This window comes from Archocentrus centrarchus, chromosome 6, assembly GCF_007364275.1.
Source record: "Archocentrus centrarchus isolate MPI-CPG fArcCen1 chromosome 6, fArcCen1, whole genome shotgun sequence".
Taxonomy (NCBI): domain Eukaryota; kingdom Metazoa; phylum Chordata; class Actinopteri; order Cichliformes; family Cichlidae; genus Archocentrus; species Archocentrus centrarchus.
In genome coordinates this window covers 12,857,458-12,929,016 of record NC_044351.1, presented here as the reverse complement: position 1 = coordinate 12,929,016, position 71,559 = coordinate 12,857,458, and the positions used below count along the sequence as shown (strand labels likewise).

General features: G+C 39.5%; 3 protein-coding genes across 3 annotated transcripts in view; 1 reads left to right on the top strand and 2 right to left on the bottom strand.

Annotated features, from left to right (window-relative positions):
• The first annotated feature begins 22,024 nt into the window (after positions 1-22,024).
• ankrd26 (ankyrin repeat domain containing 26) lies at positions 22,025-49,822 on the top strand. Its single transcript, XM_030730595.1, has 45 exons — positions 22,025-22,260; positions 22,494-22,782; positions 23,180-23,294; positions 23,404-23,577; positions 23,934-24,040; positions 24,132-24,269; positions 24,558-24,715; positions 24,833-24,859; positions 25,541-25,577; positions 25,672-25,741; positions 25,820-25,871; positions 26,243-27,216; positions 28,805-28,988; positions 31,441-31,502; positions 31,587-31,656; positions 32,394-32,461; positions 32,545-32,614; positions 32,703-32,747; positions 33,310-33,321; positions 33,568-33,834; positions 33,964-34,062; positions 34,233-34,303; positions 35,492-36,406; positions 37,342-37,511; positions 37,802-38,017; positions 38,640-38,670; positions 38,768-38,909; positions 39,088-39,301; positions 40,194-40,368; positions 40,762-40,908; positions 41,079-41,541; positions 41,879-42,384; positions 42,489-42,641; positions 42,815-42,990; positions 43,212-43,305; positions 43,488-43,514; positions 43,908-43,985; positions 44,292-44,426; positions 44,522-44,634; positions 45,003-45,150; positions 45,302-45,592; positions 46,094-46,329; positions 46,487-46,718; positions 48,972-49,017; positions 49,119-49,822. The coding sequence occupies exons 2-45, from the start codon at positions 22,583-22,585 to the stop codon at positions 49,247-49,249; spliced, it is 7,839 nt and encodes a 2,612-aa protein (XP_030586455.1). The 5' UTR covers positions 22,025-22,260; positions 22,494-22,582; the 3' UTR covers positions 49,250-49,822.
• Positions 49,823-55,829: 6,007 nt separating this feature from the next.
• On the bottom strand, positions 55,830-58,742 carry LOC115782344 (myoD family inhibitor domain-containing protein-like). The gene is made up of 4 exons (XM_030732476.1): positions 58,620-58,742; positions 58,027-58,116; positions 57,588-57,797; positions 55,830-56,512 (listed from the first exon to the last, which is right to left on the bottom strand). The coding sequence occupies exons 1-4, from the start codon at positions 58,678-58,680 to the stop codon at positions 56,241-56,243; spliced, it is 633 nt and encodes a 210-aa protein (XP_030588336.1). The 5' UTR covers positions 58,681-58,742; the 3' UTR covers positions 55,830-56,240.
• Positions 58,743-61,511: 2,769 nt separating this feature from the next.
• The window catches only part of LOC115782351 (forkhead box protein P2-like), an 11,475-nt gene continuing 1,427 nt past the window's right edge, over positions 61,512-71,559 (bottom strand). The window contains exons 3-16 of the mRNA XM_030732487.1: positions 70,215-70,319; positions 68,655-68,735; positions 68,191-68,299; positions 67,642-67,819; positions 67,085-67,189; positions 65,902-65,989; positions 65,050-65,181; positions 64,181-64,364; positions 64,005-64,075; positions 62,387-62,488; positions 62,147-62,268; positions 61,925-61,982; positions 61,713-61,840; positions 61,512-61,626 (exon numbers count right to left, since the gene is read on the bottom strand). Coding sequence (XP_030588347.1) covers positions 61,512-61,626; positions 61,713-61,840; positions 61,925-61,982; positions 62,147-62,268; positions 62,387-62,488; positions 64,005-64,075; positions 64,181-64,364; positions 65,050-65,181; positions 65,902-65,989; positions 67,085-67,189; positions 67,642-67,819; positions 68,191-68,299; positions 68,655-68,735; positions 70,215-70,319 — 1,578 coding nt within the window. The remainder of the gene's footprint in view (positions 61,627-61,712; positions 61,841-61,924; positions 61,983-62,146; positions 62,269-62,386; positions 62,489-64,004; positions 64,076-64,180; positions 64,365-65,049; positions 65,182-65,901; positions 65,990-67,084; positions 67,190-67,641; positions 67,820-68,190; positions 68,300-68,654; positions 68,736-70,214; positions 70,320-71,559) is intronic.

Here is a 71,559-nt window from a genome sequence, read left to right as displayed (position 1 = left end):
ATCAAAGATGCGAGCTGACTGTCTAAGTGTCGCTCCTGTCACAGCACAGAGCACTTTGCTCCTCCCCTCCCCACAGTGTTTTGTTATACTGTCATGTGATGCATAACATATTTTATTTGGGAAAAAAAAGGATTTTGCTATGAAACATTTAAATCAAATTTAAATGTAAATTTGTAGAAAATTAGTGAATGAAGGGACATTTTTTATAAAATGTTTTTATTATACTTTCTGAAAAATCTACCTGGAAAAAAGTTTGCATTTGTTCTTGAGTGATGATTTTGTACACTTAATTTATGAAAAAAAATTCCAGACATCAATGTATGGGGAAAATTGTTTTATTCTATTGTTTCAGAACAATAACTTTTATTTTGATAAAGTATTTTCTACTTACATATAAACTTTGCCCAATTCTATCCTGGGTTTTAACTAATTAATGATCCAAAGGAAAAAATCTCAAACCAGTTAAACTTCATGGAAATTCTTCATAATTATTAAAAAGTATTGGTATCAGTATCGGTGATAATGGCCCTGTGGCATAGGATCGATACCAAATCTTGAAGTGTCGCACACAACTACATTGAGCAGCATACACCAGGAGTGATTCACAGTGCTAAGACCCTCCTCCTGGCTCTGACTGGTTGTTTTTGACTGGGAGCGGTTCAGGGAGGAGGTGGAGGAGCTCCATTTTTTTCGCAGATTATCGGTCTCATACTGTCGTGACATGGTGACAGTTTTAACAAATATGTAAAAACCAAATTTTTTATAAAAATTACATACTGCAGCTTTAATCTGTATAAGATTAAAGGCTTTAGTTCTTACTGTCGATGAGTGTTTGCCATTTTTTCAGTTTTACACATTTAGCTATGTGGTTTTGAAAAAGCACCCATTTTTACAAAGGTTGTTGGTTTAAAAACAACACAACTTTATGCATAGTTTATGAAAGGCAGAGAATAGTTAAGACTATTGTGATGAACTATGAATAATTGTTTTACATTCTGTGATAAATGATCTTTATTTAATACCCAGGAGTATTAAATAAAGATGGTTATATTTATTTGAGCTGTGAGTTTTTAATATCAGGGTAATTTTATGGGAATGCGGATCTTTCAGATGAATTTGAGAAGTGATTTTGATCATTTTTCACATTTTATTGTGTCATGTAGTGTCAGGCACTGGTCTTGGTCTTGTCTCGGTCTCGCCCCCCCTCGGTCTTGGTCTCGACTGGTCTCGGACCCTAAAAGTCTTGGTCTTGTCTCGGTCTCGATACCCTCTGGTCTTGGTCTTGTCTCGGTCTTGGGTTAGGTGGTCTTGACTACAACACTACTTCACAGATAACTGCACAGATGACACACTGGCTGTTTCATTGTGCTTAATTTATGGTACTGTGATTGTGTCCATTTGTGTATGTGTTCTGTTTGTTTAATTATTCTATTGATTCTTGGTTTGTTTGATGTTTGTTTTTGCCTTGAGAGCTCTAAGTTTTTTAAGCCTTGTTTTCAAGTCCCAGTTGCTTTAGTTTAATTCCTCCTTCAGTGTTCCCTCCTCTTTTGTCAAGTTCATAGTATTAAGTTCATGATGTCTATGTTTAGTTACCTTACTTCCTGTTTTATTTTGGGAGTTTCCCTCACCTCAGTGTTTCCCTGCTCCAGAGAGTTTTCTAGAATTAAATTTCCTCAGTTTATAGGTTTCAGTGTGTTTTCTAGTGTAGTGTTTTAGTTGTTTTCACTTCTGTTTTGGATGTTGTGTTTGGCCTTTTGTTTACCTGCCATCAGTATATAACAAAACGATCTGGCCAAACATGTACCCAGCAGACGCAGACTTCCATAACTTTGGGGAGTTTCTCATCTGGAGAGCCCAGCCCAGTTAGAACTGTATTCCTAAGCCACTTCATTCAGAGACTGTTAACAGTGTTTCCCTGCCAGCTCAGTCAAAGACTATGCTTGAAGCCCAATTCAGTTCCCAGGGTGAGGGCGGCCAGGCCCCAGTCTCAGCTTCAGCCTCCGGATTTATCAGAGGGTCTTCAGGGAGGACTGTGAGTTCTCCTGAGCAGCCTCTACATCGTGAGCAGCCCCACATTCCAGTGAATCCCATGCTTCCTGAGCTTCCTGCGTCCTCTGAAAATGCTGAGTCTCCAGCATCCCTAGTGGACCCTGCTCTCCCTGAGCCTGAGTCTGAACCCACAGCTGAGTCCAAGGTCACCTGACTCAAAGGTGTTCTGTCACCTTGTCGATGTCAGTTCTTAGAAGACTTCCTTCATTCCCAGCATCCAGAGGGGTTCCATTTCCCAGGTCCCCAGAGAGTCTCCTTTACCACTGGTCTTCAGCTCTTACTTTTATTCTGTTCTGCACTCTGCACTCTGCACTGAACACTGCACACTACTCAATGTGGAAGAGGCTGTGTGTTGGTCGCATACTGATTGGTTGACAAGTGGACCAGAACAGGGAAGGAAGTGACAGTGGAGTTCACCAGGAATGGAAGAAGCAAGGAAAAAAAAACCCACCAAAGATCAAAAAACACACTGTGAAAAGTACAGATGGTGGTTGCAGTGATAACTTTTTGTTGTTTTTTAACACTTCAGCTCTTTGTGTGTTGTAACTTTGTTTTTCTCCATGGCTGATGACCCAACAACAGCACAATTAAAAATATCCCACAGACTGGTTGTACCACATATCTGGCAACAGATGCTCTCTGCAAATAGACGGGGCAGCCTGTAGCTGCTAATGGACTGCCATTGCATTACCACCATAAGTTCAGTGTATTCCTTCCAGTTCAACAAGTGTGCCAACACACCTCCCCTAAAACAAAAAATCTGGGCAACTTGGCTCTTATCTGTCAGCGGTGGTGAGCACTAAGATGCCTCTTACGCCTCAATTATACTTTCCATGAGTCCGTGAGGGTCTGAGGATCTTTTGTGTGGCCAGGTTCTGTAATTGGACATACTTGTCAGTGGAGAATTTACATTACAATGTACCAACTGTGCATATGTCCCAGACAGCAGATTCAAGTCGACTTCAAGGACGTATAAAGGAGAACTTGTGGTTTGGCTGTGGTAGCACGTTAGCAGTCTGCAGCTATGGACTGCCCGTCTACCTACAGAAAGCATCTGTTGTCAGATGGGGTCAGTGTAAAAAATATGTGGTACAACCGGTTTTTGCTTGTACTGTTGTTGGTCCATCAGCCAGCCGCAGACAAGAGCAAAGTTATAAGTCCACCGCAGTCACTGTCTGTCTTTTCTATACTGTATTTTTTTTTTTAAACCCTGGATCTTTTTTTCATGCTTCTCCCATTCCTGGTGAATGTTGCTATCGCTCCCTTTCCTCTTAGTCAGGAATGACTACTCAGCTGTTGGGTCTCCAGCTGTCTGTGTCTATGCTTGCAATGGAGTACAATATAATCAAGACGTTAGTGTATAACAAGGTAATGTGCTTTTATAAATTCTCCTTTGCCATTTCGGAGTCACAATATGCTTTTATCTGCTCAAGAACAAAATGAATACAACACAGACAAACTATTGTAATTTACTGCCCTCTGTGGAGCTTTATATCTGTGTGTAACAATGACGTCTACACCTTTGTTTTGCCTGTTAGTGAAAGTAGCAAACCTAACCTCACAAAACCTAAATTGCTTTGCTGGCACAAAGACTTCCTTTGATTATTTGTAATTACAAACAGACAAAATCGTTTTTGAACTTAGCAACAGCTGGAACAAAACTCAGAGTCTGCTCTCACATCTGTGAAGATTTTTCTGAGGTACTCCAGACTATCACAGACAGACCTTTATATTTCACTACAGTATTCTCTGAGGCCAAAGAGTTCCCTGATTTAATGTGAAATGGCCTGAATGAGTAAAATAATGACCAAGAAAGAGTGTGATGGCCCCACCTGCAGCCACACAGCTATGAAGTCGGTAACCCCGTGCACCAACATTTTTGCACAACATTGTTGAAATACATTTGTTCTACTGGTAGCACACATATTTAATTAACTTTTGCATGTTATTAAATATTTTAATCTAATTTTTATATGCGTTACTTTATTCTTGTTTCACCAGTACTGGGGGTCTGTTGGACTGCTGATGTGCTTTTAAATACAGAACTGCTACTTACAGGAAGTGCTGATTGAGGCATAACAAGCATTACTTCATCAATGGGGGAGGGGGGGCTTGAGACATTTAGGAGAGAATGGTCTTTTTTTTTTTTGTCTCACTCCTTCTGGGGATCGCCCAAATGTATGGTCTTGAAATCTGTGCGAATGGTGAATTTCTGTATTTGTACTTGTTCATGGTGCAGAAGAACGAGTGAAAGTGCAAACAAACCCCAAAGAAAATGTGGAAAGCCTTTCCCAATACTAAATATAGATTTTTGTTTAGGATTTAGGACAACTCTATCAGTACTGGATTGGAGCCAGCCAAAGGTGGGTGAAACCTCCAAAAATAAGTATTAATAAGCAAAAATGGAGGGACCTGAGTATAACTGTCTCTTGGTCATTTCCTTCTGTTGGTCAGTTCCTTCCTGCTGGTTAGTGCCTTAGTATTATCAGGCCTATATTTTTCATGGGGTGTATGCACTATCAGATGTCCCAGTTGTGGTGATTCTACAACGATTCATCACTAACTGTTAAGAAAGACTTTCCTGTTCCAAACACACACTTGGGTACTTTGCTAGTCTGATTGTTTTGTTTTCTTTGATTCCTGAGTTAGGTATTTGGTTAGTTTTGTGTTTGATTACTGAAATTTGAAATAACTTTTAAACAAACTGTAGGTTTTATTTCTCTTATGTTTAATAATTTATTAATATTTGTTTCCCATTGAGTGTCTAACTAGTCTGATCAGGCAGTATTTAAGTTTCCTTTGTCTCTTGTGTATTACGTCAGTTTTGCTTTTGTTCATCATTTCGTTCGGTGGTGCTTTGTCATGTTAAGTGTTATTATGACTTGAGTTTAGATCTGTTTATTTGACTTGTTTTAAGGTCAAATTACTCCTGCTTAACCAGCTCTGTCCCACACAAAGGGTTTTGATGGTTTGATGTGAAAGAACTCATTTGGCTTGTGCAGAGCCTTGTCCTCAACCCACTCAACACAAACTTGAAGTTCAAGTTGATTTTATTTGCATCTATTCAAACACAAACTTTCTTATGGCTGCACTGACACCACATTCTGCTCCCTTTTACTTTTAAGAACAGGGAGAAGCAAGGCTATTCACCGCCGGTCACAGCTTGACTTGGCTTTATTCAGCTGTATTCTTTCATGTTAAATGTTGTGACTCTTTCTGTCCAGTTAGCTTGGAACAGTAGGTTGACTTCCCACTCAGGAAATATTGATTTTTGTACCCTACGAATACAAGCAGGAGAAAAGGATGGTGCTGAATTATGAGTTCAGGGATGTTGACAGAGGTTATATCCAATTAAGTGGTTGATAAAAAGATGTTTACATTTAAACTTATATAAAGCTTACCACACTACCATCCCTAGTGTAAGCTCACACCCCTGTCCATTCCATTTTTCCTGCCTTACCTGCTTTGTTCTCAGATCATATTGCGTTTTTATCAATAGTGATCTGGTGCCCCACTTAATATGAGGTTAGACAGAGGTTGCGTTTTAGAGTCAAGAAGGAATGGTTACTTTAATTAATTTAAGTTGGCACTGCTGTTATTAGTATCACTGCCTTGCATGAAGCTATACCAATTAGTGGAGCTTGGCATTTGTGGATGTGAATTTGTGTGTGAATTGCTTTCTGTTTATGCAATTTAGAGCTGCAAAATGCTGGCAAACTTTTCAGGATGAAACCCCTCCTTTTCCCATTCTGAGCAGAAATGTACCCTGCAGCCCTGAGATTGTGCACATGATAAGCAGGCTTATGGCTGAAGGGGTGCAAATTCCTCCATTTGTGATCCAAAATTCAAAAGGCTTTCACAGACGAGGACAGGATTTTTATAGCATATTAATGGCAAATTAATGTCCTAGGTGTTGAAATAAGATGTCGCATATGGCTGTAATGGTTAGTTGTCCATGTTCTTTTGGGTAGTGGGGACATTTTAAATATGGAAAACAGTGCATGTCCTGCAATTATACCCATTCAAGTCCTATTCACTCAACACATGGAGGTGCTATAAAACAGCAGTACTCTACTGTTTTGACAATCTCGGTCTAAGATTAAGATTTAATTCCTAATCATGTGAATGGCCCTAAATGCCGTTGCCTGGCCATCACTTAACTAAGCTGTGAGTGTAGCAGTAAGAAAGGCTGCAAGTGAAGTCCAAGCAGAGACACACACACACACACACACACACACACACACACTCACACACACACACACACAGAGAGGCCCTTAAATATATGATCCCTCTGTTTTGATTTCTTTGACTTGCATTGAAAGCCAGACAAGTGGAGTCTTAAGCAATTTAGGTCCATTTATTGTCCAATCAAATTTATCAAATACTGATAACTAATATGTTTTACAAGGAAATTAGTGTCAGATGGGATGCCAAGCTTATTACTCTTCAGCAATACTACTAATTGGAGGGAAAACGTTTCCAAGCCAAACATGCTATTACCACAGCTAGCCTGTTTTAAGAACATAGCTGGATGTTCATTTTTAGACAAAAGCAAAGCTGTGAGTCCAAGCACTATTGCTGTTTGTAATTACAATAAAAATAAGACATATTCCTCAAAAGAATTTAAAGACTTGGATGCTTTTGTAAATAAGCTTTGGACTCTGTGCAGTTTAGTATGGTGAAACACATTTAGGGATTTATACTGGCCATAAAAATAATAACCATATATTTGTAATTCTATCATTGAATTAAACTTACTGAAACCTTCTTCAAGAGAAGTCAGATGACTGAAATAATTCTGATGACTGAATAACTTCTTCCTACTTTGAAATAAAACATCTCCAAGTTTCACATTGACTTATAGCCTTATATGAGCTAACTGCTTACTGTTTGCAAAGGGGCATTCCTATTTTACATTCTAGGGATTATAGCAGGAATATATGAGCAGATTATGATAACTTCATTGTGGTGGAGGGGTTTGTGTGCCTAATGCCGCGTTTCCATTAGTACCTACCCAGTGCAGGTTGACTCAACTCAGTATGACTCGCCACGGTCTTGTTTTGTTTCCATTGCATTTCAGTACCATCTCAATCTGGGTAGGGTCGAGATAGCAATGCGGGCAGTAGTCTTTTGAGGTAATTTGTATGCGACTCAAAACACAACACAACAATGGATGAGACAGAGGCAAGCTAATGGTCATTAATGCCAGTTTACTATCGTCATCATGCATAAGTCCCCTGTACAATGTTGTAATGGATGATGGTTATCATTGTTAAGTATTAAAATATGTATGCTGTGTGCATGGGCTCTCTTGTTGCAAAAACTACCGCTGAAAACCGTCGGTCTGGGCATTCCACAGAACCTCCCAGTGGTTTGTGAGCCTCCATCTTCTTGCTGTCGGGTTTTAAAAATGGCGCGGTTGATTCTGGTGAAGGAGTCGCTCTCATGACTCAGCTAGTGACGACATTCCCTGGCCAATCAGTGGCATGCTATTCTTCAACGTCACATTTTCAGATCATCTTGGATCGCTTGGAACTCTGGCAGAGTGGATACTAAAAAAGTACCTGGTACCAGGCACTAACGGAAATGTCTACAAACCATGTCGAGTCAAGATGAGCCTCGCTGAGTAGGTACTAATGGAAACTTGGCATTAGTGATCCCAGGTGCTATGTTGTCTCAAATAACCACCAACGAGTGGTTGTTCAGGACGGAAGTTCTCAAACAAGTGTAAAGTGGTTCTGATGAGAATTAGCATCTCCAAGTCTGAGGAGATGTTAATCGGAAAAGGGTGGCATGCTCAATCCGGGGGATGAGTTGCTGCCCCAAGTGAAGTCGTTCAAATATCTCAGGGACCTGTTCATGACTGAAGGAAGCTGGGACTGGGAGATTGACAGGAACATAGTTGCAGCGTTTTTCCAGTGATGCTTGACACTGCACCAGTCTGTTGTGGTGAACAGAGAGCTAAGTGTGAAAGCAGACCTGATGATTTACAGGTTGATCAGTGTTCTCACCTTCACTTATGGCCACAAGATGTGGGCTGTGCCCAGAAGAACAGGATTGTGGATACAAGCAGTGGGAATTAGCTTCTTCCAAAGGATGCCAGGCTCAACCTGAGAGAGAGGGTGAGGAGTCCATTCAGAACAGGCTCAGAGTAGAGCTGCTACTCCTCCACATTAACAGGAAGAAGTGGAGATGAGCTCACAGACTGTCCTCCTTGTTACTGACAATACACAATACAATGCTGAATCAAAGTCGAAACATCATTAAAATCCTCGTTATATTAATGTTACAAATGCAGCACATTAAACTTGCACTGCATGCATCTGCGTACTTTCATATACATCCTACAAAACGCAATGTTTTTTGTCAGTTAAACCCACGGTCTGTCTGGCTTATTGCATTGGTTCGATGAGTCACTCTCCTCATGTGTTACGTGTACTGAGTGTGACATTATCAGCTAAGAGAAAAAGAAAAGTTTTCTTTTCAAGATCTGTGCACCCAGTGTCGAATACTAATGATTGCATGAAAGCAGCCTTGGTACATGAAGGTATTTTAAATGGTGAAACTGAATAGTCCCGTGGTTTTGGACTCAGGATTGTTGAGTTTTCAGGATATTTGGGGGTTTCTCCCACTTTGTATGATTTAAATTAGTTTTTTTCCCCTTGTTCCCTCAGTCTTGTCATTGTCAAGTTCACATGTGTGCGTTTACTTTGGTAGTCCTCTGCATTGTGTGCTTTGTATTCAGTTTTGCTTCCCCTTGTCTCGTTAGTGTGTTTCTGCTCACCTGTTCTCCCCAGCTGTTTCCACTTTCTTCATTACCTCTTGTGTTCTCCCTTTAGCTGTGTGGATTACTTGCAGAAAGCTTTTGTTATTTCTGGCTGATGCCCTGCCTAGCCATTTTGTTGTGTTTGTTTCTTTTTGGAAAACTCCAGCAATTAAAGCTGTTTTGAGTTCCATCCTGCTTATCGAGTCCTGCATTGAGGTTCAGTTTCTGTCTGCCACACAGCGGTGTTTTGACAAGAAGTTAGACTTTAATCATTTCTAAACAGTTGTTGTTTGATCCTAAAGCTAATATTACTTTCAAACAGGGAATACATAAACTATTTTAAACAATTTGTGTCTTAAAAGGCTCCATCTAATATAATATATGTAGCACAGAAATTCAGCTGTTACACTTTGAAAACATTTGCCATAGGAGCTCGCTTTCACATGCACTTCATTAACACAGCTATCTGTGTTCACTGGAAGCATTTAGTTGAACAGCAGGAAACAGTATTGTGCACAGACACTGGAACAAAATGTTACCAGAAGTTTACTTTTATAAAACATTTATCCAAGACTACTTCACCCTAAAGACCACCCATGGGTTAAAGTTCTTGCACCTTCAGATAATGTAAAGATGTAAAGTTGCGATCAGCATGTAGCTAGCTCTGCAGAAAGGGAGCGAGCAGAAACAGTAACTGTTATTTTTAAGTGGCAGGTCATTTCAAATTCAACTTTTCAAGCAGCTCAACAAATATCGTCAAATACACAAGCTGCTTCTGTACAAAATGTGTCTGCTAGCTAATGTACAGTTGTTGTATGTATGTAAGAAAAAGTTAATGTTTGTCACTGAGAGATGGAGAGAGATGTAAGAAAGAGGACAGGAGAGGAAGATGAGAGATTATTTCTCAGCAATGGACATTTAATAAGTTGGAAAATTAAATCTTAATGTCTTAACCCTCAATGTGGTTATTCCACTGTCCCTTTATATTTGTATTTCATAATTTTTTCATTTTAATTTCATTTTGGGTTTTTTTTTTGGGGGGGGGGGGGGGGGGGGGTTATTTTGTTTTATTTTGTTTCTGTTTTGTTTTGGGGGTTTTTTTTGTTGCTTTCCTGCTCCAAAACACTTGATTATCTTGTTATGACGCAGCTGCAGCATTTTAATACCCAGTTTGAATCAGGTGTGTTGGAGCAGCTACTGGGGTCATAGGGAGAGCCTCTGGTAATGTTTTGAGATCACTGAGTAATGGAATATATAAGTAGGCAAATCATGCACTAACTTGAACTTGTACCAACTTACAGGAAATAGGCACAAGAATTTTTTATCGGAGGAAAGAATGTGATTACGGTTACGGTCACTCTCAGTGAGGACAGTGAGCTCAGGGTTAGGGGTCAGTTAATGGACATACATATGTGATGTGTGTGGGTAAGCAGTAGTGTGGATATGTAAATCATAATGTGTGTGCATATGTATAGGTGCTGGTCATAAAATTAGAATATCATGAAAAAGTTGAGTTATTTCAGTAATTCCATTCAAAAAGTGAAACTTGTATATTATATTCATTCATTACACACAGACTGATATATTTCAAATTTTATTTATTTTCATTTTGATGATTATAACTGACAACTAATGAAAACCTCAAACTCAGTATCTCAGAAAATTAGTTACTTAAGACCAATACAAAAAAAAAGGACTTTTAGAAATGTTGGCCAACTGAAAAATATGAACATGAAAAGTATGAGCATGTACAGCACTCAATACTTAGTTGGGGCTCCTTTTGCCTGGATTACTGCAGCAATGCGGCGCGGCATGGAGTCGATCAGTCTGTGGCACTGCTCAGGTGTTATGAGAGCCCAGGTTGCTCTGATAGTGGCCTTCAGCTCTTCTGAATTGTTGGGTCTGACTTATCGCATCTTCCTCTTCACAGTACCCTATAGATTTTCTGTGGGGTTATGGTCAGGCGAGTTTGCTGGCCAATTAAGAGCAGGGATGCCATGGTCCTTAAACCAGGTACTGGTAGTTTCAGCACTGTGAAGTGATATTTCAGCAGGGACCCCAAGTTCTCAAAAAGTGTGGTGAAATATTTTTTTTCCCAAAAAAACTAAAATTCATGGCATAGAGGGCTAATTTATTTGAAATTTTGTTTTTAAATCAGATATCTGATCCATACATGATGTGTTGCTGAACTTGTGTTTTTGTGAAAAACAAATTGAAGTATACTAACTTTGTGTTATTCAAACTTTGCATGAAAATACTGTAGGCCTACTAAGCAGCATCATAAATAACTTACAATTTACATCAACCCAAGCAGGATCTGCCAACCTGGATTTTGTTTCACAGTCAATTCCACAAACATATTTACTGAAGTCTTTGTAATGAGGTTTGTGAGGTCTGGACACAGAAATCCAATCTGATCATTTGCAAATAACCAGTCTGTCCTAAAGGTGTGCTTTGAGGGAAATTAATAATCTGATTTGACTGTAGTCTGAGTAAATCTGCATACACTAGAGGGGGAAGGGTAAAGAGACACAGGAGAAACTTATCAGGATGGAACAGGCAGTTGCAAGGCCAGGAAAAGCAGGAAGGCAGGAAATGATGTATCTGCGACAAGTAGAGCAGTACATATATCACAATAAATGCAAGCAGTACTAAATATTTTTTTTTAAAAAGTCATGACTTTGTGAGCTGGATGAGACATCAGTCAAGCTAACTGAAGGATGCAGACTCACTGGGACCTGGTTTCTCCAAAATGTTGGGAGCAAGGTCATGGGAGCGAGGTCTGTTTGTTATTGGCTCATTATCACCGCCTTCATTTTACAACAGCATTGCATCACACATTCTCCCATTCACAAACATCTAACTCTGTTCTTGCAAGGAAGTGCACAAGGTTTAGCTTTAAACTTTAATAGAAGTCAGGTGCATTCAGGTTTAGTCTGAAGTAGCCCGAAAACATGTTGCAACTGACATGAAAGCTTATTTGCTGAAATAAGCTAATTTAACTCAAGATAGTAATCCATGTTTTCAGTGAGGATTAGGAAGAATGTTCCAAGAAGTGTTTATCCTACACTCTCCTCTGTTGGTAACTTTATTGCTCCATTGTGAAGATCTGTGGGATTTTCTTTAGTCTCCATTTGTTAACAGATTCTGTCTTCTTCCATATGTTCAGATTTAGCCTAGATTTTATCAGACACGCAAACTGACCAACTGGCCCCCAACGAGGAAATGTGAGGGTGAATAGTTTCAGTGCTGAACAGAGATTCCAGTTGTGAATGTGTCCCTGGGCACTCTGCACAACAGGTGAAAACAGCTGGACTTTGACAGATGTGTTTATGTTAGCAGAATTTTAAGGGCATTTTGGTTCCCAGGGATTTACTGTGTATCTGTGTTTGCTTCTAGTAATCAAGCACATAAACCATATGATGGTGCATTTTAAAAACATTTTGAAATATAATTACAGAAGAAAAAGAAGATAAGTGTTTCTATTATTCAGTCTATCCTTGCTGACATAAATAGGGGCTGACAAAACAGCTTCCAGAATAACTACAAATTAAAGCCATCAAAATGATATTCAGATGTAATCAACGGATATCTAAATACAAAGCTTGGAGCGCTTTGGTCAAAGGTTGTAGATGCCTGGTTTGTTCTAGTAAAGAATGGTCTCTGGTAACTCCTGGGAGACTCTGCTCCCCTTTGTATGTATGATGTTTTTTCTCATGGTCGGTGTTGACTCATTAAACATTAATGGCTCCATTGAGTAATTGCATGTTCTTAAACTCCCAGTGCCCCCCCGCCTCCTCTTTGATTCTCAGCTGATGTGACTTTGGGTATTGCTGTGCTTTCCTGAATAGAAGCCAAGCTTCCCAGCCGAGCAGATGATGAGAAACGGCTAAATCCTTTCCAGATGTTCCAACCAATAGCCCTCATTAATCGACCAAGGAGTCCAGAAATCAAGGGTGATTTCCTTTCGTTCTACAGCAGTAGGACTTGTCTCTGGTGGTGAAAATATACAACTATGTTTGTGGCCTCACTCACTGACCCCATGGATGCCTCATAAACTGAAAGAACACTAACTTGTCAGTGCAAGTGACTCTTAAATTTATGTTACCTCCAATGGTTGCATGTTAAAAAATGAAAAATGCACTTCTGACCATCAGGTAACCCAGAGCCTTTTCACTGTATGAAAGGAATTTCGATACTATTTCATAGAAAATTAAGCCATATATTTTGTGACTTGTGAACATGTGGTGCCAGATACCAGTGTCAGTAAATATGTTGTTTCCAGCCATTTCCCAACCCAGATGTTCTGGCTGTCATGCACCGCTCAGGCAAGTGTGCATGACATTTTCTCATAATGAAAAAGATCATGTTGCTACTTTTAATGCGGTTTAAACTCTACACCCCAGTCAAGCGGAATAAGGTTCATTAAATATAAACTTTCCATGGCTTTTTTCTGACAAAGAGAACTTTAGTTTTATGACCTTATTGTTTTAAAACAATAGTGTTCAATAAAATAGTGCACAGTGTCCAGAGCATCAGGTAAGGGCGCTGTAACATCCTAAGATGTCTAAGGGGGGTTTTCAGTGGCACCTGTCATTGTGCTATCACTTGTGCTCTGCACTGAAAAGTAAAGAAGTTCTTTGTTGGACATGCCAACATGATCTTTGCGTCCCAGCTGCTCTACTCATCAGATTTGCCTCCCTGCAACTTTGTCCTCTTCTTCAAAATGAATTCAAGTTAAAGAGTCACTGGAACAACAGAGTGATCTAAAGACAGCTGCGGTGGAAGAACAACACTGCCCAGTAAGACTGCCTCAAAGGGAAGAACTTATATAATGGAACTTTGTGATTACACCTTGTTATTGCACTTAACTTAAACCTGAGGCCTGCACTACAAAGCGAGTTCAACATACCCAAAGTACAGTATCATCCTATTATCTGGATTCGTTTACCCTCACATCATCAGTCAGGATAAACTGTCACATGGAGCTGGTTATCAACTTGACAAGATAGCCTAAGGTATCATCTGCATGTTCAGATGAAAGGGGTGCCATCTGAGCAGCCACAGTTATGGATGAGTGTACTTGGAGCAGATTTTAGAAAGGATGTTAAAACAAAAACTAATGCATAAGAAAAATATGAAGAAGTTAAACATGCCATTAAAGACTTAAAGTAACACAGCTGCTGCAGAAAAAGCAGCACCTGTTCAGAGTTTCACCTGTGTTTTTCAGTGATTCATAAGGTGCAGTGTTAGACAATTTCAGTTTTTCTTTCAGCTGCAGGCTTGGTGGTCTTCAACAATCTGAGAGGAAAGAATAAGAGTGCGCTACATGCAAATTTGAAAGACTATTTTTTTCTATAGCACATTTCATTATAATTAAACTCAATGTGCTTGACACACATGCACGTACGTACAAACGCACACACACACACACACACACACACACACACACACACACACACACACACACACACACACACACACACACACACACACGCACACAGAGCTATTGAGTGTAGGCCTCTGTGTAAACAAGGTTTTGAGTCTACTTGTGGACTTTGATATAAAGCACCTTCTTCATACTACAGGCCTCTGGAGGCAGCAAAACACACGCACAAATCACTGAGGAAGCCCTCCAGCTAACTGACGAGGTTGTTTCTACAGGATTGCACAAACAAAATGACATATTTTCTTACTAAATAGCAATAAGATTGCACAAATGTAACCAATTTGAGCCAATTACCATTGTGTGTACAAGAAAACAAAATCTGTCTATAAGCAAGAACAGGATGTTTCAGAAGGGATTTACTGGAAGAGGTTCAAAGTTGTGCATCTCCTAATTCTGCAGGCACTACCTCATACCACCCAGCAGAGCCACTTCTGGTTCCCATCATCACTCTTTGGACAGCTTCCTGAAGCCCAGTGAGATAACCCAGCAGCACATGTTACATTCACATAAACACCATCGGTCATTTCTGCACAACACTGTTTAAGCTTAGCCAGCACAACCTTTATTCAACCCTCAAACTTTCATCAGTGCTGATTTTTTTTTAAATCACTTGTTTCGTTTGTGTTTGCAGATTAGAGAATTATATATCACCAAGTATCATCAAGTGTTTCAAAAACCCAACAACAACAAAGATTGCTCTTCTTTGCTACACACTTTTGAGTTCCACTTCTGTTGAGTGAGAAACAGGACCTAAGACATCAGAGACAATAAATGATTAATACAACAGTTAATAAGTAAAAGAAAATGTTTGTGTCAGAATTTGCCACCACTGGTCCTTTATGCACATCTGCAAGGCAAACATATAATTGTTAATGAATAAGTAATTAAATATGCACAAGTTGTATTTAACATAGCAGCCATGGCAAAGATCTTCCAGGCTGAATACAAAATTTACCTCAACCCTTCTTGATGTGAGAAAAGGACTTTTGGGTTTAAGCAATAAAAAGCACAACAAAGTTTATACCAGCTGACTTTCCAGATTTGTGTGAAGAAATATGGGAACATTTTTCAGTTACTGCTCTTTTAAGATGAAGCACGGCACAGCATTCTCAGTGTTTTACGACTGCAGACTGCAGAATTTAAACCGAAAGCATTACAGATCCATCTCTAAGTTCTGTTTGTTTGCTGCTTTTCTTAGCTTTGGAAGGAAAATAACATGCATTACATTTTCATTCTTAAAGTCATGTCTTTAAATTTAGTTTGCATCAGTGTTTCATATATGCAGAGGATATGCCATGCAGTGTAATATGCAGTTTGTTATTTTAATGCTGCCAAACATGAAAAAAAAAAGTTAAACTCACATGATTCCCATTTAAAAATTGCCCTTTTCCCATATATAATGCCCACTGTAAAACTATGATTTTCACTGCCTTTCAAATGGAACAACAGGGACACATTGCATTGGGGTTCTATCCACAGTCTACTTTCACACACAACATACTGGCAAAAAAAAAGTCAATTCATAAGGCTAATCAAAACTTTGGACTGATGCTGGGCCCACAGGGTAAGCGAAGCAAATAAATCAAATCACTTAATGTTGCGCAAGCAGCTTGTACACATTAGTAAGTCACCTCCTTTAACTGCCTGAGCTCCTGGTGAATGTGGTTCTGCAGGCAGCTGAAACAGCAGTGTTAAGCAGACTGTCGCCTACTGTGAAAAAGAAGTAGAATAGATAGCCATCTTTGGTAGAGGTGTTTTCAGAAAGGGTGGACTATCATCACAGGTCATTTGCCATAAGGTGTCAATAGAGTGCCATCAGTCAGACCAAGCAAAGGTGAAATCCCCTTTAAATTGTGCTGCACCAAGTTAGAACAAGATAATTACCTCACCCACTGATAGGTGGAGGGAGGTTATGTTTTCGGTCACATCTGTCTGTTAGCAGCGAATCTCAGAAAATTTATGAACAGATTTTGATAAAAATTCCTGGAGTTATTAGGGGGTGTTACGAGGAACAATTGATTAAATTTTGGTAGTGATCTGGATCACAATCTGGATTCAGGAATTTTTAAAAGGATTCTTTACCATTGTGAGATAGGGACAACCCAAAGCACTTAGCCACACATCCATAATGATTTTAATGAGAAAATACCTGTCAAGAACTATACACCTGGAAGCCAACTGCATTTATGCAACAGTTTTCTTTTTGGGCTAAACTCAAAATTAACTCACGCAGCATTTTAGTAGTACAATGATGCCCTTCCCTTTTCTATCTGGGCTCTTTCATAACTGCACTGTTCACCACATGAATCTTTGTCCTAAAGTTCCCTACATATCATTTATATAAGTGTCATGGGTATATCCTTCCATGCATTCTTGGGTTCAGAGGTAGAGCAATAAGAGACAATTTGTGGAAGGGGATATTTTTACATTCATTTCCTTAAAGCATGCCTCATCCTGGGTTAAAAATGAAGTGACCTTAAGTTGAGTTGTTTTTAATTAGCTTTACTGCAAACTGCCTCCAAAAGCATCACCTCTTTAAATGAAAAAACACAACTGCTCCCTGACTGAAAGTCAACTCCTCGGGAAAACTGTGCCCACGTTCAGTTCTAAGCTTCCAGTCTAATGTCACTTTCTCACACTTTTGAACCACCAAGGAAATGCTAGGCATGCCATCAACTGCTGTGTGTAAAATTGCCAGAAAAATAAAGATCATCTGGTGTGAGAACTGGTATCCCATGAAAGAGAAACATTAATATGCATACCAAGAAAGATGTATAAGTATATATAAAGATGAGATTAATAAAGAAGACTTGACCTCATAATCAATTTGTGTTGTTTTATGAGGCGTATATTCATGATGTGCCACTACTGTGGGGTGCTGAGGTGTTGATCAGCACCTGGTGAGGAAAAAGAAAGCCATGTGAGGCAGGGCGTGGATTCAGAGCAGTTGTATCTTGACAGGATGTGAACAGGATGCAAATGTCAACTGAATTTGCTATTTCTGTGTAAACACTGACAAATAAGTTCAAGAGTTATTTAGGCTTTTTCATAGCTGTTGTATTTAAATGAGGAAATACATTCACTTAAATGAGGAAAGCCACTTCATTAGGTACACCTTCCTAGTACCAAAGAAAGGCGGTTTCTTCCTGTTAAAAGGGAGTTTTTCCTTCCCACTGTTGCCAAGTTCTTGCTCATAGGGGGTCATTTTGACTGTTGGGTTTTCTCTGTAATTATTGTAGGGTCTTGACCTTACAATATAAAGTGCCTTGAGGTGACTGTTTGTTGCGATTTGGCACTATTTATCCATCCATCCATCCTCTTCCGCTTATCCTGTTCAGGGTCACGGGAGGGCCGGAGCCTATTCCAGTTGTCATGGGGTGAGAGGCATGAACTGAAAATATCTCTCACGCCATTACAAAACAACCACCAGCCTGAACTGTTGATACAAGGCAGGATGGATCCATGCTTTCATGTTGTTTGCACTAAATTCTGATCCTTCCATCTGAATGTCGCAGCAGAAGAATCATCAGATTTGTTTCAATCTTCTGTTATCCAATTTTGATGAGCCCATGTAGTTTCCATTTTCCTGTTCTTAGCTGACAGAAATGGCACCCGGTGTGGTCTTCTGCTGTCATAGGTTCAACATGCTGCACATTCACAGATGCTCTTCTGCAAAACTTGGTTGTAATGAGTGGTTACTTGAGTTACTGTTGCCTTCCTGTCAGCTTGAAGCAGTCTAAACCTTCTCCTCTGACCTCTGGCATCAGTGCTGCATTTTTGGTTAGAGAACTGCCACTCACTGGATATTTTTTCAGACCATTCTCTGTAAACCCTGGATATGGTTGCATGGGAAAATCCAACAAGGTCAGCAGTACAGTCTCTGTAATAATAAGACTAGTCTGTTCAAAGTAAGTTCTACATGCCTAAATGAATTGTGCTGTCATCTTATTTTATAATTATACTACAATTTCACCTACCTATCTACTGAACTTTAACAGGCTTTGGATAGTTGCCATTAAATCATCAAAAATACAAATGTCTGTCTTTTTCATCCTGGCAGCACTGTACAGGAAAGGACTCTTATGTAACACACCACTAAAATGGTAGTTTGGCAGAGACCTTTCAGCTTTTAGTGATATAAATCACAAGAGCACAAAACATGTCATTTGTTTACATTAACAATTCCATTAATCATAAATTCTCATTCACAATATTTAATTAAGAATGAATGTGTGTCTCTTTCAAAATATGGACATTCCTACATGACCCCACACTTCTGAGCAGAATGTTTTCATAAAACAATTTTTTTGGGATCTTAACCAAATTAACCATACCACTAAATGATCAGTTTGGACCAGAGATCTATTGAAGATGGCTCAACTGAACTAAAGAGGAATGGTCCTGAATTGATTCTGAATGATACCATACAGCAAGGCATTACACCAAATGACTGTTTGTGGTGTTTGCTTTAAATCTAAAGGTCAGTAGACAAAAAGCTCACATTTTTAAGGGTTGGACAGGGTGTATTTTAGCTTTCTGCCTTCAAATCACACACACCTTTAGTGAAGATAGACCAGAAGCAAAAGCACATCTGTGGGACAGGTTAAATAGCTTTGAAACAAGCACCTTTCTGTTTGAGAGCACAGGTAGTGATTAGAGATGGGAAGGTAGGTGTGGAAGTATAGTCGGTGCACCTGCCGCAAAAAAGAAAGTTTTCTTTTCAGGTGGGACACAAGAGACTCAGAGATGTGAGAGCTGTGTAAGATGTAGTAGAGACAGAAAACCTGCCAATGCATGTGTGTGCTCCATCAGGTTTAATAATAGACAGGCGACACCACAGAGGAGTAAGTATCTAGTTTTCATTCTTTCAAGAGACCCACCTACCACAGTATGAGACATGTAATTGGTCCAAGCACAGCAAGGAATAAACAGAAACAGAGGGTGACGTTAGCAAAATAGCTACCCTCTAAACTGTCATCATTGTTGCCGCAAAGATTTGGGAACTCCGGCTCAGTATTAATTCAAAACCAATTATTTGAAGTAACCTGAAGATTTCAAAGCACAACAGAGTTTGTTTTATATCCACACCTGCAAAATTATTGTATTTTCAGTCTTTTTCCTGCAAGCAGCAGCGGTACAGATTAGTGAATTGTATTCTGTTGCTTTAAATTGACTCCTCTATCTTTTAAGACTAAATGCTATCAGCAAGAAAGCAACTTAAATCTCCATAAAGCTTAAATAGCTAGATGACTTACAGATGTAGATTTTAATAAAAACATATTTAAGAAGGCAAGTAGAGGTTATTTTCTCTTTCATGGCTAATGGGAAAACATTTGATGGTGCTCTTGCAACAAAGTGCTTTGATTTACAGATGGATTTGGGGCGGATTTACTGTGGTGGAGAGTCCGTGCCTGTGACGTCCAAAATGACCTGTTATGACATTTACCAAAACTATTACTTTAAAAAATCTCAGTGCATGAATTTGAAGATAGTCCTAAATATCTAAGGCCAACACATCTATTAAACACAACTGAAAATCTATCTATCTAGTCAAACCACAGCATCCATTTTTTTTTTTCTCTGAAAATGACAAATGACTTGCACTACAGCACACAACAAAATGTGAGTGGAGCATTTTTTTTTCGCTAATCTGAATAGTTTTATTTTCTTGAAGTGTAACTCATATAAGTAGCATTGCTTTGTTGCCTTGAGAAAATAAATCACTGGTTTACATGGTTGAGTCATAATGAGTTCCAAATGCTACATTTTCAACACTGGTGTCACGGCATCGTCTGCAGCAAGTAACAATTTTGAGAAGCTGTGCTTCAGTGGAGGTGAAAGAACAAACTAATTTAATTATTTATATTGAAGTGTTCCATTTTCTTCTATAATAAGCTGTATGTATGATATTTCATACAATGCCTTGAAATATACAGTCACTGGTGGCTTTAAATTGAGACTTTGAGGGAGTTCTCAGTTATATCACTATTGCGCATTTATTCTGTCAAGGTTATTGTTTTCATTTTTGAACTCTGAATACAAAATAAAAACAGCTCTTAGATGATTATTTTAAAAACTACTAATGCAATTAAATTGGATCACATATGACACAATTTGTGTTGCCGCACATTACTTTACACTGAGAGCTTATTTAATTAATCAAGCAAACAAATAATGTAACTCCAAGGCTCTGTCTTGAAAGATTGAAGAAATCACTGATATCAGTGATTTGGATTTAATTAAAAATGAGTGTGTCCCTGTAACTGTTCTAAAAACATTTTGTAAGTTTTGGGTTTCAGAAAGAAGAAACTACTCAGTAACGCCTAAAATTTGCACACTAGAAAATGTTGTTAATAATGCCAGACATTAAGATCACAGCCACCCTTATTTTGCTATCCTGATTAATGAGAAGCAGACTTTCAGCATATGTGAGCCATTTTAAATACACAACTCAGTCCAATAAACACAGACACTGATAATTTTATCTTTGTACAGGTGTTCTTGATATAACACTTACTTACTTACTACAGGATCTAAGCATGTTATTGTATCCTAAATCCTAACTAAAAATGCAGAGGCAGTAATGACTTAGGAAGCAATCAGATCCTTAGATCTCAGTGAACGACATCCTCCACGTTTAGGGGAATATTTTTCTTCCCTGTGCTTTTAAAGTTGCTTCTGTGGTCTCTTTCAGTGTGCTGTTTCTCTCTTCTATGCTGTGTTGTATAGCTCATCAGTCATCTATTTTGAATTCACAAAATAGATTATACGTGTATAAGCCATCATCTACTAGTTCTAAATAATATTTTTAGACCTTAAAAGCCTGCCCATCAATGCAACTCACACTGAGATGTTTTCCAGATGACTCGTAAGGATTAAATAATACAAAATTAATGTCAGATACCTGGCATAACAGATTAAAGGAAAAAAGAAGGGATTCATTATAATAGCGTATCTACATTTTAAAAATCAGATTATTTGGGGACATTTACTATTTCTTTTGATTTGACATATTATTTTTATTACTGATAAATGTGTTGGGAGGAAGCTGTGTGGAACTGAGGTATTCAGGAAGAACACCATAACTGTAGGATTACAGATAAATGTCACCACCAAGTGGTAAAAACTTTGCTGCTACACAACAGGATGCAGCAACTCTCTGTGGCTTGTAAACCAACCTTTTTCACGAAGCTGAAGCCGCCTATTCGGCAGGCTTTGCCTCCAGCTCATTTTTGATTGGTTCCTTGGAAAAACCCCCAACAACCAGCACGCTATTGTGAACTACTTCCGCTTTCATCCAGCTCTGTTATGGGTTGACAATCAACAGGTTGGTGTTTGAGCTCGTGTGCTGCAGTTAGCATTAATTACATGCACGCTAGCGTTAATTAGGGTGTAATATCCTCAGATATCTTATTCGTCTTCGTCGCTCTAATTAACCTATTTACCTCAGGTTTGATTTTCAGCGTTCGCTAATTAGCATAGAGTTAGCCGGGTTAAGTTGGACAATAGTCTTTGGGTTGTACTTGTGCACAAATGAGATGAGATGAAGATAACCTTGATGTTTTTTCTCGAGGTGTAGCGACAAATCCCTGCTGTGCTCAGCTCCACCACACATTCATTTTAAATGTGGCGGTTTGCATCAGTGCTGCTGAAGTGACGACGTGGGAGGCGCAGCAAGGAGCCAGCTGTAGCTATATATTTATTTATTTATTTTTAGTTTTTTTTTTTTTTTTTTTACAATGACCTTTTCTTTATTTTGATGTTAATAGTGCGCGTTACATAAATACACTAGGAAAAACAATTAGGTTTGGGGAATTTTGAACGTCTAATTGGAAAACCTCAGTTGCGTATCAATTGTACGGTCAGTTACCATGGCAACAACTCTTTAAGCTGCAACGCTAGCTAAATTCACGACTGGTTCTTTGCATCGTCATAGTCTCATAAAAAAATCAGCTTACTCATGAAACCTTATCGTTAAAGGACTTGCTGGTGTAAGGTATGTGCCGTTAGTATGACAAGTAAGTTCTGCCGTCACCCAGCGCCTGGAAGTGCTCGGTGTTGCGTATTACCTTCTGATATGTGCAGTCGACTATTATAGCGTAAATGCGCGAAAGCCACCTAATTATATATACGTAGTGCTGGTTGCATGACACATTGTATTGGACGACACCGTGCAGCTCTCGGCTCGGTTTTAAAGGCTTCTAATCCGCTTTGAACGTCTTATTTTAGGGATGGGAGAGCCTGCTGTGGTAACCCTGCAGCACCAGATGAGCGGCAGGTAGTGACGTTGCTAAAGCAATGTTTTGGTGCCATATACAATGAAGAAGATATTCAACTTTACTAAGAAAAAGAAACACCCGTCAGGCACCCCTGACAGTGCAAGTGTGCTTTCTGTTGGCTATGACCTGAAAGACAAGGACCTCGGGAAGGTTCACAAGGCTGCCTTAGCGGGTGATTTGGCAAAGCTGAAGCAGTTGGCTAAGAAGAATGACATCAATCAACTTGACAAGGAGAACAGGTAAGTGAGATGAAAGCGTTAGTCACAGCCACGTGAACTGTGGAATGACTCTTCTCTCTCTTTTGCGCTTACATGAGACTATTGCTTTGCCAGACTAGTGTGCAGTATAAAATATTTTTGTATTTTCTGGGATGTGCCACTCATTTTAACTGTTAATGGAAAGCTGCCAGCTGTACAATGTACATGCCACTGCATTTTTTTCTTTTAGCCAATGTCAGAAATAAGTGGGTGCATTGAGTTAAGGAAGCAAGCACTTCTGTGAAGTAACTTTGAAAATAAATGTGGCTGCAGGAAGGAGCCAGCCAAGGTTTTAAAATATGTATAAAAATCTTTGGAACGGTCTTTGGAAGGGTTTTTATTGCTTGTATGTATACTAATTTTTCCATTACTGTTGCAGAACCGCACTGCATATCGCCTGTGCTAGTGGTCATGTTGAGGTGGTGCACTTCCTCGTTGAGAGCAAAGCCAAGCTTAACCTATGTGACAATCAAAATAGATCCGCCTTAATGAAGGTAATCCTGGATGATAGTGCTTCAAGACAGTGACTGTTAATCAACTTTAAAACATTCATAATTGTTTCCCTTGTTTCAGCTCAGTAATGTGAATTCTCCTGTATAACAGGCAGTGCAGGGCCAGCATGACAACTGTGTGAGCATACTGCTGGAAAATCATGTGGACCCTAACCTGGTGGACATCAATGGCAATACAGCACTACATTTAGCAGCAAACATCCCATCCGTCCCCACCGCTGTCCTGTTGCTGCAGCATGGGGCTCAAATCAATGCCCAGAACAAGGTGATTTTGTCTTTCTGTTGACCACATTGCAGTTTCTCTCCCTAAGGGCAGTCTTGAGTGTATATAGGGCTTGTGTCATACTACCAGATCTATTTGGATTATGAGTAGATTGAGTTAAGATGTCAGAGTTTGACCTGCTCATGTATAACATTAGGACAGGATGCTATTAATAATCACAGTTACACACCTACCTTTTTCTTCTGTGCAAAATCTAAATGTTTGCTGAGAGAAATTTGTAATGTGGCTGACATGTGTGCCACTTTTTGTAATTTATATTAAAATGGTTCAATGAGGTGTGGATATTCTGATGAGCACCATCCAGAGAAGGAGAGTTTTGACTCTAATCTACATTCTAGGAGGGTTTCACACCCTTAACTGTAGCCGTGCGAGAGAACCATATCGAGATGGCTCAGTTTCTCCTCAAGGAGACTGCTGATGTGAATTCTGTGGACCACGACCAAAGGTTAAGTGATGACACCTTTGATTATGTTAATATTGCTTAATCATTGTTGGACACAGCTGGACATGTTGCTGTTATTAATTTTTACCTGCAGGTCCCCATTAATGATAGCTGCTGGCAATGGAGAAATCAGTATGGTGAAGCTGCTCCTGCAGTTTGATGCAGATATCACACTAAAGGATACCAAAGGATGGTCAGCTGATGATTATGCAGTAATGAATGGGCATCATCCGTAAGCTGCACCTTTTTTTTTTTTTGCATTTATGCTCCTAAAGGGGTATTTCTTCTGTAATTTATGCATTTATGTGGCAGCTGAGTACAGAACTAAAACAGACAAAATAACCAAAGCCCACAAACAGGTTGTAATCATTTGTTTTTGAGGTTATTTTATTCACAGCAAATATTTCATGTTTCTCCTTTACTCTTAAATATTCTCACTGCAGATTTCACCCTTGCCATGACTGAATCATGTTAAAGGTTGTGGCGTTATGACATTTTGAGGGTCTTGTCTCTTTTGCAGCTGTTCCCTCCTGATCATAGAGCACGATACCCAGCGGACCGATAGGGCCTCCCTATCACATCAAGGTCTGAGCAACAAGAAGAATAAAATGCTGGGCAGTCCTTCTCAAGATGTTGAAGCAGGCTTCTCTTTGGGAGGACCAGCCACTGACAGAGACGGTAGAGAATTTAATTTATCACATCATAGTGACTGAAAATCATTATTATTGTGTCTATTAATTATTGACTTTGATCATTTTATTTATTCTTCATGCTTTACCTCTTGCCTGGATGTAGAGCATCGAGCAGATGAAGCAGGGAGAGGTATTGCTTTGCTTAGATGGAATTTGTTAGCAAAAAAATCTGTCAGTTTTTTTTTGCCCTTTAAAATTATTAACAGTCACAGGAATGAATATTCAGTGTAGTCACATTTTTCACATTTCCTTCTGCCTAGCAGGGCTGAAAAAATAAAATTCTCTTGCGATCCATTATCAAAACTGTGACGGCAATTTTTAAAAAATTTTTTTATTATAAATAGGCAGTCTAACTAGGTTGCCCTGAAAATTTCACTTGCACTATCGCAGTTTAATGATTTCTCATGTAAGCTAGTATCACTTCGAAAGGGTAAAGTGAAGAGAAGTTACAGAGAAGAAAAACAAACTCACAGGGATAAATCAGTGCAGAGTTTCCTCCGGGTTCCTCCCCTGTGGACCTCCTCCTACAGTCCAAAGACATGCAGTTACTGGGGTTAGGTTAATTGGTCACTCTAAATTGCCCATTGGTGTAAGTGTGAATGGTTGTCTGTCTCTATTAGCCCTGCGACAGGCTGGCAACCTGTACAGGGTGTACCCTGCCTCTCGCCCTATGATAGCTGGGATAGGCTCCAGCCCCCCCGTGACCCTGATCAGGATAAGAGGATGGATGGATGGATGGATGGATGGATGGATGGATGGATTTGATTCTGATGCGGCTGACCTAAAAATATGTTCTCCTGCTTTCTTTCAGATTTTGAAGACAATTCTCAGTCGGAGTCACTAAGCCGGTGAGCTAGATTCTTGTTGCTGTCTCAGTTTATACTTACAACTGACTTCCTTGCTGTGACCATTTTTCTTCTTCCTCCTTCTCCACTTCTTCAGTGTTTCAAAAAGGACTGCAGATGATTGGCCGACATCAGATGACGATGATGAATCTGTTGTAATCGAAAAGGTTGGTACTACTCATTCTTCTTGTTTGGTGTATTATTGTAATTTTGCCCTGACTTTCATTTGATTATCTGACTTTCAGAAACCACTGAAAGTAGACTTAAGCAAAATGATTGCATCTAAAAAGGGACAAGGTACCAAGAATCTTTAAGCCTTTTTTCATCCAGTAGTGTCTCTCCATAGTTTGTAGTTTTGGGTAGTAATCTTCTTTCCCTGCTTGCCGTGTAGCTTCAGCACTACCTGACGCATCGTTGACTGGCTCAGAATCTGAGTCTGAAAGTGAAAATAGAGTTCAGAGAATCCCGTCACTCCCGAAGGCTTTTTCATCCAGCAAAAGTCTCCAGCATCCAGTAGATCCCACTCCCATTTCCTTCCTTACCAGTCCATCCCAGATGACTTCCACTCCCCTTCCACACAACAGAAAGGTAAAATAATTGTCTTGGTGCTTTGTTACTTGCATCTATCTGACAGCATTTTCTCTTCTTCCCTAAAATCCTAAAACAAGCTGGCACTGCAGCTGAGCAGGAAGAAAGAAAACACTCCGAACAACCTTTGGGTTCTAAATTAAGATCAGACTCTCAAGATGGCAGCTCAGATGACTCTGAAGAGGAGGATGGAGAAGAAGAAGAAGAAGAAGAGGAGGAAGAAGAAGAAGAAGAGGAAGAAGAAGCAGATGAGGAGGAGGAGGAGGAGGAAGATGATGAAGAAGATTCTAATGAAGAGGAAGATGAAGATGATGAAGAAAGTGATGAAGGGGAAGAAGAAGAAGAGAATGGATCTGGAGAGGAGGATGATAGCAACTGTGTTGCTACTGTCAACCACAGCACTGCTGAATTTAAAGATCCTCCCATCATACATGGTGCTGACATCTCTTCCAACAGTGGAACTTTTCTTGAGGTTGTACATGAGAATGTAGATGCCTCAGAGAAAGATGCCAAAACAGAGGCTTTAAACGCTGACCTCATCTGCCCTGTTGGGACATCAAGCTTTCCTGTTCCAGCAGCATTAGATATAGTGGCGGATTGTGTTGTGTCAGCTATTCGGGTAGAGTCTAAATTTTCAGATGAAGATGAGAGCTTGGGAAAGGAATGTTTACGGTCATCAGATCAAAAAGGAATTTCTAACCAGGATTCAACAGGACATTGTGCAGAGACTCATTCAAAAGGTGAGGTTACGAAGGAAGAGTTTGAGCGGGAAACAGAAAAGGATGATGAAGACTCATGGAGCAATAAGCAGAATAGTGGTGAAGTAGTATGGAATGACAGTGATAATGAAGAGGACAGGCAGACGGGAAGATTTGGGGACAAACATTTGCTTGCTAATCAGACAACTGTATTACCTGATGTTGGTACAGAAAGTGCAGATAGTCTGTCTGATGCTAAAGATGATGCTGGATCGCACAAAAAGGTTTCTGAAGGAGAGAAACGCAGGTCGTCATGGGGTTCTTCATTAGAAGACAGTGACAGTGATATACCTAAGGTAAGCAATGAGATTCTTGATCAGAAAAGCAATGTTCAAGCACCAGAAGCAACGTCATTGCATTTAAAAAACACACTGCCTCAACCTAATGAAGAACATCCAGATAGCCCATGGGATTCTTCATCACCAGTAGCACTGTCTCCAAAATGTGTTTTACCTAAGCAAGTTATAGACAAGCACAAGTCATTGGTAGGACTAGGTTCAACAACCTCCTCTCAGTCTAAAAGCGAAGCGGTTGTAGATGAATTGGCGTGGGACTCCTCTGAAAACAAAGACCAAAATGATATTGGCTCTAACACTAAATGTGAAGTAGTCTCACCTGTTTTCAAAGCAAATGAGACTGGAGAGAAGCAAGGGGGTTCTCAGGAAGAAGAGGACAAAGAAAGTATTGAGAAAGAGTCGGATGACCCCTCCCCAGTACTCTCATCGGTGCCTGAGGATGAAACCAAAATTTTGGGGAATGATGAAGCCAAATCTAATGGTCAGTTTTCACAAGAGGAGGGAAAATTAGACTCAGAGAATGAAAAAGATGAAAGTTGCTGGGATGATGAAGATGAAAGTGATGAGGTAGAAAAGCAAGAGAAAATGACAATGAAGGATGATGAAGGAAAATTAGACTCAGAGAATGAAAAAGACGAAAGTTGCTGGGATGATGAAGATGAAAGTGATGAGGTAGAAAAGCAAGAGAATGTGACAATGAAGGATGATGAAGTTTTATGCAGTGGGGTCATCCAGAAGACGTCTAACCCTGCCAAGCTGCTGTCTCCAATGTCAAAGACCATGACTGCAATACAAAGGAAGTTAGCAGAAGAAGCTAAAAAAGATAATGAGAGTGATGGAGACAGTGAAATGGTTTCTGAGTCAATTATTGGTGACGATCTGCCTGCAGAGGATGTTCAGCTGGAAGAAGAGAAGCTGGTGGTTATTAAGCAATACAGTCTCTGCAAAGACGATGAGACAAGCGAGGACTCTGACAGCAAGATTCAGAAGCTGCAGTACGATTTTGCCAGTGCCGCAGTTAAAATGTCTGCAGTGGGAGATGATTCTGATAACACTTTTGATGGATGCTTTTGTGAAGGTAATGAGGCAGATGATGAACATGAGGCGAGGTTAACTGCATACGTTCCACTTGAAAACCAACCGGGAGTGTTGGCAGAGGACCTTAATGAAAAACCAATAACGGAAAAGATGTTTTCAAGCCGACCCACCAAAGATCATGCCACTTTTGGTCAGTGCAATGATTCAGATGTGAACACATTTTCAGATGAAGCTTTACCTCAGACTGACATTGATGATGTTGATGTCGACTCACCTGATGAGGCAGAAAACAAAGACATCATATGTTCTGGCATTCAGGTGAAACAAGAACATTTTTAGTTGTTGTGTCGGTGTTTGTTTGATTTAGCCTGGCTGCTAATTTGACCTCTATAGCTCGGCCAAGATCATTACCATAGTTATATTCTCATGTCGTTGTTCCTTGCCTAGTTTGTGTGTTCATTAGAGGTCCTCAGTGGACACATAGTCACAGTTAAATAGGTTTTAACATGCACGATTATGAATATTTCCTCTTTTTTTTTTTCTCACATAGAAGGAGGATTCCACTGAGGATGAGGACGAGGATGATGATGATGATGATGACAAAGAAGGGGAGCAAGATGAGGAGGAAGAAGGAGACATATCAGATGAGAATGATCAGCTCGAAGAAAGTGGAGAATCTCATGATGCCAACTTGCCTGTTCCCGAGGCCGAAGTTTCTACAGAGAATAAAAGGGGTGAGGAGCAGTTAATTTTTTACAGATGCAGCAACTGCGTGTGTGTCATGAAAATGTTGGTCCACATGAATTTACGGTATCAATCAAAAGTTTGGACGCACCTTCTCATTCAGTGTTTTTATTTTTTTTTTCCATACATTATAAATTAATACTGAAGTCAACCAGACTGTGAAGGAACACAAAAGGAATCATGTAGTGCTGAGCACTTGTTGGCTGCTTTGCCTTCACTTTGCAGTCCAGTTCATCCCAAACCATTTCACTTGGGTTTGGATCAGGTGATTGTGGAGGCCAGGTCATCTGATGCAACACTCCATCACCCTCTTTATTGATCAAATAGCCCTTGCATAGCCTGGGGGTGTGTTTGGGGTCATTGCCCTGTTGAAAAACAAATGGTGGTCCCACTAAGTGCAAACCAGATGGGATGGTATGTTGCTGCAGGAGGCTGTGGTAGCCATGTTGGTTAAGTGTGCCTTGGATTTTGAATAAATTGCCAACAGAGTCACCAGCAAAGTACCGCCATGCCATCACACTTCCTCCTTCATACTTTACTGTGGGAACTACCCATGTAGGAACCATCTGCTCACCTTTCCTGTGTCTTACAAAGACACGGTGTTTGCTCTAAGGCACCACTATCTTAACATTAGAAAGTTTGTTGAATGTGGCACCTCTTTAAAAATACCTAGGCATATGGATTCAAAAAAGTGGACTGTACATATTGATGCCCTATTTAAAAGGTTAAAATGGAAACTTTTTCATTTGTTTAAAAATGCTTTACATTTAAGCTGTAATGTGGTACAATTGAATGTTGAGGCCCATTAATGTAGTGCTGTCCACCAGCTATAACTCAGCCTGACATACAAAGTTTCCAGTCTTGCTGCTCATGTGCAGACTCGGTGGGTAAGAGACAGACACAACAGGGAGTTTGCCTCTGAGCACAGAGGATGTAACATAGGCTATACCAGCAGGAGAGCACTAATCACTGTTAACCTAGTTCACAAACAGGGATAATGATTTGGCCTGCTGTAATTACTGGACATTAGCAGACGGATGTAAGCTGAACAGGTAAAACTGTATTAAGTCATGTCCTTTACTTAATTCTATGTTCTGTGTTTGTTTATTGGACACATGTCTTTGGAGATTGGTGATTTCAGTGTGCCTTTGTGAGCTTGATGAATACGCAGACATGCTGCACAGGCTCGCTTTAATGAAGACTTCTGAGTTGGTGCTGGCAGATTCACATTATCAGCCATTGCTTGTCTTGGCCTTCATGCATTAATTATCTTGGAGTTAGTCTTGTGTTTCATGTGGTTGAATAAGTTATTTGTGTTGCTTTGCAGCAGAGACCCAATTCGGCACCCACTGTGTATGATTTCTTCTTGGTTAACTTCACTTGTGCTAAATCTGAATTAATTCCAAGTAACGGATGATTATCCGCTTTGAGGGACAAGCTCTTCACCTTCTGCTGCGCCACACACCAGAATTTTGTTGTGTTTTCACATAGTGTTAAACATCTGGACTAATGGGAAACTTCAGGCTGCATGGTGCAGGAAACGGCTTGTAGTCAGGTGCTGATTTAGGAAGAGCTTGATTTCCTTTTACTTAGTGTTCTATTGGCAGAGCACACATTTCCAGCTGAATCGGGTTCATTTAATTGTGGGAAGCTAAATTGTCATTGAGATTTAACTTGGATTAATTGTTCTGCCATAGATTTTTAGCTCAGCTGTTTCAAAGAAAAAGTCAAGCTCTTATCATAGCCTTGGCAGTGGCGGCGTCTGTTTCACAAAACCTTTGTGTATCATTGGCCATAACTCGAGAATGATGTCATCTAAGATGTTCAAATTCACACCAGAGCTGGATCTACTACAACTCTCAGATGAGTTTAAATCTCGCCAACTTTGACCTCAAGCTAAGGGTCAGAGGTCAGGTTTTCTCAAAATCGTGATAACTTGAGAATGATCTCACCTAGGATGTTCAAATTCACAGCATAGATGCATACTGTTCAAGCTGGACCCATCAGACTTCACATACTTCTACAATGACTTTACTATAACAGCCCCTACCACTTCTCCGTTATGCCGAGTTTTGGCGCCTGCTCAGCAGTGCTCTTGTTTTTTAATGTGAGCCTGTTTTTGCTATCAGAACTTCCCAAAAGGGAGAATTTTGTATCTCAGTGGTGCCTGTTTGGCTGAATAAAGGATGAATGCAGAAAACAAACAAAAAAACTACCACTAAGGTCTTATCTCACAGTTTTATAGGAAATGTGTTCCATAATTTACTGTTAATCCTTTAACAATGTTCCACCTCCTCACAGAGTTTTAATTTTAAAAAACATCAGCCTGGTAATTTTTGTGTAACTTTCCTGACAGACCCAGAAAATGAAATAAGCTGTTCCTAAAAGCTTTTTATTTCTGCTGCTAACCATCATTGTGATCACTCTAAATCTTTTGAATAGATTTCCTGTCTGAGCTGGGTCTAGAGAGGGGTGAGGATGACCAGAATTCATGGAGCTCTGAGGTACAGTAAAGATATATTTTGGAATACCAAGCAGCATCAGATGTTTGCCAAGCAGATTCTCACAGACCAGCCCTTATTTTTCAGTCCCTCTCTGAAAATATAAATGCACAGAAACAAGACTTAAATACCCAGAATCAAGAAGAGATCAAAGAGGGTAAGTCTACTTCATAAATTCCTTTACTTATTTTTTTTTTTTTTTCATATCATTCCAACCACCATTTCATGCTGCAAGAAAAAATATGTCTTTATTTGATCGTAATCACAAAAAAACTGCTTTTCTTTTCTGTCAGTTATGGTTCAAGCTTCAATATGATGTGGAATGTGCAGTGCAGTATATCTTGTGTCAATCAAAACAGCCTGTCCAACATTTTATTTATTTATTTTTTTACATTTCTTTTGTAGACTTGTTATATGTTCCCTCATTTGTAAGAGGGGATAGAGACAATAGGATGGCAGTGCTAGAGCCTCGGAGGAGTGTAGGCAGGCCAAGAGTCAGCCAGGGAGGGGGTATGAATGTCTTGATTTATGGGTCAGAGTATCAGCATGTTAACCATACCAGAGGCCTGACCTTCACCCCATAATCACAATAAGAGAATGCATGCAGCATACAGTGCTCCCTCCTGCCTGCAGCCCAGAAACAGCATTTTGCCAGATTAAATAGCTTCATAAGTTTTGGCTTAAATGTTATTAATCTTTGTTGATGCTGAACTTGTTTCCTGTACTGGGAGTTGAAATGCTTTTCTGATGCCTAAGCATGTGTGTTTATGCTAATTAACCATGAGCTCATTTGCATGGGAATGCTTTTTACAATGTTCTGACAAACACATCCAGCTTCATTAGAGCGTTTTTCGTGTTGAAGCAAGTGTAACCAACTTGTCTGTCTTCTTACAGTTGGAAGCAGCAGTAATGGTGATCTTGGAGGTGAACTTGCTGATGAATACAATAAAGTACAGAAAGAGGTAGGTTCAGACACTTATTATAAAAAAATAAAAGGATCTGTAATTCAGCTGAATCAGATAGTTATATTTTCCCTTTGTGCCAGACCGAGAGGGCAAAATGGGAACCGCTTAGTGTTTTAAGCAAACTTGAAGGAGATGTCAGCCGAAAAACAGGTGAATTTCTTACAATTAAAATAAAATAATTTTGTTAATGTGAAAACTTGTTGGAATTTAACACTGTGCTTTGCTTCACGTTCTCTAGATGTAATGGAAGAACTTGGTCTGGGTGATGTTGATGATCTGGAAGGTAAGATGTAACAAGGATTTATAGTATATACATTGTGGAATTTATTGAAATAAGATGATGATGGAACCAAGCCATCATTAACCATCAACAACCCTTTGAGGTCTGGATTCAAAATCAGTGTTCCCTTATTTTTTTGAGCAGTATAGTTGCTATTCACATGATGCACACTCTGCTACTTAACCCAATGCTGTATTACACTTAGATGTCAGCTCCCAATATTCATGTTCAGGAAGTCATTTGAAATTTTTAAGGTTTGTTCACACTGTATGGAAAGTGAGGTTTCACTTAGCATTGCTCACTTGTGTATAGTGACGTTGGAAGCCCCTAGCATCCAGTAGGATGAGGAGGAGTGCAAGCAATAGCTGTAATCAAGTTACAGTAACATATTTTCAGTATTTTCTATGAAGTCCTAAGATTTTTCCTTTCCTTTTTTTTTTTTTGTCTTGTCTCTATCTAAAAGCAAAGTTGACCCATATAACTCCAGCTGCCCTAAAAAGGGTAGCTCTGAGTTTAACGCTCAGTTTTCTTTCTTTCTTTGTTTTTCTCATTACATCTTTTGAAGCTCAAAAAGGAGGTCAGTAAAGATAAACAAGCTGATGAGATTGCCTGAACTATAAACAATTTTGTAGCTGTAATATCTTCCTTGAGACCGCAGTAATAGTTTTTTAGTGCAACAGCCCAGCCCTGAACTTTTCCATTGCCGTGTTTTCATAGGATGGGTGTGTACTGGTTCCCCCAGTGTAAACTATTATCTCATCTTCAACAACAGAATTAGCTTATTTTGTTCAGTGACACACAGCTTCTTGCATTAATTTCATAGATGTGTCAGACTGGGACTCAGCCAGTACTGCCAGTAAGGGAGCCCTCCCTGGCCACAGAGTGGCCTCCCCTGGAGTTGAGGAAATTCCAGAGTGCTCCAGTTCATCTGATAAGGAGCAGGACAAAGATGATATTCCTGCAGTGCCCCTAACTCATCAGAGGAGCATCAGCCCAGAAAAGAGACTGCTCAGCACACCCTCTCATTCTGTTCCCCAGCCACAACCTCGTGCACGGAAGATGGTGCCTGAGAAACTAGAAAGTAAAGAAGGTAACGTGTAGTCAGAACTCTGATGTCCTTTCTTAAACTTTCACTTGTATTGCATAAACATTAATAATGATAAAAAAATAGAATACTGACTTATTCTTCTTGGTGGTTTGCCTCTTTGTTCCAATTCAGAATCAGATTGGGAATCAGAAAACATAACATCTATCAAAACAGCTCAAACTGACAATCAGCTACCAAATATAGCTGAGCCTCCAGTAACAGTTAAACCAAGTAAGGCTCTTTGGTCTTTTTAGGCATGCCTTTCTTGTGTGTGTGTGTGTGTGTGTGTGTGTGTGTGTGTGTGTGTGTGTGTGTGTGTGTGTGTGTGTGTGTGTGTGTGTGTGTGTGTGTGTGTGTGTGCGCACCCTCTACTTTGTCTAATGCCTCTGTTTCTTCACCAGGTTCCCCTGACCTCTCAATGATGGAAAAAGACAGTGAAAATGGCACAGAGTTTGAAGACCAGCAACAAAAGGTGCGTAATCGTGGTAACATAAGCATCCCTGCTAATTCTTTATCTTGATTCATTTTAGTCTCAGACAAAAAAAAATGAGTACCAAGACATTCCTAATCAAAGGAAACAGAAATACATGATCAAATCTTTGGTTTTGGTCTAAGTAAATGAAGGGCATTTTCCATCCTTCTTTTCCAATGAGTTGCTGTTACAGATGATATACTACCTAATTTGAAATGGTGCCAGCAGCAGCATTATAGTGACACAGCATTATATCCAGTGATACAGCATAAGTCAGATGTGTTTTTTCGCTGGACATTTTAAGTGAAAGTATAAAATAACTGCTTAACACTTTAACCATAATTAAAGTAACTTAATCTTGTAACTCGTCAGGAGCTGGACAGTACTGTCATAATAAAACTGGGATGTTGTATTTTGGGTTAAGCTTTTTAACCAGCTGCTTAAAGTCCTCCTTTACCACCATGTAACTGTATCAGTAATTTCCATCCACTGTTTGCTCTTCCTGCCATATGGACTGCAGCTAGCAGGTACTCCATTGATGCTCACTGGAGTCATTTGTTTACATTTGAGTCGTCCATCACCAGCAGCTGCTATCTCCTCCTTCATAGCCCTACTCAATGGTGTGTTTTTGCCTCAAGTGGCAAAACAAATTTGTTGTGTCCATCTTTAGCAGGAACAGTTTTCTCTAACAGTGGTATCATGATATGAAATTTTTATATATTACATAAAAATTTAAAGTGGTATTATCACAGACAGCGTGTTATGATGCAGCCCTAAAATGCAATATATCCTAATCTCTAAAGATAGACCAAAACTTCCCAGTTTTTGTAGTTAATACTAGTTGCTAGCCTTAACTACACATCAGTATAGTTGCCATTTGTTGACAATGCAGCGGATTCTATTTGACTGACAGCTGCATATGCTTTCCTGACAACTTCTTTTTTTTTTTTTTTGACAAAATCACTTATTTCTGTTTCCAAGTCTAACAAAATAGGGTCAGTCAGGTTGTCAATATCCTAAATAATAATTTTGTAAATGTCAGTATTTTCTAGGATGAAATAAGAAGTATGAGGAATGAGAATGCACTGTTAAAATAACTGAATATTTTCTTGAATATTATGTCAAGTCTTGGTTTTTGCATTTTTGTCTTGTCTGTCCTGTGTTTTCTGTCCGCTCATGCCATCAAAGGAGAAAGATGACGCAGTAGATAGAAGTGAGTTAGACCTAAATAAATCTGACACTGGAAAAAAGGATAGTGAGTTTAGAGATTGGTGCAGTCCTGAAGAAAGCAGTGGTGTGGATGATGCCCCATGGGAAAAACGTTATGAGAAGCTCTGGGTAGAGGTGGAGAAAAGAGACGCAAAATCCACCTTCAAGAGTGTCGCAGGTGAATTAAAAGAAAAGTTTGGAGAACTGTTTAAATCAAGACTTTCAGCAGATGACGTTGCAGAAGAACAAGCCACAGCTGGGTCGACCTCTGCAGAAGAAGATTCAAGTGATGAAGAAGATGAGGAAATCATTGTGCGCCCTACTGCGAGAGCCAGAAGTACTGTCCTTCTCACCATACCTGAGCAGAGAGAGTCTGGACCAGAGGACTCTGTCCCAGAATCAAATGACAACTCCTTATGCGAGGACAGGATGCAGAAGTGTGGGCAGGCAGTTTGTGACAGCACCATTTGTCAGGAGCCTGAACAGCTCACTAGTAATGCTCTGGAGTCTCCTTTACCACATCTCAGCACAGCACAGGAAGAGAGCAACATAAATCGTACTACCAAAGCTGTTACAGATGGACCTCCAAGTCCCACGTGTGTCACTGACCATAGCTTGTTCTTAAAAGATGACAAAAAACAATGCACAGACCCCATCTTGAACAGTACAGCCGCTGGGCTAAATCAAACAGAGGAGAATACTGCAAGTTCAGAAGATGAGCTCAAGGAGTTTGCGGGATTTCAGCCTTCTTCACTAAGTAGGCATTCAGCATCTGTCCCCGGTGTTTCCGATGAGGACTTGGAAGAGGACCTGGAAAGGTTTAAACTTGAGGTAGGGATGCTGAGGATTGTCTTCCTCGATATGGAGAAAGAAAAGGCCCAACTTCAGAAAGAGGTAGAGGATGGCCGCCCCTTCATAGTTCCTTCTATTCCGACTCTTTCTCTTTTCTCATTTCATTCATGTACTTAACTTCCTTCTTTTACTCAGTTGTTTCAAAGCACCCAAAGTGACATTCATCTTAAACTTGCCTTTTTTTTTTTCCTTCTGTAACATTTTTGTTTTCCATGTTATATTTGTTTTCTGTGTCATTTCATGTAGAAGAAGTGATGTTGCATGTTTTTTCATAGATGTTTGTGTCACATTAACAAACCTTAAAAAGGCAGAATTGAACATTTGTTTGAATATCATTTTTCATTACACCCAAGAAGCATCTGGTACTGTTTTGTTGATTTGCCAAAGTTCAGTCTTGTGCTTTCTTTTGTAGTGTTGAGCTTTCTACTGTGCATGAGTCTTGCATGTATTTTTACATTAAATGACAGCTGTTGTATGAACTCTGTTTCTAGATGAAATTTGTGTAAATCTAGGCCTTCTTTGCACTAAAAAGAAGTGCTGTGTGATGACATGAAATGTTTTTCTTAGTTTGTTTGTTTCTTTTTATGCATGCTGTGCTGCCGTTAGTCTTTATGCTACATGCAGGGATGTCTTTAATAAGAGAATTATTGGATGAGGGTTATGTTTTGGCCAGCCTTTTGGGTGCTTGGTTGTTTTTCTGTGGAAAGAGATATGAACTGTATTTCTTTCTCTTTATTCAAAGTTGATGAAATTTTCTCAGTTTAGTTTCCATGAATTGCAATTCATGGAAAGTGTGTCTTTGTAATTAACTTAAAGGTGTTACGTCTCCAATGGGAAGGGTGGCACTAAATTATGTATGACAGAGTGAACAAGTACCTTCTCCAAAATTAATCTTAAAGGGCTGGCCTGAACCTGTTACAGTTAGAATGATTGTCTCAAGGCCAGTTATCAAATATTTATCCTTATTTTTGTTTCAGGTTGGCAAAGAGACAGCAGAAACTGAGGTTGAGGTGCAAAAATCAAGTGGGTTACCCGGTGGAATGGTATTGGGAGAAACTGGTACAGCGAAACCTGAGACCAGCTTAAGATGCATATCAAATCAAGCTGTAGCACTTGACCTGGAACAGCAGCGAGAGGCCACCATGAGGTATGCATCATTTTGCTTTGTAGGTTCACAGTTAGCTTTGCTAGATGTTAACAATTGCTCTCATCATTTCAAAACAGCCACAATCCTCTAATCAGATGATGTATGCAACTGATTTTATTTTGTAACCTATGGAGTACTTTGTAATCTTTTTAGTTTCATTTTTTTCTTTCAGCAGAAAGAGTCCAGTCTAAAGTTTCTTTCAGTGATTCTTTGTTTTATTTATTTTTTTTCCCAATAGCAGCATTTAAAAGTCAAAACTCACTGATTATCAGATTCATTGCTCTCCGTAGTACCAACAGGGCTCCAGTGCAATTTCATCTCCCAGTCCAGCAGATCTGCATTAGCAACAAACAAGAGAAGCGAGCTGTAGAGGAGACCTTACAGCTGGAGTTGGTCCGAGGGGCCCAGGGCAGCAGAGCCCCTCAGACCAACACGCATGTTAACGGAAATCCTCTCTCTGTGTTTGACGATGGCACTTTAAGTGAAGTGTCGGATGATGAAGGAAGGTATACATGCAGTATGCCACTCTTGTACATTTTTATCTCTGTCACTAACCTGTAAGGTGTGTTCAGACTGAATGCAAAATGAATAATACAGGCAGCACAACTGTGTATGTAGTCATGTTAAGTATTGAGTAGACGTGATCTGTCAAATATTCACTCTAGAAACAGAAACTGAAGGTTTCTTAGTTTAGGTCGAACTTGTAGTACTTCACATAATGAATGAACTGAAGGGAGATGGGAAAAAGCAGAGAACCAGAAAAGAGGCACTATTTAAGTTGTTGACAAGTTATGAGATCATGTTTGAGCATTAATGGTTCCTTACAAATAAACCATTTCTGTGATGCTCAAGCGGTCAGAGTTGCTTGAATAAACTTGGGCTGAAATACATTTTGCTTTAAGTCTGAGCAAAGCTTTACAACATTGGAGCTTGGTGATGATTAGCATGCAGGTTTTCTTTATTCTTTTCCCTCTTAGAAATTTGCGTGACTAACCGCTGGTTTCCCAAAACTGAATAGTATACTGCATTATACCATATACACTTCCAATAACTTCTCATAGCTCAATAATGTGCACATTAGTTTTCTGAATTACTTGATTTTCTTCTTCTTTGTGTTGCTCGGCTCAGTTTGGCAACCAGTGGACAAAAGAAAGACAAGGTAAGACAGCAGTTCTATTGGATGAACTGGATGGACGTTTGAATACACTGAACAGAAAATGAGTAATGTTAAGGTTGCTTATTGTTTCCATATTCAGGACCCTGACGAAGTGGGAATGGCAGAGGATTTTGATGAACTCACTCAGTCCTCAGACACAGCCACAGATGACATTGATTCACCCACTGCAGGCTACCGTCACGCATCCCTCCTCATTCAGAAGCTGGACTCAGCTACTTTGGGTACTGAGTCACCTTTTCGAAATACAAAATAAGTGATTAATCTTGCTTTTTTTTAAGGAATTTGTAACTGCAAATTATTTGTATATATTCTGCCTTTGAAAGCAAGGTCTGGTATGTGCTGTGAATATAATGAAACTTGAAAGGTTCCCATACAGCCCCTCTCTGCTGTGTCTCACAGACTCAACAAGCATAGTGAAGCTGCAGAACATTTTCCATGAATATGAACGCTCCATCCAGAAGGCAAGGAGTCGCCATGGGTATCTGACCGATAAAGTGACCCAGCTGGAAACAGAGAGGGCAGAGCTGAAGAGCTCTTTGGAGGACATTAAAGACACTAAGTCTGCCTTAGAGCGGCTTCAGTTGGAATTACAGACTGAAGTTACAAACCTCAAGTAAGAAATAAGTCCTTTACATTGTGTTTCTTTTCTTTCATATTGTTGTGCATCCTGTCTTTGTCCTCTCTGGTACCACGTTGAGTTTAGCCTCTTTTAGCTTTTTAAAATAAAACAACACCCACTTAATTGGTCAATGCTATCTCAAGGGAGGGGAATGCAAAAGAAATGAAAATGAGAAAAAGTGGTCACCTGACCCAGATGGGTCCATTGTTCTTTCTTTTAGCACATGTCACACACCGCTACAATTTCTCTATTTTCATCCAGTTACTGACCTACAGAAAAATGTCCCTGATGTCCTGCGGGCAAAATTGTACCATGATGGAATTGCGTAGGCATACTGCCTGGCATACGAGGCAGGCAGGGCACAAAGTTAGCATGTAGTAAACAATCTGATGCTAAGTTTGAACTTCAGCATGGGTAAAAGCATTGAATTGTTGCCATATGACTGGCTGATTAGATATTTGTGTTAACAAGCAGTTGAACCGGTATACCTAATGAAGTGGCCAGTGAGTATAGTAGAGCAAAGCAACGTCTCTGATCTGATAGCTCTGGTCGCAGTGGTATAGTTTACAAATTTAGGTGCACAGTGGGTGTATCTCCCCCTACAGTGGGCACCCTGACAGAGAAGCACGTTGCAACAGTGCTAACCTCTCTCATCTTTCACAAGCAGCAAGGTGAGGAAGGAGGTTTTGTATGTTTGTGCTTGCAGGACCTTTGTGTGTGTACTTGTAAGGATGAGGATCACTTTAGGATAATTATATGATTGTTTTTTGTTTTGTTTTGTTTTGTTTTACTTGAAACAACATTGACAACTTTATGGATCTTTATAATCTTCTTTATGTTTATTTTGATATATTGCCTTGACCTTTCTGTCTTGCACATTGTACAGATTTCAGCTGAAACAGGAACAGGAGAATCATGGCCACACCACCATGAAGTACAATACCGGTAGAGATAAGCTGAGGAGGATGGAGGAGCAGCATCAGTTAGAGATTCAGGAGAGACAGAAGGTACACAGGAACCTGGAGCTGGAGATGAGAACACTGGTCAACAATATGAAACGGGTACTATTCTTAAATATCTTTTTTTTTTTCTATGAAAATGTGCAGCAGTTTGTTTTCATTGTATTATTCATTGGTTTTATTACTTTTGTCATCATTAAATCATTTGTAGTTACTGTTTAGATCATTATACAGTCATGTGAAAAAGAAGGTACACACTCTTTCAGTTCTAAGATTTTACATATCGGGACAAAGCAGAAATGAATTCAGTCCTTACCAGGTCTTAAAAATAGCTAAATTTCTCAGATGAAAACACATGACCATGACCAAACCATGTTTTTTGTTTATTTAACAAAAAACTAAACCAAAATGCAGAAGCAGTGTGTGAAATTAAGCACACCTCATGATTCAGTCGCTTCTGTTGTTACATGACTTGATTATATGTCCTCTGTCTAGCTTGAAGAGGTTCACAGCGAGACCCAGAGACTGCTGGCTCAGGAGCGCAGTGCACGCACCCTGCAGGAGAATCTTCTGAGCAGCCATCTGAGGAAGCAACAAGAGATGGAAGAGGAAAACAAAAGAAACATGAGCAAAAGCAATGAAGTAATCATCACAGACAGTTCTCAATTATTTTAGAATTTGTTTTTTGGTTTAAACTTTGATGTTATGGTAGTTAAAAAATTCAGATGTAGTAGGGTTTTAAAATATACTTAATACATTTTGAAATCAGGGCTGTATAGAAAACCCATCAACTCATTCCCTAATGTCCACAGGTCTTGTCTCAGCTCACTGAAGCCAGTGACAGGGAGAGAGAGTTACTGCAGCAGACTGCTACCTTACAGGAGCAGCTCACCATCCTGAGGACAGACTTTGAGCGTTTGCAGTCTCAAAGCAGTCTCAAAGAGAGCCACATTACAGAGGAGAACGAGGCGCTTAAAGAAGAGCTCGAAGAGACACGGCGAGAGCTCAAACTTAACAGCGAAGCCGTCGCCCAAGCTGTTTTCAACTGCAATAACCAGCTGACCACCCTTAAATCTGACTTGGCGATAACAACAACCCGTCTGGAAAATGAACGTCAGATTCGCGAAACACTGGAGGAGGAGGTTGAGTCAACTCGCACCCGTCTGGCTGGAGCAATAAAGGAAGCTGAGCTTTGCCTGGCAGCTAAGTCAGAAACAGAAAAGGCTCTGCTCTGGGAGAAAGAGGAACATCAGCGTCTCCGAGACAGACTCACTGGTGAGTAGTATTGGGTTGCTTGGTTCTGATTAAAGCGTGGATATCTCCAAGCTCAAGATTTTTATAAATCAGGTTTTTTTTCAAAATGCACACTTGGTGAACTAGGCAAGTAATTTATGCTTTCTTTCAGGCTCATTCTATTTGTAGAACCATGAAAGCTACTTTCATGGCACACTGGTTTGCAAATGCAGAATGTGGCTGTTGCCATAAAACTCAGGTTTTAGTAATAGCCAGCTCTTTCAGAAACTCTAAACCAGTAACAATGAAACTGAGTGGCTGTAAGAGGACTTGCTCTTTCTTTCCTGTCCAGTCTTATCTTGTGCATTTATTCCTAAAGGTGAAACAGCCAGTCAGCGTGAGGCAGTCAGCAGCCTGTCCCAGAAACTGGCCAAGGAAGAGTCCCGTGCAAACAGCATGGAAAATGAAGTTCATCGGGTCACAATGCAGCTGACAGAGAAGGGCGTACTGCTGGAAGTGCTACAGCGCGAAAAGGAACAGGCAGCCGCACGCGCCAAGGAGCTAGAAGCGGCTCTGCAGGCTGAGAGGGAGCTGGTCGGCCGTACTGGAGCACGTCAGGAGGCCGCACAAGAGCGGCTAGCTCAAGCGCAGAGTGAGGCCATGTTACTACGGCAACAGCTAGAAGAGGCCCAAAACAAAGGTGCTGCAAAGGAGCGTGCTGTGTCAGATGCCCAAGAGCGCTTTAGTGACATTTTGTCCAAGCTGCGCTCTGACTGTGAAGAGAGGGTACAGTTACTAGAAGACAGAAATAAGGAGCTTGCCAGTAAGTCGGCGGATCTTCGCGATCAGGTCTACAAGTTAGAGGAAGAGAAGAATGAAAGAGAGGTAAGATGCAGACTAAGAAGATTACCCAACTATCCCTCCAGACCTACTTTCAGCCTTTCTTCCACATGTCAGTTAAGGGTGTCCTTTCTCTGAATGCTGTTCAGACTAGTCTGAGGCAGCTGCAGCAGGAACTCGCTGACTCACTCAAGAAGTTGTCAATGAGCGAAGCCTCTCTGGAGGTCAACACCCGCTATCGCAATGACCTGGAAAAAGAGAAGGCTCGGCTCCTCAAAGACCTGGACAGGCTCAAAGGAAAGGTATTGGTGGGAAATGGGGCCACCTCAACTTCTCCTGAAATTAGATGGAATGTTATCATTATTTTTAGGGAATAGGGCAATAAATCATGATCAGGAATAACCTTCACCTTTGTACATTCACTGTGAAGATCATTGCTGTTAACACTACTGATGATGCGGTCTCTGTCACGCAGCTAGAGGAAAGTGAAGATCATTATGTGCAGGCAGAGAGACGGATCATCAGCCTGAAGAGCAGTTTGGAAGAAAGGGAAAAGGAACTCTCCACTTCTGCTCAGAAACTCCAGGAGGCGCTGTCTACCTCAGCAGCTTCTGACACCACAATCAAACAGTTGGAGGAAGCTGTGCAAAGGTACGTACAAGCACATGCCATCCAGACATGCACTTGGGTTTTCAATAGATATCACATATACAAAAATCATATGGAATAATTTATTATAGAGCCAAGCCAATCTTATAACACATAAATAAATATGTTGGATATTATTCTGTAATTATGTGTGATAGAAACATCTTCAGCCATATCTCTAGGAATGTATATAGAATATGAGTCTCTCTCTAATGTCACTTGAGGCTGGAGATTGAGAATGCCAGACTAGAAGCTGCTGCAAAACAACAGTCCAACAAAATCGATGCACTGCAGAAAGGGGCTCAGGAAGCTGCAGTGGTGAGTAGTGAAAACTCTGACTCATTACCTTTACACACAATGTCTTCATAATTTGCCATATTTACTAGTTTTGGCAGCTAAACGACACAACACAAAGTTTTGCAATGCACTTATGATGCCAAATAACTGACTTTACCTTATGTAGTCATTGCTATATTTTAAGGTTTGCAATCTTTTTCCAGCTATCTGACTGCTCACCTGGAGGAGGGGTTAGTATTGTGGATGTAGCCCTAGCTTATCTTCTGTGGAATTATATTTTATATTTTCCAAACTAATATACAGTACATTGCAAAAAAATCATTCTTTAGTGCTTTATGGGGATTCCTGCTAGACTAGGAATCCAGAAATAGGGAAGTGGGGAAGAAATATATTTGGTTCTGTTTGTTTTTTTTCTTATTGACCTAAAAATAAAGTTTTCTCCCTGAAGTGTGATCTCGGTGTGGGGTTTTTCCACTCTTTCTTGTCTTGGGTTGCATGATGCATGTTACTTCCTTTAGTTTTCTTCTTCCCAAAATGATGAGCAAAAACGTAACAGCAGTGTCACCAACAACAAAAAAATCCATCTTTATTTTCTGTTTATGAAGCTTGTCTTATTTCTGTAGGTTCGAAGTCATTTGGAGGACTTGGTTACGAACCTCCAAAGCAGTAAGATGACTTTGGAAGACCAACTCAATAGAGAGGTTGGTGGCATGTTTCTTTTCCATTTGGCTTTTTATGTTTTAATCTAGTCCTGTTTTTAAAGTCTTAAGTGAAAGTATGTTAAATTAAAAATGGCCCCGTTTGACAAATTAATCCACGTTTTAAATCAAATTCTGATTCAAAACATGGATCAGGAAAACCAAGAAAAGAAACCATCTTAATTTATGCTTGCATCAGAACAACTCGCAGATAAGATGAGGAGCTAGCTGAAATTTGATATGGAAACAGGCAGATTGGAACTCCTTTTTTTTCCCTCCTTCTTATCTTTATATATATTTATTCTTTAGGTCCAGAAGCAAAGCTTGCTCTCTCATACAGCCCAGGATTCTCAGGCCCTGTGGGAGGAGGAGCTGAAGAGCCGCTCTAAGTTAGGACTGCGATTGGCAGAACTTGAAAAGGAAAAAGGAGAACTGAACACCCAGGTGAGCAAACTGACACCTCCATACACAGGCTAATGTTATGACTACAAATGGAGATTTGGTTGTCAGGAGTTATCTGGCTGCTGCCTGTGTTCCAGATGGAGATAGAAAAGAAGAAAGCCAAGAAAATAGCAGAGCAGAAGAAAAGTGTAGACACGCGTCTGGATCAAGAGATAAAGAGAAACACCGAGCTTCAAAAAGAAATGTACAGGTGACTCCTGACTTTCTCCTCATGCCCTCCTCACCTTTGGCAGTACCACCTTGTGGTGTTTAGGTACACCTAGGATCCAGTAGAGGGCAGCCTTTCCTTGCTTTTGTGACTGTGGTGCACCAGTGTCTGTATCTTCTGTAAGGATGTGCTTTTTTTTAATTTTCAGAAGAAGTTTTTGTTTTATAGTGAGACTTTCTCTGTATCCAGTTATTTATATTTTGTGTTTAACTTACTTGTGTCAGTTTTTTGCTGCTATTTTTTTTTTTTATTATCTGATGTTGAGAAAACACATAATTTTACATAAAACTGTAGCTTGTCTATATGTCTGTAAGATACATTTAATTTACCTTTGTCTTTATGCATTTAAGGCTGCGAACCTTATTGAAGACTGCAAAGAAGAAACTGCGAGATCAAGACGCTGGTGGTGCTGAATTTGGTTCTCCCATGAGCAGTCTGCGGATGGATCTGGGCAGACACGGCCACACTGAGGGGCCCTTGGGACGAATGAAAGACAGGGTTTGTCCATCTGATGCAGCAGATTTAAACCTCTCCAGTATTACCCAATGTCTTAATAAAATAGTGCATGTGGAGACAATTTAAGTCTCTTATGTGTAGCTTTATATATCAGTTGTCAGACCTTGGCTTCAAGCATTTCCTTTGTCCTCAGGTGGATGATTTGCAGGTGCAGCTGGAGAAGGAATCATCTCGTCGCAGCCAGCTAGAGAAGTTGAATGAGGAGCTTAAGAATCAGGTGGCTTCCCTGAAGAGCATGGGCCACAGTAATGACTTGCTGGAGAGGAGTAAGAGGCAGTTGGAGGAAGAGGTACTGGACCTAAGACGCCGGATGGAGGCCGCTCAGGCGGAGCAGAGCCATGTGGAGCTGTACCGGCGTAATGCAGAGGAAAGGGCCCGGCAGGAGATACAACAGAAGCTGGAGCAGGTCAACCTATTCCTCCAGGTAAAAAGCTACAGCGTGCACAACTGGGACACAAATATAAAATAAACCTAAAAAGAAAACAACATGCACATACTAAAATCACAATTACTGATAATAATAATAATTTAACTAGTGTGTGCATGGTGTATGCATATGGTTGCTGTGGGCACTCTGCGTGTGCCTATTAACCAGGTTTCAAAAAGGTGAGAGATGCTTTGCAAATAAAAAGAAGAAGAAGAAGAAGAAACAGCCTTTATTGTCCCACAGAGGGGAAATTTGGGTGTAACAGCAGCCGCAGTTATTATAAATATAAATAAAGATATAATAATTCACACTATTAAGAAAAGAATATATGTAAAATCAACAAACAATATTAACCTTAATACTACTAATAATAATAATAACACTATATACAATGTACATGAAGAGTGAAGAGTGTTATGATTTTCAAATTTTCAAAATTTTCAAATCCAATATTTAATTAAAAAATTGTAAAAAACGACTTGGCTGTTTGTTTCCCAGTCCCAGGCAGCATCCCAGGAAGCACTCGATCAGATTAAGGCTGCCAATGAGGCTAACCTGCGCTCTCAGCTGGAGCAGAGGATCCGGGAGCTGGAGGGGGAATTGGGGCGGGCCCGCACCTCCCAGCAGGAGAGCCTTAATCAAAGAGACTCCACACACACAGAGCTTGAGAGATACCGCCAACTCTACACAGAGGAACTGCGCCTACGCAAGTCCCTAGCTGCTAAACTAGACAGGTCAGAATACCTCACCTGTTGTTCCATAGGAGACTCTGCAAAACCAGTGTTTGTGTCTCAAAGATGAACTATCTTGGAGCAAGTCATTTAATCAGTAGGTGCAGTAGACTAGTGTGATCAGGCAGGCAGATTTTAATTTGTTGTTTTCCGTCCACAGGGCCAACAGTCGGCTCACGGAAGCCAATTCCAAGTTGCTCAATGAGCGCAGCAGGTCTCTGATCACAAACGGTAGCCTTGGAGGGCCATCACTGGACATGAGCTCTTTGGCTTCACCAGCCAACTATGGGGCCACACTGGGGCCCCTCAACAGGAGTCTTGGCCTGGGACTCTCCCTCCTCAACCCTGTGACTGAGGGCCAGAACAGCAGGGTGGAGGACTATCTAGCCAAGGTCTGCACAGTCATTAATTGGCACACTCACTCACTCATGGCAGTTGCAGAGAATTATTCCCTCTGTGGGCTAGTTTCTCTATACTGATCCATTTAATTTTCATAGTGTCACAGTGTTCATGGTGTTGTTTTGTAACTAACAGCATTCAGAAATGTTGCTTTTGCACAGCTTAGTGTGTTGTTACGTTGTCATAACTGCAGAGATCATCTCTGGGCATTTAGGCATTACATCTCAAGTGTTTTAGATTGAGAGAAAATATTCCTACAAAACTGAAGTTATTTAAAATATTTTCCTCTCTTCCTTTCAGTCCTCTTCTTCCTCCTGTATGATTTATCTATCTCTAGTTACTGTAGAAGTACTTTACATCTAACCTGTCTTCTATTTCTCGCTCTTTTAGCTTCTAGCTCAAAAGTCTGTCTCTCACTTCTCCTCTCTTCAACCAGACTCATAACCAGGTGTGTAGATGTGTTTAGCCCAGTCTGATTGGCTGCTTTTTTTCCTCTATCTTGCTCATGGGCTGGCTAACCCCAAACATTGATGTTTGGGGTTAGCACAGGGAAAAATGGATATAAAATACAAAATCCACTTTCCCAGTGAAGGTACCTGTCCTTTGAAAGATTTCATAATTTGCCATTTAGTTGGAAAAAGAAAGTTCAGGTATTTTAAAATGATACTGTTCTATATAATTTCATCACAGCTATTTCTTGATCTGTCTTTCAAAATTGATCTTTTTTTTTTTTAACTAAAATAATATATTAAAAGTATATCACTAGTGTTGCAATATAAGGCTTAATGGGCTTAAATGTTAAGGTTTCACAAAAATGAGAAAAAAAATCATACATAGAATTTTACTTGTGAAATGTGAATGAACTGCAGGTTTTTGCATTGTGCAGATAGTTGTGTGCAGTAACTAAATATGCCAGCAGAAGTCTTAAACCTTAAAGCTTTCAGTGGAGCTTCTCTGTGCTCTTCAGTTGTCTAATAGAGTAGAGATGATGTGGCTCTTTATTTCATAAGTTTTCATTTAAAAATCAAATGTTCAATTATACATCATTCCATTATAAGCAGGTGATAGAGGACAGAAATGGCAATCAGGCTCAAAGAAATAATCAGTCTTAATAAGATGTGCCAATTTGTTGTCTGACACAACGACACACTAACAATTGTATTTAAATTTAAGGCATGACAAGCATAAATATCACCATCATAGATACCATAGCTGGTATAAAACACGGATGTAGAGAAATAATAAGGCCATGTGGAAGTGGCTAAAAACCTGCATTCTATCTCAAGGCCACCAGATAGCGATATACTTCGAGACCTATAGAAGTCTATGGGAAAACTGCTCTCTGTCTTCACCACTGTTAGCACTTTCCTGCTGAGTTTATTGGCTCAGTTACTCATTTTAGATCATCCTATATAAAAAATTAAGTATTTTGTAAATTTTGGCCATACCATATTTCAAAATAGACTATTATCTGAAGTACGAAACGGCGCTCATTGGCTAACGACCTGTCAGTCACAAGGCATTAGCAAATGAGCATCCGGTATCACAATCAGACCCGCCTCTCCTCATCACAGTCGTTTTTTTTGCAACCAACATGGCAACGACAGAAATGCTCACGTTGAGGCTTCAAAACAGGAGTTCACAATCCAGTGGTCGACATCACTGTAGTTACATCCATCTTTTATACTATCTATGGATACAGCACCTAAAAGGTTTTATATGCTTTGGCTCCACAACAAAAAATGTGCCAAAAAAATTAAAAGAAAGCTTAATTTAGTTAGATATTAGAAAATGAGTTGTTGACAATGAAATTCATTCCTTGTATCATTAGGAGCATTATTGCCAGTCACACAGGCCTAGACACCAGTCAGCGGCCCCCCTGGCAGCATTCATTAGGGAAAAATGTGTATTCTCCGACAGCAACCACCGAGAAAATTAAGAACTTACAGTATTTTCAGTTGTTTAGTAGTTGCTGGAGGTTGCAATGATTTTGGGATGCTAGGGGGTCACTGTCTGGTCTCTAGGCCCGTGTGACTGTGGCTTAAGGTAGAGCTTGCATGTTTGGCATGTTCTGCTGTGTTTCATTTACTATTCCTGATTTTCTTGCAGTGTTTTTCTACTTTTTAGTATTTGCAATATTGTATCATTGTGTTTAGTGGTAAAATTGTATTCATGTGTCTACACTTTCTTAAAATGTGTGAATACTTATTGTTAGCATGTCTTTTCTTTTTTTCCTTTTTTTCCAGATGCAGAGTGAGTTGGATAGGAACATATCACAGGAATTAAGCAAAGGTGAGTGCTCTGAAGCTAGAAATATGAGCAAGTACAATAGCATAGTCTCTTATTAATCAGTGGCTGCATATAGATGTAACTGTGCTGTCTTTGGTCCTCAGCCACAGCAGAGCTGGATGTTGCCTCATCTCGTATGTCCCCTGTGGGCTCTGCCTCCAGAGTGGAGCTGGACCCAGTTAGCAGAGCAACGCAACAGTACTTGGAAGTACTGAAGAAGAACTACAGTATATGATTTGACTGATTTCAGTCAAACTTCATATTTCATCCGTTAAAAACAAAGAGAATGTTCTTAATCTTTATCCTCTTTAATGAAAACATAATTAATGCACATTGCACTTAAAACCTCAGGAGCAAAGGACGAGTCATATATGTGATAAAAATTTATATATCTTGAAACATGGAAAGCATTTGAAACACACAATGGTAGTTTGTTTATTTGCATATATGTGTTGATGAGGGTGTACTTGTAAGCATTACTAAGAAACGAATATGCCATGATATTACATTTTTGGTACGTGCCATCAAATGGTGCAATATCTGTCTTACTTTAGTATTGTGTTTATTTTATTTATTCTTTTTTTATGAACATGATATACTTGAACAAGACAAGCTGGAATACTCTCCAGCTATAGAAACAGGGTGACTACACTCGCACAACTGTCATTTCAGCGTTTGGTTGGCTTGTTTTTAAGGTCACTAAGAGTGCAGCTTTTTCCTCCTCATTGCTTATTATAAATGCTGTAACAAAGTTGTACTAATTTGAACAATTGTGTAGTATTTTTGTGAAATATAATTAAAAATCTTCTCAGATTACATTACGAAACATAATTTTCTGTGCTTTTCATTTTGAACTGGTGATATATTAGCAAGCTAGCATTAGCTTTTTGGGTAGAGTTACAGTATTTTTACAGTGTAGGCATTTAGTGAGTGTAAATATTTATTACAACTTTATTCATAAATAAATATGTAGTGCAGTTAATTTTGATCCAGTGATGCAAATATCACTGAATCAAAAACACATGCTTTATAACAAGATCATTATCTGTGAATGCATCAGTGGTGCAGTTTGAGATTAAATCTGGTTTAGTTTGGTAAAACAGAGTGCCATGTGATTTTAATCTGTCCTAAATTTAAACTCTAAATTTAGGTTCCTGCTTTTTTTTTTTTAACGTTTTTCAAGGTTTTTCCAGTCAGGGACGAAAACTTTACGTTGAAGTTGACGCACATAAAAAGGTGTCAACTTTTTCACAGGACTTTATACACTATATTGCCAAAAGTATTCACTCACCCATCCAAATCATTGAATCCAGATGTTCCAATCACTTCCACGGCCACGTGTATAAATCAAGCACCTCGGCGTGCAGACTGCTTCTACAAACATTTATGGAAGAATGGGTCGCTCTCAGTGGAAACAGTGTGGGGATGGCCCCTTCCTGTTCCAACATGACTGCACATCAGTGCACAAAGCAGCTCCATAAAGACATGGATGAGTGAGTGTGGTGTGGAAGAACTTGACTGGCCTGCACAGACCTCAACCTGATAGAAGACCTTTGGGATGAATTAGAGCGGAGACAGCGAGCCAGGCCTTCTCATCTAACATCAGTGTCTGACCTCACAGATGTGCCTCTGGAAGAATGGTCAAAAATTCCCACAAACAGTCCTAAACCTTGTGGAAAGCTTTCCCAGAAGAGCTGACGTTGTTACAACAGGCATACGAGTGAATACTTTTGGCACTATAGTGTGTGGGTGTGTATATATGTGTGTGTGTGTGTGTATTTGACTGAATAATAACATTCAGGTGAAGAATAGCTCGCAGAAGCAGATGGTTCTATTTTTCTTAAAAACATTTGAATCCTTCTTGAACGTGTTTTAGATTCCATGCATCTTACATTCAAAGTATTAATACAGCCTGCCATCAATACTTCATACCTCTCCACTTTAAACCCAGCCCTCATTAGCTATGTTTTGATTTAATTCACTGCTCTCCCTCCTCTCACAATCCAAAACACGCGAAACTTGATGGTGCGCGCTGGTTTCGGCACCATTTCCCTCACTTATTAAAATGAGAAAATGTGTTTATGATTGCCCCCCTATGGCACGTCTCTCTTCCCTTTGATCCATCCTCTCGGCGTCAGCCTCAAATGTTAGATATTCAAATCTCGTTACATTTATTTTTGTTTCCTTTACAGCAGATGGGCACATCTGACAGACTATTAGGTGTTATTATTTCCCCTTTTTTTTTCAATCGACTCCACTGCAAACACTACACAGGAACCATGTTTTGATTGAGGAGGTTACAACCATTGTCATAAAGCTTTGGAGGCAGGCGAGAATACAAATAGACAGATTCTGAATTTCTATTCTTTTTTTTTTTTTCTAAAGTGTTGAAAGAGTTGTTTTTGAATATCAACTCAGGATTAAAACAAACTGCTCCACGCTGGGTCATCTTCCATCTGTGATGCCCAGTCTTGTTATCTCAGACTGCCAGTCCAACAACTGTTAAGAAAAACAAGGTGTCGGTTTGAAACCTCAAGCCTCCGACGCATGACGAGGTTGTCAACTGAACAGGCCGATCTATTTATAAATCGCACTACGACAGTTCCAATGTGCAAATAACATCTATGAAAGTTTGACTGTGAAGCAAATGAAAACATGACACTAATGAATAAGTTTGCTCCTCTATAAAAAAAAAATAGTAGAAGATCTCAATAAATTGTTGCGTTATTTCATTATTAATTTATGCTTTGTGTATCTCCCACTATAGAGGTCTAAATCAAGGTTCTCAAACTTCATGAGTGGGTTACAAATTATGGCCACCAAATCTTATTTCTGTTCCGATTGTCTTTATTTTCAAATAGGAACTTAATTTTGGAAATCTTCATCTTTCATCTTGAACTTTGTGCCTTTTTTTTTCTTTTCTTCTGCTCACTTTACAACTCACAGTAGCAGATATTTTCACCAGCACTTCGTGCCTCTCTGTATAGACCCATTCTCATCACTCTGTTTCTGTGTGGTAGGAGCATGCTATATGTGGTACTCTGTCAATATGAGCTGTTTGCTTATTTGTGGAGGGAGGCATCAGCTGTGGGTAAAGGGTATAACAAATCAAGAGGGACAAGTGGAACAAGCCAGGGTGTTTATCTGATGCTGTGTACTCGCCATGCTCTAAATTAGACGTCACCACTGCTTCTTGTCACGAGCAGAATCCAAATGTGTTGCAGGCAAAAGAGATACTTAAATGCGATTTACTTGCTCTAACATGATTTTAAACGAGCCTCTTGGCTCGCGCGGACAGATTGACAGCGTTGTCTTTATCGCCACTTTGTTTTATTTTTGGCTGTTTACTCTGCCTCTCTGCTGTCATCTCACGCTACCACTTTAAAGGAGCCGGCTTAGATCTTCAGAGATCTGGAGACAATAAGCAGCCTTTTATGTTCTAAGTGCTTTATATGAGAAATATGAAAAGGGATCCAAGAAGGAGCTGACAAGTTTTGCGTCGCCCTGTTCCTTAGCTGCAAAGAGCTTTGCCGGGAGAAGTCAAACCTGCAATCTTTTAACATTAGAAACCACGCAAAGAGGTCGACCCCTCTCATTCAGGGTCTTGCTGGGTCAATGTCATTAAATAGAACTTCATGTACAAACAAAAGGTGTTTCTGTGGAATAAAGACAGAATCTTGAGTGCTCTGTAGTTTACACACGCTGCAGTGTGGGTCTTGTTTGTGCAGTTTGTGCTCATGAAAAAAAAATGACCATTTGTGTAGTGATATCCTGAAGCACAATACTAGAGTTTTATCGTGTTCCACATTGATTTCAGCAGCAGACTGAAGACACTACCATGATGATATTTTCTGTAATTAATTCTTATGTTATAATCCACAAACCACTCACAAGATCAATAACTAGCCTGGTCCATTTCTTCATTCAGTAGGCTTGCAATGAAGTGAGCACGCATACATGTTTATGCTACAGCAAATGGACGTACTGTATTTGTGCATAAAAAGTGGAAGCAGGGGAATCGGTGATGTACAAAGTTTAAAAATATACCTGCCAGCTTTTCAAGGTCAGTAATGCAGTGTACAGTACTTTATTAGTTTAAGCAGATCATGAACTTAGACTTACCAACCACTTTTCGACCCTTTTCAGAATCGCCTTGGCATCGATTCAAGAAGGTGCTGGAAACATTCCTGAGAGATTTTAGTCCATGTTGAGATGATAACATCATGCAAAGGTGCTCTAACATCTGGTGACTGTGGAGGCCATTTGAGTGCAGTGAACTCATCATCATGTTCAGGAAACAAGTTTGAGATGATCTGAGCTTTGTGATGTGGTGCGTTATCCTGCTGGAAGCAGCCAGTAGAAGATGGGCACACTGTGGTCATAAAGGGATGGACTTTTGGATGAATGTCGCAGCAGAAATTGAGACTCATTAAATCAGGTAATATTTTTCTATTGTCCATTTTCTTCTGTTGTCCAACTTTTGCTGAGCCTGTGTGAACAGTAGCTTCAGTTTCTTTTTCTTAGCTGATAGGAGTGGCACCCAGTGTGGTCTTCTGCTGCTGTAGCCCAGCTGTATCAGGGGTCGATGTGTGTGTTCAGAGATGCTCTTCTGGATGCCTTGGTTGTAATGAGTGGTTATTTGAGTTACTGTTTCTTTCCTATCCATTCTACCTCTGACTTCGAACATCAATAAGTCATTTTCACCCAGATAACAGCTGCTCGCTGGAGATTTTATCTTTTTCAGTCCATTCTCTGTGAACTGTAGGGATGGTTGTGCAGGAAAATCCCAGTAAATTAGCAGTAATACTAGCCCTTCTGGCATTGACAACCATGCCAATTTCAAAGTCACTTAAATCACCTTTGTTCCCCATTCTGACACTCACTTTTAACTTTGTCATGACCATGGTTACATGGCTAAATGCACTGAATAGGTGCCATTGTTGTAATTGGCTGATAAGACATTTGCATTAATAAGCAGTTGAGCAAAAAAAAGTGGCCGTTCAGTGTAATATATTTTAAAAATATTTAAATTATTTTAATATATAAATTAGTGTAATTATGATGATGAATTTTGGTCTGTGTTTGATATATACGGGTGCTGGTCATAAAAATTAGAATATCATGAAAAAGTTGATTTATTTCAGTAATTCCATTCAAAAAGTGAAGCTTTTATATTATATTCATTCATTACACACAGACTGATATATATCAAATGTTTATTTCTTTTAATTTTGATGATTATAACTGACAAATTCAGTATCTCAGAAAATTAGAATATTGCGAAAAGGTTCAATATTGAAGACACACTCTAATCAGCTAATTAACTCAAAACACCTGCAAAGGCCTTTAAATGGTCTCTCAGTCTGGGGAAGACTGCTGACTTGACAGCAAGACACAAATGGTCATTGCTAAAGAGGCTGGCTGTTCACAGAGCTCTGTGTCCAAGCACATTAATAGAGAGGCGAAGGGAAGGAAAAGATGTGGTAGAAAAAAGTGTCCAAGCAATAGTGACAACTACGCCTTGGAGAGGAGTGTGAAACAAACCCATTCAAAAATATGGGGGAGATTCACAAAGAGTGGACTGCAGCTGGAGTCAGTGCTTCAAGAACCTCCACTCACAGACGTATGCAGACGTGGGTTTCAGCTGTCGCAGTCCTTGTGTCAAGCCACTCTTGAACAAGAGACAGCATCAGAAGCATCTCGCCTGGGCTAAAGACAAAAAGGACTGGACTCCTGCTGAGTGCTCCAAAGTTATGTTCTCTGATCAAAGTCAATTTTGCATTTCCTTTGGAAATCAAGGTCCCAGAGTCTGGAGGAAGAGAGGAGAGGCACAGAATCCACGTTGCTTGAAGTCCAGTGTAAAGTTTCCACAGTCAGTGATGGTTTGGGGTGCCATGTCATCTGCTGGTGTTGGTCCACTGTGTTTTCTGAGGTCCAAGGTCAACGTAGCTGCCTACCAGGAAGTTTTAGAGCACTTCATGCTTCCTGCTGCTGACCAGCAAACTCACCTGACCTTAACCCCATAGAAAATCCATGGGCTATTGTGAAGAGGAAGATGCGATATGCCAGACCCAACAATTCAGAAGAGCTGAAGGCCACTATCAGAGCAACCTGGGCTCCCATAACACCTGAGCAGTGCTGCAGACTGATCGACTCCATGCCACGCCGCATTGCTGCAGTAATCCAGGCAAAAGGAGCCCCAACTAAGTATTGAGTGCTGTACATGCTCATACTTTTCATGTTCATACTTTTCAGTTGGCCAACATTTCTAAAAGTCCTTTTTTTTGTATTGGTCTTAAGTAACTAATTTTCTGAGGTACTGAATTTGGGGTTTTCATTAGTTGTCAGTTATAATCATCAAAATTAAAAGAAATAAACATTTGAAATATATCAGTCTGTGTGTGATGAATGAATATAATATACAAGTTTCACTTTTTGAATGGAATTACTGAAATAAATCAACTTTTTCATAATATTCTAATTTTTATGACCAGCACCTGTATTCATCTGTGGGCCTTAGCAGAGCCCAGTCAGCAGTCCTTATGCTAAGCTAAGCTGTTTCCTTGATGTCTCTTTATATTTAATGAACAAAAATGTTGTCAGTTCTATCAAACTCGATGCACAAAAGCAGAAAAAATTACGTCTTCATAAATATTATTATATTTTAATATAGTTTCTCCTTACACTGTCGGCCTAATAGTAGACAATTAAAAAAAATCATAATAAATCTCAGAAGGCAAATGAGGCATTTTATCGTTTTAATTTCACATCTTTGTCCTCTTTGTCTACATTAGCTATAACTGAAAGTCACCCCAGTTTGGTCAGAAATTAAAATATGTCATGCTAATAGTAGCTGAAGTAGCTTTGAGCTATTTGGTTCAAGCACAACTGATAATTTTGCACAGCTCTGGAGCCACTTATGACTTTTTTGACATATGTATCAGTATTCTCTAAGTTCTGTATAAAGTCTTTGAAGGAGTTCCCCTTTGAAAAACGAGGACAGCGGCCATGCTGGTGTCTCCTAACGTGCAGTCTTTATCCTAGCATAAGCTAAAGGCCTCTTGGCTTTTGTTCAGCTTCTAATAAATCATCAAGAAATCAATTTTTTTTTAACCAATTTTTCCAAATGCTGAACTATTATTGTTGTGCTTCATCTGGCATACCAGGAATATTTCATTTACTCAAGATTAGCAACATCAAATCTGAGGGAAAAAAAACAAACTGTCCTAGCTGCGATGGCAGATCTCACAACACTCCAGACAAAACTCGAGACACTCGGTGGGCTCGCAGCAGGACTGGAACAGAACTGAGTGGCAGTGGGCGTGGCAGGTGAACTCCTCCACGGGGGCCTCCTGAACGGCTGAACAGCAGCGGGAGCAGGCGCGGCAGCAGGTGGAGCAGAGGGCATGGAGGCAGGAAGCGCAAACCTCCAGGAGACCCAGGAGCAGCGTGGAGCAGTGACACCACAGGCAGGCCAACAGCAGGCGAAAACACGAGTCTGCGAGCAAAAGCAGGAAAAATCAGACAAAAATAGAGATTTAGCATCGAGGTCAAACAAGCTGTGTTCTAAGAGCCTGCCGCACCCCCATCAGAAACAGGGATTAATGACTCTATTAACCCTAAATTAGTCTCTTGCATGTTTGTTTGCAATGCCAACTAAAAGTTGAAAGAGAAACTATTCTGCTGCAATGATCAAGTGTGATTGTGTTTACTTAATCACAGAGCTTTGTTCAGTCCTCAGGGGAAAATAAAAAAAGGCCACAGAGGCTGCCAGTGATGAACAACAACTAGGAAGAAGCTGTCACATGATAATTGCACTGCTTCCTAAATTAGGTGCAGATGAAATTGCATACATTAACCCCAGCAGTGTGTTATCGGGCGTCTCTCACGATCCCAACAGTTGTATTGTGACGGAGCTAATGTTTTCATCCTCACACAGACCGGGTAGCATGTGAGATCATGCAAATCGAGCTGTTTTATCCTGTTTACTCATGGAAATAAATGAAAAGGAGGCGGCAGAATTCCCTGGGGAGTGGGGTTGAGCATTTTCCTGCTTAGCCGCCCGAATTATACACCCCCCACCTATAACTTATGGTAATACTCGTGTGTAGATGAAAAAGGAGCATTATCTGTGGCTACCGCATTGATTTAATGAATAACTTCATAGAGATAACAACATGAACACAATGATAAACAAGGAGTGGCCCATCACACACTTTGAGAAAAACAAGAAAAAGTGCAGTTTGAAAGTCTTTCTGTGAAACTTTAAAGAGCTGCCTTTGTCTTCTTTGGTAATCACTTGAATGAATCAGTCTCTCACTGACTTAACTGTATGTTCTCAGTATATTAGTATGTTCAGTATCTCGTATTACAAGTGAGAATAGCAGGTGTCATGAAATAGCGGTACTATCAGTAGCTATGATACTGAAAAACTGAAATTTGATCTGCTAGTGTATTAAAATTGACTTACGTGCTGTGATTATCAAAATAAATGTCACAGTTTGTGATTTTAGTTCACGTTGTGTAGCTCTTTACAGTCTGCAAAAGTAAGTAAGCCACATTATTGAGCCTACCAGCAGGTGCAGCAGCAGTTTGGTGTGATCCGGCCACACTACCCGTCTCCCTTCTCCTTTTACTGCTGCCGCTGCGCACTGACAACCCGGAGCCCTGCTCATCGGGAGCTGTGAGGCTGCATCGTGGACACACAGGCTTCTGCTGATGGTCAGACTTAAGTTTCTCCCGTGAGGCCTCTGCTGGTGGAGAAACTGCAGGAAGGGGCTGAGCTGAGAATGGAAAGATCAAGTTGTGTGATTATTACAGAGCAGGACAAGTGCAGAGACAGAAACACATAACATAAAAAGGTCCTTATTTATCTGACTTTTTTATATTATTAATTATAATATACCTTCTTAATAACTCTTTTTGATCCTAATAAACATGATCAATCAGAATAACACTGAATTTTTGTTACTGTATTAATACTGCTTTGCAGGCCTCTTTGTTTCCACTTACAGCAGATAAGATCAGTGGTGATGGTGTTTCCTCTGCTAACGGGGTCACACACTGAAAGGATTTCCTGGGCTGATTTCAGAGACGTGCTACCTTGAGACACAAAAAGAAAGACGAGTTAGATGAGGAGTTACAAAAAAGTCAAGAAAATACGTTAAGATTACACTCTGTGTTTGCCAGGATGTCATGGACACTCCTCCCCGAATGCATCAAAGCATGCTGATGTTGAATGTTACAAAAGCTTCTAACGCTCACATAATTAATATGTTTAAGTGGGAACTCATTAACATCCCATACTGCTTTATAGTGCTCTAAAGACTTTCATGTGGAGAAACATGAAAACCCTTCAACACACTGAATACAAATGGAAAACCTAGTTTGTCTACTGGTAGGCTGGGATGCAAAATGAATCATTGTCCATTCAACTATAAAAAACACATTGTTATAGACATTTCTTTAATGCTTACACTCCCACCAACACCCCCACCCTCCCATTTCTCAAAATGACACCATTGTCTACCCTATTCAGGAACAAGAGCAACATTTTTGTCAGTGTCCACCAAATAATCCTTTTAGATCAGATCATCTGTACTTGCCTTCAGTCAGGTTTGCTTTTTGCTCCTCCGCTTCCACAGATAAATGCTCTCCTGGTAACATGTCTGGCGTACATGACTGCTCAGGACCCTTCTTACGCTTTGTTCACCCGATCTCCTCCTTCATCCTCCGGCTTCTGTCCACACCAAAGGGTCAGGAAGCCTCCACCAACACCCAACATGCCGACATGAGTCACCGCTCAGGAGGCATTGAGCTGTACTGTGTGTGTGTGTGTGTGTTTTGAGTAGCTGTGCCAAACATTGCTGATCACAGAACACAAAGACGGCCGAGGCCCTGTTGAGTGACTTCAGGTTGCCTTCTCTGTTCTGCTTTTAGGCACCTAACACAATGGAGACACATACCCCACGAGTGTGTTAGCTGAATATTGTATACATGCAAACTCTCTTGCCCTCTTTCTCACACACGCCAAACCTGTCAAAGTTGTTTTATCTAGCTTTTGGTGTGTATAATCACGCTTTTGAAGTAATTGTCAGCTGCTGGCTTTTACTCTTTTGGTGAGTAAGTTTGTGGTTTGTAAGGTATCTGTGTCTGTTAGCACATGATTTCTGGGTCTTAAAAACCTAAATGACCGAGGTTAAACTTTAAAATGGAACTTAACAAACAAATGGATCATTGCGTACAACAGGAGTATAAATGATAACTGCACTGAAAGAGAGCATTTGGGGCTTTTCTTTGCACCTGTAATTTACCTAAACAAAAGATTAAATCAAAAACAGGTAATTACATACATCTAAATCTTTGTATGCAGAGATGTTGTTTTCCCACAGCTCAGAACTTCATGATCTGAATGAACACATGGGCGACAGCACCATCATTACACACTGATGAGCAGATGAACAGAGACCGGCCTTTTTTTTTGGGGGGGGGGGGGGGGGGGGGGGGGGTCTGTTGATTAAGTGCTGTCAAAAGTGCTACATCGAAAAACATGCTGACTGGTCCTCCTCACAGGGAGTATATGGCACATCAAAGCAACACGTAAGTGAAGCCGTTGAAGTTGTCTAGCACCATGCTAACTTTCAGTCAGCGAGCACACGGCACGGAGACAATCAGAAGAAAATGTCATCTAATAGGCTGACAGCAAATCAAAGGGAGCCCTGAGAAGGAACAGCAAACCTAAAGCTAACACGTTATCAGCAAAGACAATTACTGACAATAGTCAAAACAGGGAGCTGAAAAAAAAATCTTTTGTTCTGTGTTTGGTTGTGAAGTCTACAGTCACAGCTTCGCCTCACAGTGTGTTGATGAGACAATATTGGGACTGTTCATTGATTTTATTACTGTTATTTGTAATAAATTAAACAGAAACGTTAGCTAAGACCTCTTCTCTATGAGCATTAAAAGACTGTAAATATTACACAAAGTATAGAAAATATTACTTATTTCAGGGTATGGTAGAATGAAGTAATGCCTGAGTGCATGCAGAAATTATTTTACTGTCCTCATGGAAATTTAATGAGCTTTGTCTACTTTTGACACACACACATAGCAGTGATGTAAAATTATGAAAAATCTATTTTTAATTATATTTAAAGTAAATAAATTGTACATCAAAGGCCATCGAGTACTACACTTGTCAAAAATGTGAAAAATAAAATGTTATGATGTTATATATTTGTCATATTGATTAAGGCTGGTTCAGTGAAACCTCACAGTGTTCAGGCTGCATCTATCAAACAAATCCAAACATGACACTACAAATGTGTTTACCCAAGAGAAGTAATTTATTCTTTCCTGTGTAAAAATCATCAAAAATAACCAACATTACATTATTACATTTTTAAATGTACAAGGAAAAATGTGGTGTTGCACAAAACAATGAAATATACAACATTGAACTGTTTTACATGTATATTTATTATTAAACGTTGGACACAGACCTACAGACAGACACGCAGGTTAAACAGACAATTTTCTCAATAATAAAACTGTTTATTTATTTCAGTGAACACACATGGCTGGAATAAATAACCTGCCCACAAGAAAAGAAAGGTAGACAGCTGATGTTTATTAAAAGAAAAATAATAAAATAATAAAACTCACCTCTGAAAATCCTAACAATTTTTTTATTTTTTATAAATAACCATTACAGAGGAAACAGAGGGAGCCTTGCACAATGAACTGTTTTCAACAATTTAAATAAGTCTCAGTCTTTGAGGTAAAACTGGGTCCCCTCTCTTTATGCTTTATTCTGTAGTGTGGAAACAATCACAACAAATAAAACATTAACAAACATGAAATCATTTTCTGTCATAATAAATAATTCATTTAAAAGGGTTGGAGTTGTTTCTGGTTAAAACAAACAAAAAAATTCCCAAAATCCAACTGCACTTGTTACCGTGAACGCTCACAGACATCCATATCCTGGGCTTTGCATGCATGCTTGCCTGATTCAAATTTCCTGGCAAGGTGTCTCTTAGGAAAAGAAAATAGTGAAGAAATTTGACTAAACTTTGTCACCTTTAAATTCTCATAAAGGTCACACGTTACATGTCGAAACTGTTAGATATTTGATCGTGTTATTAACATACAGTACATTATCTGAATGTTGCAGAAAATGTTCACAGCACGGAGACCACAGGTGGCACTAGATTCTACTTTCTTTTGCTATGTTGTTGAAATTGAGGAGTTAAAAAACGGACTGCTCCAGACATTTACAAATATGTTTAATCTATTCATCCAACCTGTTTCTTCTGCTTATCCAATTCAGGACTGCGGGGGGAGCTGGGGCCTGTCCCAGCTGTCACAGGGTACACCTTGGACAGGTTTTATTACATTTAATCATAAATTGAAAAAGAAAACATCTGGAATAGCTTAATGCTGTTTTTACCACTTTATGATTTTTTGATTATGTTAACTGCGCTAACTGCAAAAAGTCATTCAAGGTCAAACAAATGCTCTTCATCATTTTCAGTCCTGTCTCGCCGCAGACTGACTGGCAGACATCCTTGGTCATTCACATTCAGCTCTCCATCTTTAAGGAAAAGTGGCCTGCAAGAAGTTAAACAGAAAAGCCGTCAAACTTTGGAGTCATTTCACAGATTTTTGGAGTGATTTTTAGAGCGAACCAAACTCACCGCTGGACTTGAGAAGAGAAGTTTGGGTTCCTGTGGCTGGGCGTTTTGCTCTTCTGTATGTGACTCCTTGAATTTCCTCTTGCGTTGTCCTTCTTGAGTCCTGGCAGTGACACCTCTGACAGTGTGGTCTGCAGAAAGAAATTGATCGCAAATGGAAGCATGACCACACCCCACCCTGTTAAAACTCCGCACACTGAAATGCATCGGCTCACCTGTAAGCCAGCATTCACAAGGCTCCCAAAAGCTGGACTTTTCATCAGTGACAGATTTCTGTAGAATAATACAGAAATTCATAATGCAGTTAACAAATTTATTACAGTGAATCGGAGGAGAGGGGTTCAACTACCTTTATCTGATTTGACTAACAAAGGATACAAATCAGACTGGAATGAACTGATTTAAACACAAACCCAAACAGGAAGGATCTACTGTACCCTGTGATCCTCTGGGATCTCCTCCTCTGGTATTCCACCTCATCGACCGTCCACACCGCACCTTTCACATTCTCCACACGCACAAAACACTTGTGCAAGCTCAAGTTGTGGCGAACTGCATTCTGATCCAGATCAAATCAGAGTGAAGAAGATATTACTGAGATATTACTGAATGCATGCTGCATAAATCAGGTATGACACACAGTGAGATACAGAGTTAATTATCTGCAGGTGTGATACCTTCCAAGTGGCAGCGTTGCGCCTGAAATAAGCAAACGTCCTTGTGAACCAGTTGTATATCTCGTTGAGGGTTAGTTGCATGTCTGATGCTTCCATAATAGCCTGTAAATGGAAAGGAAATGATAATAAAATAAACTGTAGCATATTACAGGAGCAAATTAAAGCCCTGGCTATTTTATCCATAAGCCAAGAAACGAGGATGAAGCTGCACACTCACAGCCTTGATGCAATAAATTTTTAAAAAATTTAATGAAGTCATAATTCTACATATATACTGCTTTTGTTAAAATTAATTTGACCTGATAAAGGTATAAAGTGTATAGGACAGGTGTAAGGCCACAAGTAGTGAAACAGATGTGTATTAAGCAAGGCTGACTAATGCTAACAATCAGCGAGAGCTGAGTCAGAATTCTGCAGGTGAGCATGGAGCTGGAACAGAAGGAGAGTCCTGGCATTTGTTGGCTGCCAGATTCCAGATTTAGAAGTTCTTTCACTTGTTGTTGAAGCACCTCGGGGTCTTTTACATGTCTCCCATGCTTACAGAGTATGAACTGGTACGACCACTCAGGTCCTCTGGCACGAGTCAGCTAGTCGCTCCAAAGTGACTAGCTGTGACAAAAGCTTTTCAGCTCTTACACTTCAACAGCCTGCTGGAGGACCTGAGAGCAGCTGTTGAAATCTTTAAACAGAAATTTAAAACCTACCTTTAACTGGGATTTTAATTACCCAGTACATCTTTTTTATTTAGTTTCTTTTTTATTGTGTTGAATCTATTTTATCCAATTTTCCTTCATTCATTTTTTTTAAATCCACTTAATTATAGTGTACTTGCATTGTTATTATGTTTTGTCTTTTTACACTAAATAATAATTATTTTTCTTTTATTATTATTTTGAAATTTTATCCAAGTTTGTCAGAATACAGACCATAGACGTTGTAAAACTCAAAAGCAGAACAAAGACCCACAGTCTTCACTACAAAGTAAAAAAACAAAAACAAAACCACAACATACAGCACACAGTAACTCCACAGGACAAATGAACTCAAATCTAAGTTGTTGTATCTGAAATGCATTAAGTAATTACACACACGTACATATAAAAACGTCCACCAAATACAATCCTGCACACACGCGAGTTTCCTAAACCCTACATATACAAATCAAGCTTAAATATATAAAAAGACAAAACACAAGCAAGAACATTTCTAAAGTCGGCTGGGATCGGCTGGAGACCCTGTGACACTGAAATGGATGTGTGCCAAGAAAATGAATGTGTGGATAAAAATATATAAATAATTTTTTTATATTCTGTTGTATGACATTGTTTTGTCTCACGGTTGGCTAAAACAGAGCTTAAAAGAACTAAATGACTGTCAGAATTGTTGTAAATCCATTTTCTGTTTTATTGGTTGATTGTTTTAACTGTAGGCAAGTTATTCAAATAAATGCAACACAGAGAGTCCATGAAAAGGTTGTTTATCCTATCCCACATTAATATGGCCACATACTTTAGGGACCAGCAAATACAAAATAAAAGAACAAAGAAAAAAAAAAAGGTTTCCACATTAATGATACAGATACATGTTCTGTTGTTCAGCTCCGAATCACTGATCATACCTGTCGAATCAGTGTTGCATAGGTGAAAGGTGGTCTGAGATCAGTGTTTTTGTAAAGCTCATATTCATTTTCTGAAACAAGATAAAAACAGAACACATGAAAAATGAAACAGAAAGCCTGAAATTAGCTGCAGTACGTCAGGCAGGGTAAACACGTGGCCAGGTTACACGCTTTACCTGAAGACAGTGAGTAGACCAAAGAGTGATTACGACGTCTCACAGGCCCAGCACCTGATGTATGAGAGGGGGACTCTTTCTCACACCTCAAGGATGGAGAGCTAACAGGGTCTAGAGGTTGGGGGGACACCTGGGCTGAGTCTGACGGGCTCAGCGAGGGCAAGCTGTTGGTGACTGAACTGAGCTGAGAATGACAAAAGCATGATCCGAGTTAACAAAGGCACAAGAGCAGTGAGAGGACTGACAGAGAAACAAAACAGAGTGGGAGATTCGTAACAGGGTGTAACAGAACGATTTGATTCGCCTCTTCAGAGGTGATTCCACTAATATCACAATAAGGAGGAAGCCAATTATTGTTAATTATAGGGTGAAATTGTTTGGTGAGTGTTGTGATTATGGCGCAATATTTGCAAGATTAACAAATGATTAGTTTCCACATTATCACAGCACGCCTGTGTAGTCTGAAAATGCAATGGCAGCCAAATGGTGCCAAAAGTGCTCTATATACATGCATGTGCATCCTGACAAGAGCAAAGGGAAATTTAGAGCCATGTTCAAAAGATTTGATACAATATCTCTTACCAGGTTCAAATGTTTCAGATGTTCATCTCATACAGAATTGGGTCTAAACTGTTTTTTTTTTTTTTCTTTCTTTTTTGTTCCTAAAAGAAAATGTCAGCATGCTTTTGCAGCTCATTCAACTGTAAAAGTTCAACAAGTCAATTACAGCCTGGCCGTATCTTCATCAGTGCCAGAGAAGATGAAGGTGAAGCCAGATGTATTTGGAGTTTTCCTTGTAACGCCGTAAACTTCACGGCTCATTTACTCAGGCTCTGTTGTTCACACAGCTATTACTGAACGCTATCTACCTGCAGGCCGCACGGGTCAGCAGCCGCATCAGACGGTGGCGACTGTGCAGGCGCAGAGAGCGATTGAGCGTCTAAAGATGGCAGATGCAGGTGAGCCATCATTGCCTGCAGACGCTCCCGTTCTTTGCAGAGCTGTGAGAGTGAGATGAAGAAAGGAATGGGAAATTGTAGTGGACAGTCTCGCATCATAATCACCGAAGAGAGATTATTGAACTGGAAGGCTGTGAACCTGACACGTGTTTGAAGAAAACTTTCCTTCTGTGTCAAAGACCAGGAAAAAAAAAAAATGCAGCATTGGCAGAATATTACATGAAGATTCAGCATAAGTAGAAAGGCTTTTAGATAGTAAAGTAGTGGGAAAATTAATCAAGCACAATATATACTATATACAGAAAAATCCTCTCATATACATAATATAATCAGGAATCAACTAACAGTGTTTTATATTACAAATTATGTATTTATCATCTCAGTTAATCATTTGGTCTATAGATGATTAAAAAGTTAGATAAATAATGAACCAGAACATCAGTGATATCATCCACCTCATGATCTACCACAATTCACAGGTTAGTGTAAAATGTGAACTATGAAGAATTACAAAGTGAGTGTAAAATGATCAACTTGACCTTGAGAACAGTTTCACTGCAAGTTTCACTAAAATCTGACAAATCTTCTAGGACGAGTGGTGATTTGTATAAATTGTGGATTATGGACTGTGGATGGACGCCTCACCACCGCATAAGCTCATCGGTCCTTTGAGCAGATGAGCTAAAAATAAGTCAGGGAAAAATAAAGGGGCACAGGCAACAACACAGCTAAAATAAAAAATAATAAAGGACTGCTCCTTACCTGAAGCTCAAGCTGCTGAACCACCTGCATCTGGACTCTGCACTGGGCTGTACTTCTGTCATCCAGAGTGTGTTCACTGCTTATGTGCCTAAAACAAATATAGGAATATATATAAAACAAACATAATTCAGAATCTTTTATTGCTTTCAAATACTGTGGATCAAACAGTATTTAGATTCACAGATGATGAACGTGAGCCATAACAAAAAATAAATAAATAAATCAAATCAGTGGTGTGGTTATGAATTAAATAATTTCTAATAGCTGATGGAGGTTTAACAGACCACAAGATTAATATAAGCTATGCTTTATTCATCCCAAAATTCCCACATACTAATGGGCTATTTATTTATTTTAGAAACTTTGTATCAACAGTAATTATAATTTGAGATGCATTTGCCATTGGAATCTTTACATTCCATGTACAGAAGCCATAGTTGGTTTCCCATGTCAATATTGAGGATATTAATAGCAAAAATGAAGTTTTTCTCAAATGCAAAACACAGTAACTCACAGTAACACAGTAACTCACAGCTGAGTTACTGTGTTTTGCATTTGAGAAACACAGCTGAGTTACTGTGTTTCTCAAATGCAAACACTTGGCCGCATCATTCTGTGCTGTAATTTTGATTTTTTATTTTTGTTTACCTGCATTAAGCAACAATATAAATACAACTGAGTGAACAGTACACAATAATAAAAGAGTGTTAATCGGGGTTGGGGGAGATCATTTTAAATTACTTAGATTTTCTTTCTTTATTTAGTAAAACAGAAGTTCTGCAAATACTGCTTTTCCTTTTTAAACATCTGATATATTTTCAGTTCCAAAAAAAAAATTTTGCATTTTGTATGTTGCAAATTTACATTTAATCAAATCAAATTACCCACACAAAAACAGTACTGTGCCATATATCTAACTGTGGCATTTTCTCACAAGCTGAGTGTTGATTTTCATGAAAAAAAACCCCCCACATATAATCGCAAAATTGTAAAGTTTTGAAGACATAATCAAAATGCACCCATCTGATCAGCAACTGCATCTTTTTAAATGCAATCCAGGCTGATTATACTGAATTTCTTTGAAATCTGATGGCATAATAAAGAGATGTTAATTATTCTGCTGCTTTTTAATATAGATTCAGGGGTATCAAGAATTAAAAGCATCGAGATCGTTTAAACCTACTTGATAAACTGGCTGAAGTTTTCACAGACTGACTCGCAGCCAGGCCAGTTGCACACACCGTGACCGAAGAGAACGTGTTTGGCAGCACGATCGCCTTTAACAGTGCTGAACAAGGAGGAAGAAAAGGAGAGAGAGAAGAGCCAGGATTCAAACCCACTGCAGGCAAACAACAAAAAACAGATATGACTGTTTAGTTTTCTTTTCAGGTAGCGTGAAATGACAGAGGTGCTCAGAGGTGCCAGGGAGCACTGACAAAAAAACAAAACAAAACCAAAAAAAAAAAAGGATAACTATTTACTTTTGATTTGGGACATGTACTGCAGTTACATAAAGTTTTTCTTTGCTGATCCGCTTCAGGCGGCGGAACACGAAAGCAAATAAATAATACAAAATACATCGTCCCAAGGGGAATTAAAAGTGAAGTCTCAAAAGCAAACATCTCCTCACCCGCACCTCGAGAGAAAAAATGTCTACAGATGACACATCTTTGATGTTAACAAAAAAGGCAGCGTCACTTGAGCGCTCCAACTGCAACAAGGAGAACAGACGACTCTTACCGTTCAGCTCTGTGAGGACAGAGAGACTGCTGGTCACCAGTCTGTCTCCCTGTGACTTCTGCTGACATTATTTTGCGAGAAGAAGATTCCCCATTGCCCTTTATTGTGATTTTATCGTCACTCATTCCAAATGTGAGCTCTTTCCATACTTGCTGCATCTCTGAAGGACTGCGGCAAGCTAAAAGATGACAGAAAGCACGCAGTTTTATCATGTATAATGTTTTATTTGTTGATTATGGAAAGGAAAGACTGCATCTATCAATATTCCTGCAAATAGGATTTTACTTCTTCAGTGAGATCCAGAAATTATTATGACAGTTTTCCATTTCCAGGTTTTATGTTCACTATCATGTTAGCACAATCTTCCACTTTTCTATGTTTTTTGCATCTTTGTGCTTTGTTACAATGTCATGCTGTAACCCTACTGTTCAAACTAATTACTCAAACCACAGAGTATATACAAAATGAAACAGCTGATTTCACCATTTGCTCAAAGAAGAAGCATAAAAAACATGTACAACCTTGGGAATAAATGTAAACAGGAGTGACCTGGAGAGAGGGCAGGAGAGGACGGCGCAGGTCTCTGCGCCCGGAGGAGCTGCTGCTGCTGCTGCTGGAGTTGGATGAGCTGCTGGAACACGAGCTGCTGAGAAGGGAGCTGGAGGATGGAGAAAGAAAGCCAAACATTTCAGGTGAGGTCAGTTCTGCTCTGACTCTCTTTTCCAAACCAGAGTGAGATCAGTCGGTCCATTTATGATTCAAAGCTGGTAGATGTTTAGAGCTTGATTGTGGGCTTTTGAGGTTTGAAAAGCATAATTTATATCACCATTTAATGATAGCATTCAGTTACTTCATCAGGCACTGAAATAATTTCAAAATAAAAGCCTGAATCCACATAATATCTCTGTTAAATATTCAGTACAACCACACCAACCTTAACATAAGAAATATATTATTGTTGATAATAGGACCAAAATATATGGATGTGTAAAATGCTAGGCTGAGACTCTTACCTCTTTGATTTTCTTGCTGGACTGTTGTTGAAGCAGCTGAATCTGTTGTTGCTGCTTCTTGTAAAACTCTTTCAGATGATGCTACAAAGAAAATGCCATAAGGTCAACTGATGTCGTGGCATTATCATGATCATTTAAACATTTATAATTATCATTGATATAAATATTTCTGTTTCATTTTAATTTTTTGTTCGTTTTTTAGAGATTTATAATGTACGTCTAATGGTGACTGCCTCAAGTGTGTCAATCTGAGGTTAGTGGTACAATTTCAGTATTTTGTAGTTTTATTACAGATCAGAAGGTGGCAAAAATGACAAAAGGTTTTATTGATAATAGGAATGTACAGTCATACTAGCTGAACATGGGCACTGGCCCATGGATACTGGCCCCTGTGACTACTATAGGAGATTTACAGATGTCAGTGGCCCATGTTTATCTGTTCTATCGATTTTGCGGTCGCGAAATGTTCAAAGACCACATGCTTAAGCAATAAAAAACTTTAACCCAGGCACACTCTTTTTTAAAATCAAGACTCTTTGTTGTTTCCATGGTACAAGAGGAGAATAAATAGCAGCAAAGCAACAACAAAAACAACAGAAGAAAAGGTTATAGGCCAAATTGTTATTTCCCGTTTGAGGTAAATAAAAATTTTTTCAGGAGCTCCTTAGGTGTGTGGACTTTAATCTTTGTTCCACAAATTGTTATTTCAAACATTGATACTGGCACTGAGCCAGAACTGGTAATAAGAAGCTGAGTTAAACCACTGTGGGAAAAGTCTAAGTAACTCAAAAGACTGAATTAAAGTGCAGAAGCACAGACCTTTTCATTATTTTTAAATTAAATTATATTATATTGTTTTTCCTATTATGACAAGTTAAAATGGGCTACACTAGCATTTGAACTTGTTCATTTTAAAAATGTATTATAACATAGTATGCTATTGTGTTATTAGATTATATATTACATGTTGACTGATTGATTGACCTAAGAGAGACTTAGCTAACAAATTTGCTCACTTGGATACCTGCTCAGGTTAATAATAGCAAGCTGTCGCGGGACATGCCCTAAACCCTCTTTAACGCCCATCTTATTGTTGCCCCATGATTGGGCAAGGGTATTTTTGCATTACCGTAATTACACAACAATTTGTCCCCTTGGGAAAATCCAAATGGTTTCTGAAAGCTGAGAGTTTGCGCTCCACAGCCAACATTGGGTTATTACGGTAATTTCACTTGCGCTGTTGCAGGAAGCGTGCAAATGGTGGCACTTGTTAAATAAAGGCTTAATCATACCCTCAGTCTAAACCATAATGTTAGAGGTAATGTTACACTAACAGTAAGTCAAATATCTAACCTTATATCCCAAATGCATTCTTATTCGCGTTAGTTCCCACTGACTTTTGTAGGTTTATTTAAGCTTGTTAGTTTGCCAGCTAAGAGAATAACTAAGCATAATTGTTGTTAAATTAGCCGGTTTGCAAACTTTGCTGTATTTATGTAAGTCACATCAAACTTTACTCTGTCAGGCACCACCATGCATTAATGTTAACTGTGCATATACCTGCTGGAGCAGAAGAGCTTGCTGCTTCTGGTGGATCAGAGCCTGCAGCTGGGTGGGGGACAGAAGCTGTTGAATCTGCTGAGGGGCCATCATAGCAAGAAAGACCTCAAAGAAGAAGAGGAAGGACACAATTATAAAGAGCTGCAGTCTACAGAGTGCAGTCAAAACAATGAGTGAGACAGAAGGTAAGTGTCAGGTGATAAACAGTAATAGCCATCAAATGGGAATCTTTCCAATTACACAACAGTGTTGTCAACCTTTTGTGAACATCATCATGCTGGATTGTGTCACTGACCCAAAATGAGACTGGAGATAGGCTGACCAGTTAATTAGCAACACAATTTCATGCTTGTTGTGGCTCCTAATAGAAGTGTATGGGTATTAATAAAGGCAAACACTCACAGAATAATAACTGATCTGCACTGTTACTGATAGGGTGACAAATAACAGGGTGATTGTCTCCCTTTGGAGTCACACAGAGTCTACAGCAATTACCATGACTGCATTAAGAAACAACAACATACATATTCAACATGTTGTATTACAAACAACGCAAAAGAATGTGCAACTAAATGATTGTTGGGGAAAATATAATTTATTTGAATTTTACAGTCCTTTTCTATATATAAAGTGTCAACCATTGTATACAGACATGTACAAAAGCTGTTCTTTGGGTTTAGTAAAGCTTTATGTCATATTGAAGTAATATCTCAACAGCTTACAGGATATAATGAAAGAATACACCAAGGACCTAAAGTTTTTAATTTTTCCACCCATCAGTCCATTGGGATGGTGTCTCCTGTGTCTTTCGACCAGACTGAGGAAGTTAAGAACCACAGGCATTAGGTGAAGGTGTCATTTAGTGCTGAAACAGCTGGCCTTTAATTTGCTGGCTGATGCTTTGCCAAAATTAGCAAATAAAAAATGTGTTTGCAAAATTAAACTTCACCTCTGACCACACAGGCCACACAAATAAAAGTTTAAGACAAGGTTTTACAAATATATGTGTTAAGCTTTTTGTTTTTCCTCAGTGTTCTTTTGCATGTAGGTGCAGCTGGCTTCATTATCACACTTTACAAATCACTGTGCATCCATTTGTGGTGTGCGGCCTGTATGCTGGTAATAAAGAAATACATTAAAGATGGAGGTCCTTCTCTTTTATTATCAGAGAAAACCAGTTTTCACCATGAATAGTCCTTATTTGTAATATTTTTAGAGTTAGCAGATTGGAAAAAAAAAATGTTCATATCACAAGTTATTATTAAATTCTGAAGACTGGAATCACACTCTGGCAGACAGGCAATGTTGCAGTGGTGGTGCTGTGACACTTGATAAAGTTATTATG

Excerpts from the sequence above, each read along its gene's own strand:
- ankrd26 (XM_030730595.1), top strand. The coding sequence starts at position 22,583 with ATGAAGAAGATATTCAACTTTACTAAGAAAAAGAAACACCCGTCAGGC. Across the intron at positions 32,462-32,544 it reads ACAATAAAGTACAGAAAGAG|ACCGAGAGGGCAAAATGGGA; the intron begins GTAGGTTCAGAC and ends CCTTTGTGCCAG. Across the intron at positions 38,018-38,639 it reads GTGTCGGATGATGAAGGAAG|TTTGGCAACCAGTGGACAAA; the intron begins GTATACATGCAG and ends TGCTCGGCTCAG.
- LOC115782344 (XM_030732476.1), bottom strand. The coding sequence starts at position 58,680 with ATGTTACCAGGAGAGCATTTATCTGTGGAAGCGGAGGAGCAAAAAGCA. Across the intron at positions 57,798-58,026 it reads CACCACTGATCTTATCTGCT|CTCAGCCCCTTCCTGCAGTT; the intron begins GTAAGTGGAAAC and ends TTCCATTCTCAG. Across the intron at positions 56,513-57,587 it reads AACTGCTGCTGCACCTGCTG|ACTCGTGTTTTCGCCTGCTG; the intron begins GTAGGCTCAATA and ends TTTTGCTCGCAG.